The 72,089-nt window shown below is 36.4% G+C and overlaps 2 protein-coding genes and 1 long non-coding RNA gene across 3 annotated transcripts; 1 reads left to right on the top strand and 2 right to left on the bottom strand.

Annotated features, from left to right (window-relative positions):
- Window positions 1–8,114: 8,114 nt before the first annotated feature.
- Window positions 8,115–14,959, top strand: LOC107766318 (uncharacterized). The gene is made up of 3 exons (XR_012695119.1): window positions 8,115–8,221; window positions 8,796–9,011; window positions 14,827–14,959. It is a non-coding gene; the product is annotated as an uncharacterized LOC107766318 (long non-coding RNA).
- Window positions 14,960–23,175: 8,216 nt separating this feature from the next.
- Window positions 23,176–25,477, bottom strand: LOC142163773 (uncharacterized). The gene is made up of 4 exons (XM_075220909.1): window positions 25,046–25,477; window positions 24,857–24,937; window positions 23,976–24,758; window positions 23,176–23,577 (listed from the first exon to the last, which is right to left on the bottom strand). Exons 1-4 carry the CDS (start codon window positions 25,475–25,477, stop codon window positions 23,176–23,178), a joined length of 1,698 nt encoding a protein of 565 aa, XP_075077010.1.
- Window positions 25,478–32,244: 6,767 nt separating this feature from the next.
- Window positions 32,245–42,421, bottom strand: LOC107784418 (DNA-directed RNA polymerase 3, chloroplastic). Its single transcript, XM_075221378.1, has 21 exons — window positions 41,846–42,421; window positions 40,835–41,251; window positions 39,999–40,202; window positions 39,765–39,898; window positions 39,375–39,444; window positions 38,771–38,829; window positions 38,497–38,614; window positions 38,107–38,220; window positions 37,572–37,700; window positions 37,067–37,483; window positions 36,480–36,530; window positions 36,296–36,366; window positions 35,873–35,957; window positions 35,585–35,737; window positions 35,063–35,137; window positions 34,770–34,859; window positions 34,310–34,357; window positions 34,102–34,216; window positions 33,181–33,284; window positions 32,954–33,099; window positions 32,245–32,800 (listed from the first exon to the last, which is right to left on the bottom strand). The coding sequence occupies exons 1-20, from the start codon at window positions 42,038–42,040 to the stop codon at window positions 32,989–32,991; spliced, it is 2,760 nt and encodes a 919-aa protein (XP_075077479.1). The 5' UTR covers window positions 42,041–42,421; the 3' UTR covers window positions 32,245–32,800; window positions 32,954–32,988.
- Window positions 42,422–72,089: the final 29,668 nt, after the last annotated feature.

Raw genomic sequence — 72,089 nt, 5'->3', positions numbered from 1 at the left:
ACAGCTACAGATAGCTCAGGTCGAGGCAAGATGTCATCGGACGTTCAACATGTAGTCTCACGATCTGGTACTTATGCACGGACATTGTCATTGTATACTACAGCAGGTCGCCGCCAAGGAAAGGAGGAGGACATTGGGTGAGATCTATATATATAAATACATGTCACGTTTTTATTGAATTAATGTGAATACCGAATGCGAGTAGATTTTTACACTAACATAAACCTAGCACTTGTACGTAATGCAAGTTTAGAGATCAAATTCACCTTCGCCAAAAGTCAATATCATGATGCCATTGGACGTTCAACATGTAGTTTCCCGATCGGGTACTCATGCCCCGACATTGGCATTGTATAATTCCGTGGGTCGCTGCTTGGGGAAGGAAGGAAATACTGGATGATCTATATACAAACATATGTCATGCATTTATTGGATTGATATAAATATAAACTATCTTGCACGTAGTGAAAATTTAGAGTTCAAATTCGCTTCACCAAAAGTCAATATCATGATATTACGGTACCACATAATTAAAAAAGAAAAATTAACTCAAGTTTAGACCCATCATATTTGTTCCTAATTATTTCTTAAGTTTTAATTTTAAGCTACATATAGAGTTTTTTTCTTTATACCTGCTACTAGGAGTGTACATATGTCGGGTTGGTTCGGATTTTACAATTACCAAACCAAACCAATTGTGTCGGGTTATTAAATCTAAAGATCAAACCAAACCAATAAAACTCGGATTTTTCACTCTCGATTTTTCTCTGGTTTTCAGATTTTTCCACGGTAAAATCTTTGTAGAACAAAACATATAAATTGTGCTTAAAACATTTCTTTAGTCCTAGTAAGATATAACTATATAAACTATTTTCCAAGAAGATAATACAAAATATGAGATGTGTCATGGCATTATCCTAAAATATTCAATAATAAAGAAAATAAAATTATGTAATATAAATATTGCTAATTAAAAATTCATAATAAACTAAACATAATCTAAAAGTACTAAGTCATGCTAAAATAAGTAGACTACTAAGAGAGTATCAATTACACGACTAAACGCTAAAGAAAAAATAACAATAGGTTATGCATTTTTATCTAATTTATTGCAAAATAAAAAATAAATATTCAATACATTCCCGTTCATAGTATTGAATAGGGGTGTGCATTCGATTTATTGATTCGATTTTGACCCTTATTGATAATTACTTATCGATTATCGATTTGTAAATATGCTTATCATTATCGTTTCAATAAGGTTTCGATTTTTGCGGTTTCGATTTATCGATTTTGGGGGCTTATCGATTCGGTTATCGATTACACCAATAAGAAAATTTGCGGGATTCCACGGAAAGTATATCGCTATAAACACGCCTAACTAATATGGACAAAAAGAAGCTAAAATAAGACGAACACCGTTTATAACATAAAAATTGTGTCAACAAGCACATGCAACAAAACTAAAGTAAGGGATCAAATGTATGCCACCAACACTCTAACGGTATAAAAAAAATACATTATCACGGCTAATTTTGTTTTCCATTAATTTGAATTTCATTTTCTTGATCTTTAAATATGATCATTCCTTAAATGTGGTAGAGGAAATAATAAGTTAGGGACTTAGGGTAAAGGAAAGGGTATTATAGAATTAGGGTAAAAACAATTGTCTTTTTAGTATATCTTATCGGTTTATCGATAAATCGATAACCGAAGAGGACAAAATCGAAATCGAAATCGATAACTCGATAAGGAAAATTTCGAAATTGAAATCGACATCGATAAACCGATAACAAATAATCGATTCGATTTATCGATAAACCGATTCGAATGCACACCCCTAGTATTGAATTGAATATCTTTTATTAGCATTAGTATTGATTTGATTTTGGTTTGGGCTTTTGTTAGCATTATTTAATGGGAATTTTTCATAAAGCACCATCTTTTTGGTCTAATTAGCCATTTATAGATACCCTTTGCTATATTACGTGTTATAGATACCTTTTATGTTTTTATACAATATATTTCATGTATTTAAGCTGTTGTATTCATTAATACAACAAAAAAAATAGGCGTAAAATCTGGAATTCCAGCTAAGTTTGACATGTATTTAGCTGTATTCAAGCGACATTAACATTAAATACAGTAACGTATCTGCGCTAAAAATGGAAGAAAATAAAATCACATGATATTCTCCTAATTTAACTCAACGAACTAAAATGATCCCTCATTAATCTGTATTTGAAAGATACCTAATAAGATTATAGCTGAATAAAGAGAAATACATATGAATAATACAGTTGAATACAACAAAATACACCTTAATTCATCTTAATAAAACACTTAAATACAACAAAAATACAACTGAATACAACTGAATAAACTCTTGAATGCAACAAAATACAACTAACTTTTGCTGAATAAAATAGTTGAATATAATTAACTACAACTGAATACAACCGAATACAGTTGTATAAAATACTTGAATACAACTAACTACTGCTGAATAAAATAGTTAAATACAACTAATTAAACCTGAATACAAGTGAATACAGCTGAAGAATACATTCGAATACAACTGAATACAAATAGGCGATTTGAGCGATCTAGAGAGAGAAACAGCCCTAGGGCTTCGCCGGCCGGCGGCTAGCCATTAATTCCGGCTGGTCAGCCTCCTAACACATCTACAAAAACCCCAGCCTTGGAAGTTCTGGTGCAAGAAATCGCAGCCGCTGCTACCCACAACGGCAAGGTGTTCGTGTACGGCATGGGCCGTTTATCCTGTCCTCTTTCCTTCCCCCCTATTAAGCTAATTGTAATTGACTCCATTGCTGCTTTATTTCGCTTTGAATTTGAGAACAACGCGCGTGATCTTAAGCAGAGATCGGGTTTATTCTTCAAGATTTCAAGCAAATTGAAAGAGCAAGCTAGGCGTTTTGGGTTGGCAGTAGTGGTAATCAACCAGGTTGTTGATGTAATTGATGATTCTAATAGTGTAAGGATTGAAAATTGAGAATTTGGGTGGGAGAAGAGTTAAGAAACTAGGGTTTGTGGGAGAAGAGAGTCTGGTTGTATGCAAACAGAGAGATTGTATTGAGGTTTGCAAATACGCGGTAATTATGTGAGAGAAAATACAAAAAGGGAGAGAGAAAAAAAAAATATTTAGCATATATGGTGCCTTAATTGTAGGATGTAATTATATTTAAATTTTTTGCTATAAAGGATAAAAGGTATTTATAGGATGTAATATTTTAAAATGATATTTATTTAAAATAAATAGGGTACTAAGGTTTTCTATAGGGTGTAAAAATTCCTTATTTAATTTACTAATGTTAATGGCTATAAAACTTATTGTAACATTCAAAAGTTCTAAGTCCAACCTTGAAATAATACCTTAAAAGATAAAATTATGAAATTTTTTAAGAAATATTTATAAATTACATCACAATAAGTATATTTATATATTAAATATATTTAAAATTTCTATATATGTAATGTCGGGTTGGTTTGGTTTGGTTTGACTTTCTTTAGTTAAAACCAAACCAAATCAATTATGGTCGTTTTTTTTTTTCAACACCAAACCAAATCAAATCAAACCATAATCGGGTTTTTTTCTCGGTTTGACTCGAATTATCGACCACAACAACAACAACAACAACAATCTAGTATAATCCCACTTAGTGGTGTCTGAGGAGGGTAGTGTGTACGCAGACCTTACCCCCTACCCTAGGGTAGAGAGACTGTTTCCAAATAGACCCCCGACATCCTTCCCTCCAAAAACTTCCCACCTTGCTCTTGGGGAGACTCGAACTCACAACCTCTCGGTTGGAAGTGGGAGTTGACTCGAATTATCGAGTTGGTGCAATTTGTCGGTTTCTTTTGTACACCCCTACCTGCTACTTTTACACGATTGCCATAAAAACTTTTGAAACTTTGTTTTTTAGATACAATTAATACTGGTTATATGCAATTGCAATTTGCTCTCCTTAACAGCTTTTGGAAATTGCACGTGTTAAGTGTTCGACTACTTTATGCATATTATTACCTTTAGAACTTTTAAACTCTTGGCCTCTGTAACAAGACTAAACTTTTAGCTTCTAAAAACTGCGACAAAATTCATTTTCTTTAGTAAGGGTAAAGACAAGTTAAAAGAAACAATATCGTATAAATTATTAGTGTCACTTGGGATAAATTTATAGTTTTCTTACTAGCTATTTTAGACAAAAACCCTACCAGACCAGTCCCACAAAGGTACGAAGTAAGGCAAGACTCAACTACCTCCTAACCTACAACCCTAATACTCGACCTCCACATCTTCCTATCAAGTATCATGTCCTCGAAAATCTGAGACCTCGCCATATCCTGCCTGATCACCGCTCCCCAATACTTCTTAGGCCGCCCTTTACCTCTTCTCGTGCCCTCCACAACCAACCGCTCACACCTCCTTACTGGAGCATCGGGGCTTCTCCTCTGAACATGCCCAAACCATCTGAGCCTCGCTTCCCGTCTCTTGTCATCAATGGGAGCCACGTGCACCTTATCCCGAATATCATCATTCCTAATCTTATCCATCCTAGTGTGCCCGCACATCCACCTCAACATCTTCATTTCTGTTACCTTCATCTTCTAAATGTGTGAGTTCTTAAAAGGCCAACACTCAGTCCCATACATCATGGCCGGTCTAACCACTGCTTTATAGAACTTACCTTTGAGTATTGGTGACACTCTCTTGTCACACAGGACTCCAGATGCTAACCTCCACTTCATCCATCCTACCCCAATACGGTGTGTGACATCCTCGTCGATCTTCCACCCCCCTGGATAACCGACCCAAGGTACTTGAAGCTGCCACTACTTGGGATGACCTGTGATTCAAGCTTCACATTCACGCCCACTTCCCCCGGCTCAGCGCGGAACTTACATTTCAGGTATTCCGTCTTCGTCCTGCTCAACTTGAAACCCTTAGACTCAAGAGCATGCCTCCAAACTTCCAGCCTCTCGTTAAGAGCAGCTCGCGACTCATCAACTAGAACTATCTCGTCGGTGAATAGTATGCATCATGGCACCTCCCCTTGAATATAGTGTGGTAACACATCCATCACCAGGGTAAATAGAAACGGACTGAGCGCAAAACCTTGGTGTAACCCCACTACAACCGGAAAATGCTTAGAGTCGCCTCCTACTGTCCTAACCCTAGTCTTAGCCCTATCATACATGTCGTTAATTGCCATATTGTAAGGAACAAAATTAATTGAAAACTTGAACTCAGTTTAATTGAATTGAAATTTTTATTTTTTAATCGATCGATTAATCTCACGTAACAACAAGCAACCTAGTTAATGTTGTTTAATTAGGCTGTCACATGAGATAACAATGTCACAAATGTTCTCATATTCATGTCACGATCATTGGTATCAAAACTGAAATTTCCATCTTATAACAGGGCTAAAAACGTTAATATAACTTCAAATCCAATAATGGAACAAAAGGTACATAAACATGCTCTCAACTGCAATCATGTCCTTTAATTTTGGGTGTGCATGAGTAGGCACCTCAACTTGTCTCCACTTTGTCAGTTGGACATTCCAACTTATAAAATGATCATCTAGACACCTTCAAATTTTATGCATCACATCAGTGACACACTAGCATTTATGTTTTGCGTTCAACTTTATACAAATTGAGGCACAATCAAAGTTGGAGGGCATACTTGCCATGATATCAAATTTAAGGGTCCGTTTATGTATTGTGTCTAAAATAATGGACCATTTTTGTCAATGTTCTTTTCCTTTCCTCTTTTGTCAACCTTCTTGATCCTGTCTAATCTTGTGGTTTTTGTCTAAGCTTTGACCTTACATCTTTAGTCGTTCCTTCAAACTTATGTGACGATCTCCATGATTGAATCAGAAATTTTCTGCTTGAACTTTTTTGATTTGTGCGCTGTCAATCTGGAATGCCGTGCGTTATCACTTTTAGGTTCTTTTGTTGGGAGAGAAGTTAATGTATTTTATTTATAAAAGCACCAACGTCGTGCTTTCTATAGAGAGATAACAACAACAACAACAAATCCAGTGAAGTTTCACAAGTGGATTCCGGAGGGGTAGTGTGTACGCAGACCTTACCTCTCATGGAAAGATAAAAAAATTATTTCCGATAGACGGTCGGCTCAGGAAGGAAGAAAGGAAGGAAAGAAATAGTAGAAATTTAGAGAAGTCCTTTAACGATGCATGGAACTCAATTAGTCTAACTTTTCTTATACATTGCTTACAGCATCACATTTACTCCAAAAGAACAGAAGATGAAGACACAAGCCTTTCAGTTGCTGAATTGTCTATCTTAATCCTAACTACTCCCTCCGTTTTAATTTAAGTGTCTTAGTTTGACTAGGTACAAAATTTAAGAAAATAAGGGAGACTTTTGAATTTTGTAGCCTAAAATTAGAGATTTGTGTAATGTACCAATATCCCCTTTGATTCTTGTGGTCTTAAACAAGCCAGGTAGGGTATTGGAATTGGAGACTTACTAAATATAGAAAGATGCATTCTTTTTGAAATAGAAGGGGAGCCTTGACGTAACTAGTAAGTTGATGCACGAGTTCGAGCCGTGGAAACAATCTCTTGCAGAAATATAGGGTAAGACAACGTACAATAGACCCTTGTAATCAGGCCCTTTCCCAAACCCCGCACATTGCAGGAGTTTAGTGCACCGAGCTGTCCTTGCCTTGCATTGTTTTTGGAATAGACTGAAATGGAAATTAAGCCACTTAAATTGAAACGGAGGAAATAGTTGGTATCTTGTTGATGGATCTTTTCTTCCATTGTATTCTATTTTTTAACTATGTTTGTAGATGAGATAACCGTTCTATTATTATATCTTTTACCACATAAGGGAATAGGGAGACATCTTCTGCTCGAATTGATCCTCAAGTATTTGGTTGATTTACTTCGGCAGTGCTACTTAAAGTACTGCCTAAAGGCTGTAATGAAGCTGGTGCAAGCCAGTTTCAAGTCTAATGAGGTAGATTTGGTCATTACTTTGGTAATGTGGACTTTATGGACTCAATAGAGAGCGATGGGTTTAAACTATCAAAATAAAATCAGTCAATCAGTCCTCAAAGTTAAAGGATTAGTAATCATTATCAGAAATCAGATTCGGTCTTATACATACGCGAAAAAGGAGATCAAAACATCAAGTAATGGGTTCTTTCTTTTATCACTTAGAAGTCGTGTGAGATGAATGAGAGCAAGAAGTGAGGAATCCTCTTTTCCACTTTGAATCTACCACTGCAATCATTGCTTTTTCTTTCTTTATTTTTTTTAAAAAAAAATTAATAACAGGTATCATTAATTTTCTTTCTGTTACTTTGAAAGTAGATGCTTCAGCTTCAGTCACTCGAATCTTCAATTTCAGCCCTAGGTGGAACCAATTGAAGTCAGTTACATCATAGTGAATTTGAGTCATGTTTTGTTTCATGTACTGTTAACTGCCTTTTGATAGGCTAGAAGTGTACTTAGATCAAATGTCCAAATTACAAGTAATTCCCTTCTCACAATTGACTTGAAAAAAGATAGATTGATGACATTAATTTATTGACAGTAAAGTTTAATTTGGTGTTATCTTTTCAGCTTCATTTTTCATATGTGTAGCAATATTCATTTTTCTTCGTAGTAAAACATTAATATATCCTGTTTCCAGTTGGCATCTTGTAAATGTGTGGAACCTATTGTTGCGGAAGTCAAATGTATATAGTGTGAATAAGTCACAACTACTATACTAAAAATTATGGCAGCCACCAAATAATAAATAAGACAATAAAGCAACAATAAAAGGAACACCAGAATTTACGAGGTTCGGCCAATTTTGCCTACTTCCTCAGACACAACCAATATTTTATTCCACTCCAAAAATACAATTGAAATAATACTAAAGAGAGAAGATACAAATGCCTTAAGAAGATAAGAAGGCAAATGAGATGTGTGTTTTTAAATCCTAAACATTAGGCCCCTTTTATGAGGGAAGAATCCCAACAATTTTTCTCCCCAACCGACGTGGGAGTTTGACAACTTCAACACCTATAACCTGTCAGGTTTTGAGGTATTTCTTTGGAATCTACACAGGGTAGAGGGAAAAACAATTCAGATCTGTCGGAGGCTAAAGGATTTCTGATTTGAAGAGCATAGTCACAATGCCAATGGAGAATGCTGAGCTTACTACAGAGCAGGTAATAATTTCATGCATAAGCACAATAAAGAAGCTACATTATACACAAGCACATAAAAAATAATGAACAGTTTTGGACCGATAACTAGCTTGGATTATGAGTTTCGCTGCCATCATAGTCAACATGCATCACTCATCAATTAAAAAGAAATTCATACTGAACAATCATCACAGGATTTAGGTCTCTTAGTCTTATCAGTTGGTTGCTTCATCTTGTTTCCATTTACTTATCAAGAAAGTTTAGAATAGTTGTCAACATCAATAAAAGCTAATTGGAAAGAATTCCATGCATTAAATTATAGACGAATATACATTTGGTTGCCAATTTTTCCTTTTATGTTGTTGGATTGGCTAAGGTGTGTATTTTGATTTTTGGAAGTTGAAGGCATGTGTTTAAAGGAGAAAGAACTCATTACCGTCAGGAGTTTCTTTTGTGGACTGTGGCTTTATTTCTTTTGGTTGTGGGGAAAGGGGGTGGGGGGAAGAAAAAAACCTGAAAAGATAAGTGATCAACCGGGTCTTTTTTGGCACTGCTGATTGTTTCATAACATTTTTATGTCTTTCTATTTCCTAAGGTTTTGAGCAGGGATATCCCATGGGAGACATACATGGCCACAAAGCTGATCACAGGAACAGATTTTCAGCTATTGAGACGCTATGACAAGAAGGCAGAAAGTTACAAAGCCCAGTTGTTGGATGATGTAATATTTCTTGGCAGCTAACCCGAACAGAGCAAGGCTATTCCATGATAACAGTCTTGAAGATGAAGATACCTATGAGCCTTTCCTCAGGTAATACTCTTCATAACCTTTTTTATTAAATTTTTGGTTTGCAATCCTTTGAATGCAATCTGCTGTCCTTTATTTACAGTGGTGATGTAGAAATTGTTTTCTTTCTCATGATATGCAATTTGCATGCACCCCCGGTTGAAGTTGTCAAACTCCCACATCGGTTGGGGAGAAAAATTGTTGGGATTTTTCCTTTATAAAAGGAGGCCTAATGTTTAGGATTTAAACACACCTCTCATATGCCTTCTTATCTTCTTAAGGCATTTGTATCTTCTCTCTTTAATATTATTTCACTTGTATTTTTGGAGTGGAATAAAATATTGGTTGTCTCCAAGGAAGTTGGGAAAATTGGCCGAACCTAGTAAATTCTGGTGTTCCTTTTATTGTTGCTTTATTATTTTATTTATTATTTGGTGGTTGTCATAATTTTTGGTATAGTAGTTGTGACTCATTCACACTATATACATTTGACTTCCGCAACAATTGGTATCAGAGCCAAGGTACTGTCTAAGTATGCTCTGTGGTTGCAGCATAGTCTGATCTTCCACACCAGAAAAGATTTATCTTGGTAACTGAGTCAAGGTTCTGTCTGAGTATGCTCTGTGATTGCAGCTTAGTCTGATCTTCCACACCAGAAAGGAAATAATCTTGATTTGTGTCGTCAGCTATTAAATAATATTTATGTCAAAGATGGGAGACAATAAACAAGAAGAATCTACATCAAGTGTCAACAATACGTCATCATTGGCATCTTCGCTTATGACAAGAATTGTGTCAAATGCGAAATTTGGGGTAGAAATTTTTGACGGGTCCGAACATTTTGGGATGTGGCAAGGCGAGGTTCTAGGTGTTCTTTTTCAACAAGGGCTAGATCTTGTCATTGAAGAAAAGAGACCAGATGTTATTGGAGAAGAAGATTGGAAAATTATCAACCGTGTTGTTTACGGTACCATTCGATCCTACCTTGCTAGAGAGCAGAAATATCCATACACAAAGGAAACTTCTGCAAGTAAATTATGGAAAGCACTGGAGGATAAATTTTTGAAGAAAAACAGTCAAAATAAATTGTACATGAAGAAGAGACTGTTTCACTTCACCTATGTTCCTGGTACCATGATGAATGAACATATCACCAGTTTCAATAAGTTGATCACATATTTGCAAAATATGGATACAACTTTTGATGATGGTGACTTGGCCTTGATGTTGTTGGCGTCACTTCCTGATGAGTACGGGCACCTTGAAACTACTCTACTCCATGAAAATGATGAAGTTTCTCTCAGAGAAGTTTGTTCGGCTTTGTACAGCTATGAACAAAGAAAGGGAGAAAAACAGCGGAGAAGGAGAGGCACTGGTTGTGAGGGGTCATCCTCAAAATCAAATGAGGACAAAGAAGGGAAGATCCAAGTCAAGATCTAAACCCAGCAAAGATGAATGTGCCTTTTGTCGAGAAAAGGGGAACTGGAAGAAAGACTGTCCAAAGTTGAAGAATAAGGTCAAACATAACAATGGAAAGGCCATTATGGATTCAAATGTAGCTGATTGTGATGATTCAGACTTCTCATTAGTTACAACAGAGTCATCAATATCATCAGATATATGGTTGATGGACTCGGCTTGTAGCTACCATATATGTCCCAATATGGACTGGTTCGTGGAATTTCAAGAAGGAGAATATGGAGTCGTCCACACAGCGGATAACAGCCCTCTTACCTCATATGGCATTGGTTCAATATGATTAAGGAACCATGATGGAATGATCAGAACATTAACAGATGTTCGATATGTACCGGATTTGAAGAAGAATCTCATCTCTGTGGGAGCCCTAGAATCAAAAGGGTTCAAAATCATTGCAGAAAATGGAGTGATGAGAGTATGCTCTGGTGCACTAGTGGTAATGAAGGCTAATCGGAAGAACAATAACATGTACCATTATCGTGGTAGTACAGTTATTGGGATAACGACAGTGACGTCCAGTGACGACAAAGAGGCAGAAGCAACCAGGCTATGACACATGCGCTTGGGACATGCTGGAGGAAAATCCTTGAAGACTCTATCAGATCAAGGATTGTTAAAAGGGGTAAAGACTTGCAACTTGGAGTTTTGCGAGCATTGTGTCAAAGGGAAACAAACAAGGGTTAAATTTGGTACAGCAATCCATAATACTAAAGGCATTTTGGATTATATACACTCTGATGTTTGGGGTCCTTCCAAAACACCTTCATTGGGTGGGAAGAACTATTGTGTAACCTTTGTTGATGATTTTTCCCGAAGAGTGTAGGTGTATACAATGAAAAGCAAAGATGAAGTGCTGGGAATTTTTCTCAAATGGAAGACGATGGTGGAGAATCAAACAGGTAGGAGGATCAAGTGTATTCGTATAGACAATGAAGGTGAATACAAAAATGATCATTTCAATAAGGTCTGTGAAAATGATGGGATCGTCTGACACTTCACTGTTAGACATACACCACAACAGAATGGACTGGCAGAACGTATGAACCGGACCTTGCTGGAGAAGGTACGATGTATGTTGTCCAATGCTGGCTTGGGCAAAGAATTTTGGGCTGAGGCAATTACATATGCATGCCACCTCATTAATCTTCTACCATCTGCTGCTACCATCTGCTGCTATTGATGGCAAGACACCATTTGAAAAATGGTATGGAAAGCCTGCTGTAGATTATGACTCTTTGCACGTGTTTGGCTCAACTGCATATTATCATGTGACAGAAAATTGGATCCAAGGGCAAAGAAGGCTATTTTTATGGGAATTACTTCTGGAGTCAAAGGATATCGCTTATGGTGTCCTATGACAAAGAAAGTAATATTCAGCAGGGATGTTACCTTTGATGAATCTGCTATGGTAAATAAGGTAACAGAAGATACCAAACAAAATGAAGGTGCTTCTAAGCAGGTGGAGTTTGAGGGAAAATTTATTTTTCCTACACAAGAAGCAGAGGAGGAAACAAATGAAGATTATCCTCTGGAAGGAGAGCCAGTAGAGGAGATTCCAACTCAGGAACCTCAACAACAACTTGAATCAATAGTAACCAGCAGGCCAAAAAGGACAATAACGAAACCTGTTCGTCTCATAGAGACGGTTGCTTGTGCAACCTCAATTGTAGCTGATGATGTTCCTACCACTTATAAAGATGCAGTCCAAAGTTCAGAAGAAGATAAGTGGAGGATTGCCATGAATGATGAAATACAGTCCCTTCATCAGAATCATACATGGAGATTGGCCAATCTCCCGAAGGGAAAGAAAGCAATTGGGTGCAAATGGGTATTTTCAAAGAAGGAAGGATTTCCTAACCAAGTAGGTGTTCGCTACAAAGCAAGATTGGTGGCCAAAGGATATGCTCAAAAGGAGGGAATTGATTACAATGAAGTGTTTTCTCCAGTTGTAAAATATTCCACCATTAGAATTATGTTGGCTTTAGTAACACAATTGAATTTGGAACTAGTTCAGATGGATGTAAAAACTGCGTTTTTACATGGAAACTTGGAGGAGGAAATCTACATGACTCAGCCAGAAGGATTCAAAGTTGCTGGAAAAGAAAATATGGTGTGAAAACTTGAAAAATCGTTGTACGGATTGAAACAATCTTCTATACAATGGTACAAGCGATTTGACAAGTTTATGTTGCAGTAAGGGTACAAGAGAAGCAAATACGATCATTGTGTGTATTTGCGCAAGCTTAAAGATGGTTCCTTTATATATCTTCTCCTATATGTTGATGATATGTTGATAGCTTCCAAGAATTCGGAAGAAATTGATAAGTTGAAGATTTAACTGAAGAAGGAGTTCGAGATGAAGGATCTGGGTGAGGCAAAGAAAATTCTTAGCATGGAGATAGTAAGAGATAGACGTTCAAAGAAACTCTGTTTATCTCTGAAAGAATATTTGATAAGAGTACTACAACATTTTGGCATAGATAAGAAGACTAAGCCAGTTAGTACTCCACTTGCTCCCCATTTTAAGCTAAGTACTACTATGTCGCCAAAGGATGAAGCTGAACGAGAGTATATGTCAAAGGTACCATACGCAAATGTTGTTGGTAGCTTGATGTATGCAATGGTCTGTACGAGGCCTGACATTTCACAAGCTGTTGGAGTTATTAGCAAATATATGCATAATCCCGGAAAGGAGCATTGGCAAATTGTGAAGTGGATTCTACGATTTTGCGGGTGACCTGGACAAACGAAGATCAACTACTGGTTATGTGTTTACTTTTGCAAAGGCACCAATTAGTTGGAAGTCTACTTTGCAGTCAACAGTTGCTTTGTCTACAACAAAGGCAGAGTATATGGCTATTACAAAGGCTGTGAAGGAAGCAATTTGGCTTCAAGGATTGCTAAAGGAGCTTGGTGTTGAACAAAAAGGTATCACAATTTTTTGTGATAGTCAAAGTGCTATTCAATTAGCGAAGAACCAAGTTTATCATGCAAGGACGAAACACATTGATGTTCGGTATCATTTCGTACGAGAAATCATAGAAAAAAGTGGAGTCACGGTGAAGAAAATTCATACTACAGAGAATCCTGCTGATATGCTGACAAAAGTGGTGACTGCGGTCAAGTTTCAACGTTGTTTGGATTTGACCAACATTGTTGAACACTGAAGATTGAAGATGAAGACACAACCAAAATTTGTTATTAAGAGAAAATTGAAGATGTAGAATTTTGCCAAGGTGGAGATTTGTTGAAGTTGTCAAACTCCTACATCGGTTGGGGAGAAAAATTGTTGGGATTTTTCCCTTATAAAAGGAGGCATAATGTTTAAGATTTAAACACACCTCTCATTTGCCTTTTTATCTTCTTAAGACATTTGTATCTTCTCTCTTTAGTATTATTTCACTTGTATTTTTGGAGTGGAATAAAATATTGGTTGTGTCCGAGGAAGTAGGAAAAATTGGCCGAACCTCGTAAATTCTGGTGTTCCTTTTATTGTTGCTTTATTGTCTTATTTATTATTTGATGGCTGTCATAATTTTGGATATAATAATTGTGACTCATTCACACTATATACATTTGGCTTCTGCAACACCCCTTACCTGTCTTCATCCTATGTCTACAAATATCGGCAGATGTTAACAAATCTACCTCCCTCTTTCTTTACATGTATATTACGTTATATATGTATCAAGTCATACTACAATTATAGAAGATCACGCCTGTTGTCAGGTAGCAGTATTTTAATTTTATGGTTCTGTAGTATATATGCAAGTGTGCAAAATTGCAATATTTAGAGTCCCAAGGAAAAATTCTTAAACTTGTGTTCTTTCATATCTTAATTCACTCGACCCACTTTCTCTTTTATATGTCCCGTTCTACTCAATCTTTAATTCTTTTAAGTTCCCTACTTTCCCTTTAAATTTGGTAAACTATTAGAAGATAACTTAAATACGATAGCACACAAGCTTTTCCTCTTTGAATGAAACTGTTATTAAGATTTGTTTTCCTAATGGAAATGTTGGTGTATAAAACAAAGTCAAGAACCTTTACCTCGACTCTATTGATACTACAGGCACGCAGCTATTACTTTCCCTTCCACTGCTGAAGAAAGCATTGAGTTTATTAGTCATACTAAGCAGAGATTGTAACTCAGGTGGTGTTGAAATGATAAATAGAAACACAAAATATATAGGTTGTTGAAAAAAGGTGATACTTTATTGTATGTCAGAATTCTCTGTTCTCTCCTTTTTCTGTCTTTTACCAACTATTAATCTTTATCTTTATAAATCACCGAAGATTATGTACTCATTCTTTCCATAATATTCCTCTTCTCTTTCTAATGATGAGTTTCATTTTCCAGATTGCTTTGGAAAGGTAATTGGTTCATACAAGAGAAGAGCTGTAAGATTCTGTCTTTATATAGGTTTATCTTTCGCAATTAAGGAGAAAAAGTAAGTACAAAGAACGAAAGTTAATTATATCTTTTAATTAACATATTTAATATCCTTTGATGTGATCAAGATTATGTAACTTTATGATTATCAATCTACCCCTTTCGGATAGGGGTAAGGTTTGCGTACATTCTAGCCTACTCAAACCCTACTAGTGAGATTCTACTGGGTTATTATTATTGAAAGTGTTGGTTTATGTTTAGTCAATAATGGCATGCCAATTGGAAGAGTTGATGGAAAAAGTTGGTGTGGATGCTAGGAGGAAGCTTCCTCCTTTGATGTCGCCCATGACATCAAGAGGAGTTAGTTTGATGTCACCAATGACATTAAGAGGAGGTCTTTACTTCTATAAATAGATGCACTCCTTCATTTGTAGAAACCATCCTAAATATTAATACAATACATTGTAGTGAGTAGAGAGTTAAAAGAGAAATTCTCTTAAGTATAATTGGGAACTCTCTCCTTCCTTTGTTAATAATAAAAATGCAACTGTTCTCTGGTGGACATAGAATTATTTTGATCTGAACCACGTTAAATCATGTGTTCTTTCTTTTATGTTTCAGCTAACAATTGGTATCAGAACGACATGATTCTTTAACGATCCAAGGAGGAAGAACAAGCAAAGATGAGTTCCATGAAGTTTGAAATTGATAGATTCAGTGGACGCAACAACTTCAATATCTGGAAGATCCAGATGATGGCGTTACTGTGGAGGGAAGGTTCAATCCATGCTATTGACGGAAAGTATCCTAAGGATATATCAACTCCCGACAAGGAGAAGATTGAAGGGGATGCATTGATTGCAATCCAACTATCCCTTGCACCTAACGTACTTTGTGAAGTGAGTATGGGTACCGAAGAGACGACCAAACAGTTATGCGAAAAGCTAGAAGGGCTACACCAAGACCGATCAGTGACAACAAGGATGTTATTACAACGGCATCTTCACACATTTAAGATGGGGTCAGGTACTTCGTTACAAGATCATTTAGATGCGTTTAATAAACTTGTTATGGACTTACAGATTGCAGGAATTAAAAAGGAGGAGGAGACGCTTGCATGTGCTTTGCTATTTTCATTGACTTATGATATCGTGATATTGAGAATTCAATGATGTATAGCAAGGAACCTATTTAGCTTGAGCAAGTGCGGCATGCACTTAACTCTAGTGATGTGCAAAGGCATATGGAAGGAGGTAGAGATGACCATGCAAGTGGGCTCTTTGTGAGAGGCTGGACTAGCCAACAGGGAAAGATCAAATCAAAGCACAGATCAAAGTCTCGTGTGAACAAGAAGAATACAGAGTGTTGGGGTTGTGGAAAGAAGGGGCATTTTGAACGAGATTACCCAATGTCAAAGTCCAAGGAAAAGGCGAGTGCATCTACCGTTGAACAGGTACATGATTTTGATAATGATTATGTACTAACAACATCGTGTAATAATAATAGTAGTTATGGAAACAAATGGGTGTTAGACTCTGCTTGCACTCTGCATATGACGTTCCGAAAAGACTGGTTTAGCAGCTATGAGAAAAGTGGAGGAACCGTAGTAATGGGCAATAATGCAACTTGTGCAATAGTTGGCATTGGCTCAGTTCGGGTTCACTGCCATGATGGAGTCGTGAGGACTATTACACAAGTCCGTCATGTTCCTGATCTGAAGAAGAATTTGATCTCCCTGAGTACTCTGGATGAACAAGGCTACAGGTACATGAGCAAAGCAGGAACTATAAAGGTGACTAAAGGTTCTTTAGTCATGCTGAAAGGCAAGCTGGAGAACAGCCTTTACACATTGGCCGGAAGCACCATTGTTGGCTCTGCAAATGCATCTACAATGCAGTTATCTAATGATGACAAGGCAAGACTATGACACATGATACTGGGTCATATGAGCGCACGTGGACTGGAGATGTTGAGCAATCATAACCTTTTGGAAGGTGAGAAGATCAGCGCACTTGACTTCTGTGAGCACTGTGTTTTAGGGAAGCAGAAGAAGGTCAGCTTCAGCACTGGCAAACACAAGACAAGAAGAGTGCTAGACTACATCCATTCAGATTTATGGGGTCCCTCTAAACTTCCATCGAAGGGCAGAAAGAGGTATCTTCTTACTTTTATTGATGATTTCTCACGAAAGATTTGGGTGCATTTTTTGAAGGCAAAAAGTGATGCTTTTGAAGCATTTAAAGAGTGAAAGATTTTGGTTGAAAATCAAATGGAGCGGAAAATCAAGTATCTTCGCCCAGACAATGGCTTGGAGTTTTGTAATGAAGAGTTTAATGAATTATGCAAGGTTCATGAGATCTCAAGACATAGGACTGTCAGGCATACCCCATAGCATAATAGAGTTGCCGGGAGAATGAACAGAACTCTTCTTGAAAAGGCTCGTTGTATGCTCCTACAAGCCAAAATGTCCAAAGTATTTTTGGGCTGAAGCAGTTCACACTGCTGCTCATATTTTCAATCGATTTCCAGCATCGGCAATTGACTTTAAGACTCTGAATGAGGTATGGTCAGGTGAACCCTCTAACTATTTATACTTACGAGTATTTGGGTGTCCAGCTTATTATCACGTTAATGAAGGAAAGCTTGAACCATGGGCTAAGAAGGCCATATTCGTAGGGTATGTGGATGGAGTAAAAGGGTACAAACTTTGGTGTTTGTCTTTACTCAAATTTATAGTTAGTAGAGATGTCACCTTCGATGAATCCTCTATACTTGATCCCCATAAAGTTTCCGTAGAGTTTTCAGGAAACAAGAACGACGAACAGGTGGAGCTTTCGGTGGAGCTTGCCAAGAAAAAGGATCAAGAGACTCAGGTTAAAGATGAGTCAGAAGATGTAGACCTTGAAGAACTTGCTGTCAATGAACCATACACAATTGCGAAGGGGAGGAAGAAGAGGCAGACACGAGAACCGAAATGCCTTATAGATCAAGCAAACTTGACTGCATATGCGTTCGTAGCTGCACAAGAAGAGATTAAGGATCTGGAGCCCTCCTCGTATACTGAAGAAACTTTTTGCAAGGATGTTGTACAATGGAAGTTAGCCATGACTAAAGAGATGGAGTCTCTTCACAAAAATCAGACATGAGTCTTAATGAAAAGACAAAAGGGGAAGAGGACAGTTGGATGCAAATGGGTCTACCAAAAGAAAGAGGGAATTCCTGAAGTGGAAGATGCTAGGTTCAAGGCGAGATTGGTTGCAAAAGGTTTCAGTCAGAAGGAAGGAATTGACTACAATGAGATTTTCTCTCCAGTCGTGAAGTATAGCTCAATTCGCGTGCTACTAGCATTGGTTGACAATTTGACTTGAAGCTTCAACAGCTTGATGTCAAAACTGCTTTCTTACACGGTGATATAGAAGAGACAATCTATATGGATCAGCCTGAAGGTTTCCTAGCTGAGGGAAAAGAAGATCACGTATTCCAACTAAAGAAGTCTTTGTATGGTTTGAAGCAATCCCCTAGACAGTGGTACATGAGGTTTGATGCATTCATGACTACACATGAATTCTCAAGGAGTGTATTTGATAGTTTTGTGTATCACAAGAAGATGTCTGGTAACTCAATGATTTATTTACTGTTGTATGTTGATGATATGTTTATTGCTGCTAACAACATTACAAAGATAAATGCTTTGAAGAAACTATTGAGTAAGGAATTTGACATGAAGGATTTAGGAGCTACAAAGAAAATCCTTGGTATGGAGATTTCAAGAGAAGACGGTGTTGTACATCTTTCTCAGAAGAGGTATATTGAAAGGGTTCTTGAGAGATTCAATATGCATACGTGCAAGCCTGTAAGTACACCATTAGCTCCTCATTTTAAACTTTCAGAGTTACAAATGCCTCAGTCCGAGGATGAGGTGGAGCATATGTCAAAGATTCCTTATGCTAGTGCAGTTGGTAGCATTATGTATGCTATGGTATGCACACGTCCAGATATTGCTCAATCTGTAAGTGTGGTAAGTAGATACATGTTCATCCCAGGAAAGAGGCATTGGGAAACTGTCAAGTGGATATTGAGATATCTCAAAAGAGCTTCTGGTATTGGTATAACCTTTCAAAAAAGTGGTGGAGGTATTTCAATTCTCGGTTATGTAGATTCTAACTATGTAGGAGATATTTACAGAAGAAGGTCCACAACTAGATACATCTTTACCCTCGTTGGAAGTGCCGTTAGTTGGAAGTCGACTCTGCAATCGATTGTCGCTTTGTCTACAACAGAAGCAAAATACATGGCAGCAGCGGAGGCGGTGAAGGAAGCTATCTGTTTGAAAGGTTTAGTAGCGGAATTGAGTTTGGTTCAGCTGGAATCAACTCTTAGATGTGATAGTCTGAGTGCTATTCATCTAATGAAAAATCAGAGATTTCATGAGCGCACTAAACACATTGATGTCAGATTTCATTTTATTCAAGATGTTGTTGAAGAGGGAACTATCAAGGTCGTGAAGGTTATCACAGACGATAATGCTGCAGACATGTTGACCAAGATAGTCCCGCTCGCTAAGTTTGCACACTGCAAGGACTTGGCGAGGCTATGCATCAACTGATGCAACTCCAAAGAGAACAGTTGTTAAGTGGAGGTGGTATGTTCAACAATGGTTTGATTCTTCTTGTTTCTTATAACGGGGTTGCCCAGTAAGCTTAGAAGTTTTGACCAGAGTTATTCACACGCACGCTCGAAATGCAAACCAAGGTGGAGATTGAAAGTGTTGGTTTATGTTTAGTCAACAATGGCATGCCAATTGAAAGAGTTGGTGGAAAAAGTTGGTGTGGATGCTAGGAGGAAGCTTCCTCCTTTAATGTCGCCCATGACATCAAGAGGAGTTAGTTTGATGTCACCAATGACATCAAGAGGAGGTCTTTACCTCTATAAATAGATGCACTCCTTCATTTGTAGAAACCATCCAAAAAATAATATAATACATTGTAGTGAGTAGAGAGTTAAGAGAGAAATTCTCTTAAGTGTAATTGGAAATTCTCCCCTTTCTTTGTTAATAATAAAAAGGCAATTGTTCTCTGGTGGACGTAGGATTATTTTGGTCCGAACCACGTTAAATTTTGTGTTCTTTCTTTTACGTTTCCGCTAACAATTATTATTGTTGTTGTTGTTGTTGTTGTTGTTGTTGTATGATTATCAATCAATCATTTGTGCCTCAGTCTTGAACAAGATAAATAATATTTTATTTTAATACTAATAATGCCTTTAATAGCAAATTAAGGGTTATCGGATTGACAAACAATAGAAAAGAAATATTATTATAAAATTGTATATAGCAGTATATCTCCTTTAGTTATAGAAAATTAGCAGAGGAAACATATTACAGAATACATATATCGCTCTTAGCTCTATAATTCAATTTGAAAAGCACAAAAGTATCTTTTTTCATGTATTAGATACAATAACAGTTCCCTAGTTTCTATAGGTCAAACATGTAAGAAAAATGAGTAGATAATATTGACTAAGAATAAGAAGGAAAGAAGAACAACTTATTAAAAATATTGTGTCGTGGCAAGTCACTGCCTTGAAAATGATTTCGGCCCGACTGGATGAAAATTGTTAAGACCGGTCACTCTCCAAGGTTCCACAGCACCTCCAAACACGTGTACTCGTGGCTGGAAGTTTAGAATTTGCATAAAACAGTTGCCCAAAAAAAAAAAAAAGATGAAGGTATTTTCTGCAGTTGTTACAGAAATTAAAATGTTGTAGGAAGAAAATAATGATTAGTAAGATGAATTCTTGGTTAAGAATTAAGTGAATATGATGGCTAATGGCCATCCTATTTATAGGCAATTAGGGAGGTTACATGTATGACAAGTGTGGGGAGTCTTTTAACACTTGTCCAAATATATTAGTCCATTTGGTTTCAATATTAACAAGTGTACCTAGTCTTCCATGCATGAAAATACATGGTAGATTTGCATAACCACTTGTCAAAGCCATTCAACACTTGGCTTTAAATCAATGCCACATATCTAAGAGTATTTAGCCACAAGGCTTTATGCAATAAGCCACTTGAAAATAGATCGGACACTTAAAAAATAAAAAGACTCATGGCTATTGGTTGTAAATGAATTTTCAAAAAGAAATGTTTGACTTTGCATTATAAATAATACTCCCTCCGTTCCAATTTATGTGAATCTGTTTGACTGGGCACAAAGTTTAAGAAAAAATGAAGACTTTTGGAATTTATGGTCCTAAACAAGTCAAAAAAGGGCCTAGAGTATTTGTGTGGTTATAAAAGCTTCTCATTAAGGGTATAATTGTAAGTTTAAGCAAAAAAAATTCCAAAGTTAGAAAGTGGTCATTCTTTTTGGAACAGACCAAAAAGGAAATAGGTCACATAAACTGGAACGGAGGGAGTACCAACAATCCCCCACTAATGCAAAGTCAAAATAGAAGAATTTTGGGCAAAAGAAGAAACATGTACTTAAGTGTCAATATCTTTCGATTTGAATTGACACATAGTGAAATTAGGCAATAACTAACATCCACAAAGTGAAGTACTCTTGAACTGAATGGATATTAGTTGAGATCCCCGCAACACATACCATATCCTTAATGTTATGCAAACTCCGGGGTACTAACAAAGTGCTTTTATGGTCATGCACATACATTGGGTCTCATGAGTGCTATAGAAAGACATCCCAAGTCTTTCATAAAAGGCGACCACACCTTTACACTCACGTAGGTGATTCCGTCAAGTCTATCTACACATATACTATCTTAAGGCTATGGAATCATTAAGAGCAAAATAAGCTCAATCTTATAAAACACTACCACACGCTATATGAATAGGAAATGTAGTGCATATTGAGGTCTCATATGGCTTCGTTTGACCACAAATGGGTATCCACCATACTTCTTTAATCCATGGGCTTTAGCCCCATCCCCCTCGACGTTTCAAGGATAACTCTCCTTGCCAAACCCTTGGTTAAAGGATCCGCCAAATTTCTTTCGAATCTTACATATTCCAAGGAAATAACACCATGTTTCAACAACTGTTTTACCGCACTATGCCTAATACGGATATGTCTTCTTTCTCCATTGTACACATTATTTTGGGTAATTTCAATTTCCGCCTGTGAGTCACAATGTAGAGAACTAGTGAAGCTTGTCTTCCTCACAAAGGCATGTCTGCCAATAAGTTTCTTAACCACTCGGCTTCTTTCCTTGCCAACTCAAGAGCAATGAATTCAAACTCCATAGTAGATCGTAATATACAAGTCTGTTTTGAAGACTTCCATGAAATAACACCTGCACCCAAAGTAAAAACATAGCCACTAGTGTAGCTAACTTTATCGTTGTTAGTAACCTAATTTGCATCACAAAATCCTTCTAAAACAGTAGGAAATTTATTAAAATGCAAACACAAATCCATAGTACCTCTCAAATACTTTAGCAAATGATGAAGAGCATTCCAGTGTTCACTACTAGGGTTGTGAGTATATCAACTCAATCTACTAACAACATAAGCAATATCAGGTCATGTATATTTCATGAGAAATATTACACTACCAATTATCTTAGTATACTCAGTTTGAGAAATACTAGATTCCTTGTTCTTTTTCAAGTGTATGCTAGGATCATAAGGAGTTCTCACAGGTGCTACATCAAAATAATTAAACCTTTTCAATATTTTCACAATATAATGAGACTGAGACAATGAAAAACCATTAGTAGTTCTTTTGATTTTAACCTCTAAAATCATATCTGCTTATCCAAGATCTTTCATTTCAAATTTAGAAGAGAAAAAAAATTCTTAGTCTCATTGACGACATTCACATTAGTGCCAAAGATTAACATGCCATCAACATACAAACATATAATAACACAATATGATCCTATCATCTTGGAATAAACACAAGTATCAGATACATTAACAACAAAACCATTAACCACTAATGTGCTATTAAACTTTTCGTACCATTGCTTAGGTGCCTGCTTTAGACCATACAAAGATTTTCTCAATTTGCATACTTTATTCTCCTGTCCTTGGATCACAAATCCCTTAGGTTAAGACATATAGATCTCTTCCTTTAAATTACCATTTAGGAAAGTCGTTTTAACATCCATTTGATGTACCACTAAATTATGAATAGCGGCTAAAGTAACAAGAGTTCTAATAGTCGCTATCTTAGTCGCGGGAGAATAAGTGTCAAAGTAATCAATGTCTTTCTTTTGGTTAAAACTCCTAACAACAAGTCTAGCCTTATATTTCTCAATTGTATCATCAGGTCTCAATTTCTTCTTAAATATTCACTTGCTACTTATGAGTTTACAACCTTTAGGTAAATCAGACAAGTTCCAAGTGTGATTAGAAACTATAGATTCTAATTCACTTTTGATGATCTCTTTCCAAAAATTAGCATCTATTGACCTCATTGCTTTATTGTATGTCTTAGGGTCTTCTTCTATTAAATAGATTAACTCTAATTCATTACACAAAACATCAAGATGTATATTTTTAGTCAAGAAAGTAGTAATAATGTCAGCACCAAAGCTAGCTTCAATTCTATGCCTCTTACTTCTTCTAAATTTATTTTTATGCTCATTAGAAATAACACTAGAAGAAGGCACAATATGAGAATTAACAGACATAGATGTAGAAGCATTATTAGGTACATCACTAGGCACATTATTTTTTAATGGAAAAACATGCTAAAAAAAATTTGCATCTCTAGATTCACAAATAGGACTATCATTCAAAGACATAAATCATTATGCAACACTACTTTGAGCATAACCAATAAAAATAGCATCAAAAGTCTTGGATCCAACAATTACTTGTTTAAAATAAAGTAGACCAACCTTAGTCAAACACGCTCACACTTTCAGAATTTTCAAGTTAGGGGCAAACCCTTTCCATAACTCATACGGGATTTTATCTAACTTCTTATGAGAGACTTTATTAAGAACATAACATGCAGATAAGACAGCTTCCCCCATATATTATCAGATAAATCCGAACTCAAAAGCATAGAATTCATCATTTCCTTAAGGGTTCTATTTTTTCCTTCGGATACACCATTTTGTTGGGGAGTATAGGGAGCACTAACCTCGTTTATAATACCATTTTCACAAAAGGTTTCTAGAGTATTAGTACTATATTTACCACCTCTGTCACACCTAAGCCTCTTGATTTTTCTGTCTAATTGATTCTCTACTTCTACCTTGTATTTCAAAAATATGCTTTCAACCTCATCTTTTGACTTAAGAAGATATACCTTAGCGTATCCAGAAAAGTCACCTACAAAGGTGATGTAATATTTCTTTCTACCCTTACTAACAATGTTCTTGAAATTTGCTAAGTCTGAATGTACTAGTTCAAGCAAATCTGTTTTTCTACTAATTACATTCTTAAAAGGTTTTTTGGTATGTTTTGCTTCTACACAAACAGGACACTTAAAAAAATTATCAACATTAACTGCAGAAATTAATTCTATTTTTCTAAATCTTTTAATAGAAGCAATATTAATATGACCTAGTCTACCATACCACAAATCAGTAGACTCAGCAATATAAGCAGAATTAAAAGTACTAGCATTCTTAGTACTATCTTGAGCGATGTTCAGTATAAATAAACCCTCACTAAGGTAACCCTTCCCAACAAAGTCTCCCCCACGAGAAATAACAACTTTATCAGATTCAAAAATAAGTTTAATACCTGCTTTGTTGAGAAGCGGACTAAAAACTAAATTTCTACGAAGGGAAGGTACATACAGAACATTGTTCAAGGCTAAGGTTTTTCCAGAAGTTAATTTAAGGAGAATTTTTCCTTTACCCATAACTCCACCTGTAGTGGAGTTACCCATGTAGACACACTCGCCATTAGCAGATTCCTGAAAGTCGTGAAATAACTCCTTGTTGGCACAAATGAAGCGCTTGTGTCCAATATCCAGTCAGTCTTGTTAGCCACCATGTTCGCCTCACCAACTACAGCAGCAATGACATCACCACCCTCAGTAATGTTAGCTTGGACTGGAGCTTTTCCTCCATTCTTTGAGCTTTGTCCTTCTCTCTGGTTGCACGGAAAAGCCTTGTGACCAATTTTGCCTCAGACATAGCAAGGTCCTTTAGACTTTTGAATATGGCCCTCCGGTTTATTGAAGTAATTTTGTGTCTTCACTTGTCCTTTATCCTGGCCTTTCTTCTGTTTTCCTTTAAACCTATCTTTCACAAAAGTACTAAAATATTCCACAAGGTTAGCCTTAAAAGAATTAAGAGAGAGAGAGATTTCATCTTTATTTTTAAGACGTTCAAACTCCTCATCTTTGAGACGGTTTGCTTTCTCAGTCCTCATGTGATTGATCAGTTCTTGAAGAGTTAAGTTTTTCTTCTTGTGTTTCAGTTGATTCATGTTACTCCAGGAAGGTGGAAACCTTTCAAGCAGAACATTAGCCTGAAGAATCTCACACATCTCCATGCCCTCGTTCAAAACATCAGTAGTCAAGTTCTCATACTCGTGAACATGTTCCATGATTGGATTATCATCAATCATTTGAAACATGATCCACTTTCCAATGACATACTTCCTTTTTTCCGGCGTCATCAGCACCATATTTCTTCTCCAAACTATCCCATATGACTTTAGCAGATTTATAATTTATAAACAAATCAAAGAGAGGGTTAGTCATATGGTTAAGCAGATGCCATCTCACTGTTTTATTATCCTTTTCAAATTTCTTCTTAGTAGCATCATCAACAACAACAATATTAGCAGCATTAGAACTATCAGCAACAATATCAGCAGGAGGATCATTAAACAAAACATAATCAACTTCTAATTGTTCAAAAAAATTAAAAGTTTCTGGGACCAACTCTTATAATTGTTTTCATCTAAAGGCTCAAGTTTTGAGAGATCGGAAAGTGTTTTGTTCAAAGTGGTGGACATTAGTCAATATTTATATGTGAAATCGCTTTCAAATTGTAAGAAAAATGACTAGATATTGACTAAGAACAAGAAGGAAAGAAGAACAACTTATTAAAAATATTGTGTCATGGCAAGCTATTGACTTGAAAGAAATTTCGGCCCGACTAGGTACAAATCGTTAAGGCCGGTCGCTTCCCAAAATACCACAGCACCTCCAAACACGTGCACTCGTGGCTGGAAGTTTAGAATTTGCACAAAATAGTTGTCCAGAAAGAAGAGAAGATGAAGGTATTTTCTGTAGCTGTTACAGAAATTAAAATATTGGAGGAAGAAAATAATGATTAGCAAGATGAATTCTTGGTTAAGAATTAAGTGAATATGACGGCTAATGACCATCCTATTTATAGGCAATTAGGGAGGTTGCATGTATGACAAGTGTGGAGAGTCTTTTAACACTTGTCAAAATATATTAGTCCACTTGGCTTCAATATTAACAAGTGTACATAGTCTTCCATGCATGAAGACACATGGTAGATTTGCATAGCCACTTGTCAAAGCCATTCAACACTTGGCTTTAAATCAATGTCACATGTAAAAACTCTTGTCATGTACCAATTATCTAAGAGTATTTGGCCACAAGGCTTTATGCAAAAAGCCACTTGAAAATAGATAGGATACTTGAAAAATAAAGACTCATGGCTATTGCTTGTAAATGAATTTTCAAAAAGAAATGTTTGACTTTGCATTAAAAATAATACCAACAAATAAAACTAGAAAAGTTACAATTCCCTCCAAAATCTGTATAACAACAACTATGCCTCAATTTAGACAAGTTGAGATAGACTATATAAATCCTCAGCGATCATGTTCCCCAAGATATAATGTGATTTAATTTCAGCTCCAAAAGCCGAGATGCATGCCACACGTTTCAGTACTTGCCCCTTTTACTTTCTGAGTACTGCACATAGCGTAGTCACGATTTTCATTATTTGAAGTTGAACTTGTGACTTGTCCAATAGGGGTGTACAGAGGAAACCGACAAATCGCATCAAACCGATAATCCGAGTTAAATCGAGAAACAAATCCGACTATAGTTTGGTTTGATTTGGTTTGTCGTTACAAAAAAAATCTGACCATAATTGGTTTGATTTGGTTTTAACTAAAAAAAATCAAACCAAAACCAAACCAACCCAACATTATATGTATACAAGTTTTAAAAATATTGTATATATAAAAATAATTATTATAATATTATTTATAAACATTTTTTAAACTTTTTCATAGTTTCCTCTTTTAATATATTATTTCAAGCTTGGATTTAGAACTTTTGAATGGTCAAATATGTTTTGTAACCCATAAAAGTTAGTAATTCAAATAATCCCCAAAGCAAAATCAAATCAATACTAATACTAACAAAAAATGTTTAATTTAATACTAGGAATGACAATAGTATTGGATATTTATTTTTTAGTTTTGCATTGGTTTAGATGGTAAAAATGCGTAAGTTACTTTTAATATTATTTAGTCATGTAATTAATACTTAGTACTTATTAGTCATACTTATTTTAACATGACTTAGTACTTTTAGATTATGTTTATTTTTATTATGACGTACTAATTAGCAATATCTATTTTATGTGATATGTTGAGTATTTTAGTACAATCATGACACATCTTACATTATTTTTTATTATTTTATCGGGTAACTTCTTATATAGTTTTATCCTACTAGGACCTAAGAAATATTAGAGCATAAATTATAAATTTAATGCTAAGAAGATTTTGTCGAAAAACCCCCGAAAACCCCGAGAAAATCGAGATTGAAAAACTAGACTTTTGTTGGCTTGGCTTGGTTTGGTTTATAGTTTAAGAATCTAAGATAATTGATTTGATTTGGTAATTGGAAAACCCGAACTAACCCGGCCTATGTACACCCCAACTCTATCTAATGTAATATGCAACAATGTTACTGCAAATTTCCTAACTACCGGGAAAAGGAGTGATTCATTCTTGAAATTTTAAGGCTTTTGGTCTTGAATTTGTTTGAGATTTTATCACATGTAGGCTATAGACATGTTTGATTTATAGGAAATTTAGTGTAAATGATGATAGAATATGTGATAAGATAAGGGAATAAGGGGTTTTCAAGGGTTTTAGGTTCTTTGTCTTGGAGGCAAAACTGGAGTTAGAACTGGGATATCTGATAATACACAAGTCGTATTAATCAGATGCGATTTACAGGGTAAATGCGCTTATAGCGTTAATACGACATATAAGTCACATAGTTTTAATTTATAAAATACTTTTAGACTTCCTAACTTTACTTGAAAAATCAAATTTTCCCTCTAACTTTGAACGATAGCCAATTTCTCTTTTATATCTAAATTGACCTTAAATGTCCATTTTACCCTCTAAATTATTACTTTTTGATCTTTTTTTCCTCTCTTTAATAATATGATTTTTATTAATCTATGTTATCAGACTTAAAGAAAGTATTATTTTACTCTGTAAATAGTTGTAATGCCTATAAACGAAGCAAATTACCAATATATGGAAATAAAAGTTTCCTCTTGCATTTATATTCTAGATTCTTTGTTCGATTCCATAAAGTTTAGGGACGAAAGAAATGTTGATTGTTGCCCTAAATTCCTTTCTTTTCTTCCTTTTATTTTTTGTTTTGTTTTTGTTGCTGGCAAAATTTATTTTAGTGAGAGTGGAGGTGAATAGTTAGAGATTATTTTGAATTTCTTACATTTTTGTTTATCTTTTATAGAGGAATTTCTTACATCTTTATTAGTTCACTAATTGATAATAACAACTACTCAAGGTGGTCAAAATTAAGGAAATGGTCCCGAGAGATCTTTATTTTATTTATTTTTGAAATACTAACATTTTGTTATAAATAGAATTTTATTTATGGTGAATGTCTATAATTAGAGAGATTTTAGGGTTCATACTTGGTGGCTAAGTCAGCCTCTCCCTATAAATAGAGGGTTCTATTCCATTGTAATTCATCCCAAAATCAATAAGAATTCTCTCTCCCTCTTTCTTTCTCTGCAATATTGTTCTTGTCCTTTTATTGTTTCATAACACGTTATCAGCACGAGACTCTAATCAATTGGGTAGAAGCTTTGAGATTGAGCATAATGATTGTCAATTGTTCCATGAACTTCCTTCATGATTAAATTCAGGATTTAAGGTAAGTATTTTACTTTTCTCTTTCAAATTCTTGACATTCTATAATTTGATTTTAAATACAAGCAAAGACGATAAATTGTGATTGTAACTCTAATGGAGTTTGAAAGAAATTATAACCATCCAAAGTGGTAAAATTTCTATGTCTTGCCATGATCAAATTCATGTATGATTGTGGGCAAAGAATTAAAAATCCGTCCCATTGAATTTGCTCTATTCTCATTCCTTTAAGAGAATGTGATAACAGTATGTAATAAGTCTGAAAGAAGACAAAATTATTACTATGAATGTATCAATGAATGTGGACGTGGCAATAGACGAAATTATAATCGTCATTATTGTGACAATGAGAACAATAAGGATTCTCAAAATAATCCTTCACTATGTGAAAGTAATATTTGTCATCGATTTGACATGAAATTTTGTAAAGCACATATAGATGATTATGGTCCATTCATGATGTGAATGTGACAATATGTGATTTATGAATACATATTCATTCTTGGAAGAATATGAGTGTGCTAGTGGTATATACCACACTCACCTCTAGAGAATATCTCTTTCTCTTTAAAAGAGATATTCACCATATGGATGTTGATGAATATGTGGTAGCACCAAATTAATTGAGAGCTTTGGAATAGCCAATTATTATTATTTTGAAGGAATACAATTGATTGTCATGTCAATTTATTGTGTTGTAGTAAGTCTCAAAGAAACTTATTCAGTTTCCAAAGTATACGCGAAAGCGATCGATTATATTGAGACTATAAATAAAGGAAAGATTTAATATCTTCTATTACTACAACTTGTAGCGGGGTAATATATATGTGAAGAGCTACCCGCTTTATTCTCCAATTTGTACTACATAAATAAAAGAATGCAACAATAAAGTAGAAGTTTATTGATATAAAAACTCATATCATAATAAACTTGAAGTTTATTGATAATTGCACGCATCATGGTGTAAACCTGAAGTTTATCAATATTGATAATTTATTCAGTTGGCATAATTGGTTTAGCCATATCAATTTAAGTATGATGTGCAAAATAAAAGAGAGTTCATATGGGTAAATATTAAAGAATTAGAAAGTTCTTTACAAATTCTCTTATATTGCATGTTCTCATTAATTAAATTGACCAACTAAAATTGTGATTGAATCCCATGAATGCTGGAAATATCAAAGGTGAACATGGGCTCATTCACCTGCCATGTATACCACGCAAGATGCATCTATGAGATGGTTACATGTGCGATTATTATTAACCTGCAACCTGGTGTTTTCGAGGTAACTGCTCAATAATTTAATTTAGAGCATATTTCAGATTTTTTTATTCAAGATAGTTCATCTTGATAAGTTGGTTTACATCACAGTTGGTTTAGCAAAATAATTTGAGTGTCTTCACTTAATAGCTAAACAATTGCTTATGAGAACAAAGTTGTCTATATCAGTTTGATATAGGTTATATACGAAAGTATATTACATTCTCCCCTCACAAGTGGTTCAGGGCCAGGAACCAAATAATTCCATCTTATTATTATTGATGTGCGGTGTATATTTTGATTAACACCATGACACACAAAGATGGGCTTTCAAAGTTGAGGAAGCAAGTTAGTTTTTCTAACATGAGGAGGAGACATGATAAACAGTTGAGAAAAAGTTACTTGGAATTGATTATCATTTGTATAGCTAGATCCTCAAATACGATAATATGAACTTGAAGTTCATAAAAAGATAATTCATTTGCAATATATTGCAAAGTATGCTAGACGCATTTGCTGACCCAAAGAAAGTAACTATATTCTCATTGCAAATGCTCATATTGAGTCCTAGAAGGACAAAGTCTATGGTACGCTTAAACCATATAGACAAATCGGTTTCAAATAAACTTCTTGATAAAGAAGATGAGCAAATGATCAAAATGATCATAATAAAGGAGGCAAGTGATCTAGAAGATCACATGACATAACACTTCATAAAATCTTATGAGAGATTCAGGTACCTGAATATATGAATAAAGAGATCTCTATGTTATGTCTTTATGAAAAAATATTGGAACCGATATAAAATGTTTGTCGATGACATCTATCATAGCGCTAAGTATAGATGAAGATCTTAAGTCTATCGAATATAGACACAAAAGTATTGGCCAAATGGAAGAGACACAATTCAAGTAAAATTGATTCCATGTGAAAGACACATAGTTTTGGACATGTAGTTCAAACACTTGAAAGTATAAACTATAAAGTCAATGATGTATGCAATTACTTTTATCAATCTTATATGTATGACATGAAAACTTGATATGCATCTAAAGTCTATTTATATGGCTTATATGACAATCCTTGAAGGATTTTAATCGCTTACAGCATATACAATTCTTAGTTCTGAAGTACCATATCCTAAGTGCAATTTGTGCACAAAAGTATCTTGCTATAACTATAAGCATGATAATATAATAGCAAGTGTCTTTACCCCTATGTGAAGATATTGAAATGACGATTCCAACAAGATCAGATGAAGACAATATATCTATCAGGGATGATGATTTCAAGGTGAAACAAATTCGTTGAAGTTAATATGGCTGATTTGTTTATCAAATCTCTACCAACGATATTTTGAAGATGGTGCACAAGATTGGGATGCGAAGGCTCAGAGATGTGAATTGATGCTCTCATCAGGGGAAGTTAATGCGCGTTATACTTTTTTTCCTTACAAGGTTTTGTCCCACTGGGTTTTCCTTGCAAGGTTTTTAACGAGGCAACCAAAAGGCGTATTATTAGATATGTGTACTCTTTTTCCTTCTCTAGAATTTTTTTCCCGCTGTGTTTTATTTAGTTAAGGTTTTAATGAGGCACATTATCTGTTGAATAGACATTCAAGGAGGAGTGTTATAAATAGAATTCTATTTATGGTGAATGTCTATATTTAGAGAGATTCTAGGGTTCATACTTGATGGTTAAGTTAGTCTTTCCCTATAAATAGAGAGTTCTATTCCATTGTAATTCATCCCAAAATCAATAAGAATTCTCTCTCCCTCTCTCTTTCTCTGCAATATTGTTCTTGTCCTTTTATTGTTTCATAACACATTTGTATATATTAATAAAACAGTATATAGGTCGTTCTGAAAACCATATTTAGAAGTGAAGTCTTTATTTTTACATGCTGAAAATAAAACACAAGATATTTTTTTGCAAGGTCATTTTCTTCTATTCAAATTGTAAAGGATTATCTCGAACGATTTCCTCCAAATGATATTAAGTATTCTCAACCGTCAAGAAACAGAAAATATGAGAAAATTACATAGCAGTTTCAGTCCTTAAGTTCCAGAAAATCAGTAGAGGAAACATGTTAAAAAGGCAGCCGGTGCATTAAGCTCCCGCTATACGCGGGTCCGAAGAAGGACCGGACCACAAGGACAAAAGCACAAAAGTATCTGTTTCCTGTAATAGATACAACAACAGTTCCCTAATTTCTATGCCTATACATATCAAGAGCACCATTAAAAAGGTTCACCCTAAACTACAAAAGTTACAATTCCCTCCAAGATATATGTACAACAACTACGCCTCAATTCGAAACAAGTTGGAGTCGGCTATATCATATCTGTACAGCATCTAAAGGAAACTGAACCAATGTACATAGCTGTGTTTTTTCAGCTATAAAGCAGAGATGGAGGCCACACCTTCTTCTACTTTTTGAGTATTGCATGTAGCGCTAGTCAGGATTTTCATTGTTTGAAGTTGAACTTGCATACTCTCCGATGCACTATGCAACAATGTTATTGCAAATGTCCGAGGCTTCTAACTTTTTCGTCCTATAGAACATATGTAGTAAACCGTGACGAACATGGACTATTTGAGTAGTGCAGTGCAAGAACAAAATAAAGCTCTCATGTATCATCGGAATACAAGTCCTAGCAATCATCCTCACATAAAAGCTTCATGCTTGTTCAGATAACAAAACATACCATTTCGTCCAAAGGGTTTCAGCGTCATCAGTTCCTCAGTTAAAGAAGTAGGGCGACTCGAGAACTTCCACTAAATCAAAATCACCTCTTTTTGGTAGAGGGGGAAATGTTAATGCTGGATATGAATTCTGGAAGCTTTCGAGCAACTGCAAACAAGATATCATGTATAACATAAGAGCAGTTTGAGAAAGAGAAGCGAATAAGTAATATCAGTTTAAAATACTTACATCTTCAAGAATAGGCATACTGTACAGCTCCACAAACTTTTCGCGGAGTATCCTGTTCATCTGGTCGACATCACATGCATGAGTCCAGAAGGAATCATGTACCCCTACAAGAGATAAGGAATTTGATAAATATTCTCAATTTAAAAAAAAAAAAATGTATCAAACAAGAACAATGCTTGAATGAATAGCAAGTAAATGAACTTTAACACAAGTTTTAGAAGTCCTAATAGTTAGTGAGTTTATATACGACAAATGACCATTCCAACATAAGTTCTGTTAAACTTACCCATATGAGCTTGTTTTGCCTGGAGTGAGAATCCTAGATCAAAATAATCTTTTCACGGAAGAGAGATTTACTGTATCATTTTTTACATACTGGTAGCATGCTATAGCCGTGATAGAAAGTGGACTTTTACGACTACCATGACACGTTCCTTCAGGCTAGATTATCAAACTCAGAAACTTGAGCGAGAAAGCATCCTATGTTAAAATTTACACAGTTCTCTTTCTCTTGGTAAAGCCAACTCAACATCAAGATACTTCTGAAAGAAGTCCCACCATAGGTCACGGGTTCGAACTTTGGAATAAGCCACTGATGCTTGCATCAGGGTAGGCTGCCTACATCAAATTCGCCTTGGGACGCGGCCCTTCCCCGGATCCTATGTGAACACGGGATGCTTCGTGCACCAGGCTAGCAAAAAACAATCCCACCATACTGAAGTTTACTGACAACAAAACCTTTCTTCATTCGAAGGACTTAAATTTAGGAAACCGTTGCACTAAACTTTTTCACAATTAAGTTCTAGAAACACAATTTCAACTTCTGTACGTTGTATGTAGGCATGCATAATGTGCATATAAGTGGTCAAAAGCTCAACTATATACTAATAGTTATTATTGGAAAGAAAAGGGCACGCAAACCTGCAAACTGTAGTCCAGCGTCCCTACAAGCAACAGCGGTCATCATCATATGTGAACCATCCAGTGAGTGCACAAAATTTGGAGGAAAAGCAGTTCTCTGTTTCCGGACCTCAACCTAGGGTTCAACATAGCAATAAAATAGGCATTGCATTTAACTATGAAATCTTAACAGAGAACAACAAAAGCATTCATTATAAGAATTACTTACTGTGTCACCCTCACGCTGCAAAGCCAAAACTTGAAGAGAAGTTCTTATCTGCACATATACGGAGTAAAGTATTAGCATGAATAGATGTTGAATGAGTGACTTGAAATTCATGGCCTATTTTTCTGAAGAGGACAGAAAGAGAAACTTCCAAATACTTCGCCTGTCAAACAGAAAAAAAGTTTTTTTATCTTCATTCAAGGCATATCATGCAGTTGAAAAAAGATCATCATGTAAGTTAATTTCTTATAAATGTCATATGAACTATTCATAATCACGCCTCCTGTGACGTATGCAAAATCCTATGAAGCAAACTCCTACTATGTTGACAGTTAAAATAGGCAACTTTGTTATTGGTGATAACATGTAAAATCAACTTGCAAAACAATATAAGAAACCCCCTCGAATTTTTCAAAAAAAAAAACAAGGGAAAATCTTGGTACTTGATTAAAAAAGCACTTACAACATGCCGCTGAGTTTTAAAGTAAGGCTGCACAACAGGGAGCCCCAGTGGTGTCGTCCATCGCACTGGCTGATTTTCTGAAGCAATCACCTGTTAAATGTCACTAGTTAAACTTTTGAAGTTAAACCAGACAAGTTTTGAGATTACCCTATTAGTAGTATTAGTAGTATTATCCAATAATAACATTAAATAGCTAAATAAACTGGTGAAAACAAAGAAAGCTAGATAGTCAAAGAAAATTCCTATAGAAAAGAATTAAGGGAAGGGGGAGGGTCCATGGTAGTTGTATGGACCTTAGCACAGTCACCGAGCCAAGTCATTGTGCCACGTGCCGCTTGAAATAACTCCCCCAAAGCAGCTAATGTCACCTGAGGAGAAGCATGTGAACAAATATATGGTCAAAACATAAAGATGAATCAGTTAGTCTTTTTTACACTATCAATGGTTTGGTTAGTCCTGCAACAGCCTTGGCAAAAGCTTTTACGAAAATTTTCTTCCTTTTTTTGTTCTTTTGATAAAGTAAGCTCTTACGACAATTTTTTCTTGGTCAATGGTATGGGTGAAAAAGATTAGAACACCACAATATCCCATTAATGAAGGCAAGACACTTTGGAATAAATGTCTTATATCGTCGTACGGATTCAGTCATGTGAAAATTGGCTATGTCCATACAAGGTATGTATTGATTAAATCAGTAGCAACAATCATAAGCAGAACAAGTAGATTCAGTGACCTAAGTTAAGACTAAAGAATATATGACTAGGTAATAGAAACCTGCGAGTAGCTTCCTATAATATTAGACAATCAGTGCTTACTTTGGCAGCATAGCAAGATGCAGTAAACAGCAGCCTATCATCATCGATAAGACCCTTCTCCTCCAATCTTCTTTTGATTTGCTCACGTGCTCCGACATAGGTAACACCATACACTGAGGTCATTACTGTCTGCTTCACCAATTTCCTGTCAACCTGAAAGTCTCGACAGCACCAAATATTTTTAATTGGTAGAATTTAAAAAACTAGAGGCAACAAGCCTAGAAACCTGAAGTTAAAAAAGAGATGATAATGATAATAAGATAGAAAGACAGATAACCAAATGAAAACCTGGTCAATTAGGAGTTTGGCTAGTAAAGCATTAGGATCAGTTGCAGGGTCCTTGATACTATCTCCTCTGATAATATGATCAACCCTGTAATCAATAGTTGTTTCACAATCATTAAAGAAAAGAAAATACAAAAAAAATCACGAATATATTGGTGGTTTAATATGATCACGATTACTTTGTTTGTTATACTCTCTTTTCTTTCTGGGGTAGATAACTGTAGCACAGTTGATATAGGTTATGACAATAAAAATATAAATAATGAATGCTAAAAAGTTGTAGCCTTCCGAAAAATCATATGCTCCACATGCAGTCAATAGATCCATCGGTCAAAATATCAAAACAAAAACTCAACTTAAATTTCACAAGAGGGAACCTAGTTTTGACGTGTAACTTAAGAACAGATTTCAGACAGTCTAATATACCTCAGAGCGATTTCAGTATAAACATCAGCTGGTTTATCTCCAGCAACTAAGTTGACTGCTGCTGCCTCCATCTGTTAAAGTTGCACATCATTAGAAGATGGCATAAAAAGTAACTCTAGCATATAAGAAAAACCAGCACAGAAAATAAACATCATTGAACAAGCTAAAGTTCACGCAAACATACACTATCTCTTCCCAGAGCTGCATAGTGTTGAAGGCCATTGCATGAACCATCCTATATATAGAATGAAGAGAAAGTTGTTAACATGAACAGAATAGACAAGTTAAATCAGTTTAAAACAAACAAAAAGTCACACCAGAAACAAAAGAAGAACGTCAAATACAAATACTTTCAGCACAAAGACGATGGGAAAAATAAATCAACAATTATTGAATCCTTAAATCAGTGGAATGCAGAGGTAGAGCATGAACTTGAAAATAACTGATTGAGTGGGCATGCCACAGAATAAGGCACTGAAATTTGATGAAGCACATTATGAACAAGATGCATCTAGAAAATTGGAGGGGTTCAATGGCATTGACATCCAATTTCTCCTCCCAACTAAAACTACATAGCGGAAAGCGGCCAGTGACATGGGAAATGACTTAGGAATTATGAGTGCAAGGTATAGTATCTCACATTTTCAACATTAATTTACGTATCTTATTTTTATCTACAGATTAACTTTTTTTTACATCCTTTAACCATCAAACCAATCAGATAAAATGGATTTGAACAGAAGACAAAATGTAAGGATGTAAGTATTCTACCTGATGAATAGGCAGATGGGAAAAGACAGTATGTGGTGACGAGCTTTTTAAAGCTTCTGATAGGTTAATGCAAGCTGCTAAGCACTGAAAAGGATCCTCAGCATTTAACCACCATCGATTTCCATTTAGAGGATTGTTTGCTGAATCTAATATGTCATCAATGTGGTTTTCTACAAATGCAAGGCGTGCATCGTAGCAGAGCTTCTCTATTCCCCCTGCATAAAGACTTGCTAAATGTATTTTCAGCCAACGCAATCCTGACTTTCCTAGAGGTCGTCCTTCAGCAAATTCAAGGATTCCCCGACATAGATCCGAGCTCAAGTGATTCAAATGAGGATGCATAGGGTATGCACGTCCTCGAAAATCAAGATTGTGAGGATAATAAAATCCTTCCTCGTCTTTCAACTTCCGAGCAACCTAGACCAAAAAGAAAGCCAGCTCAAAATTTACTCCTAAAAAAGCAAGCATAAACAAAGGAAGAAGAGTTCCAAAAAAGAAGACTAACTGAAAGCTTGAGCTCTGTGTCACATCTTTGGGAATGCAACTCTTGGTTGATTTTTTTTGATTTTCGCACCCTCCATTTCCACTTTTTCACTTCCATTATATCATCAGAGTGCAACTCTGGTATCGGAACCTACAAATAAACAATTCCTTCAATGAAACACAACCTACAAAGGACACCAGGTATTCGAAATGGCATAACCACCAGAATTTCTTTACAGAAACCATCACCTCAACAGCTAAGAGAACTGAGCATATTAAGCAGAATAGATCACACACTAAGCATATGAAACTTATGAAGTATAGAACAACTTTTTGGATACTTATACGGGACAGAAATTTCCGGATAAGCTTTTAGAATCAGCCACATAAGATTAAATGGAATTTTAGCAGATTGGTATTGACAAATACTGTAATTCGGCTGTATCTCCTCATAAGACGGTAAAACAAAATTCAGATACTCATAACTAGAACCTAAAAAACAAACAAAAATAGTTTTTCTCATTTTTTGATAAAGTAGCATCGGAAGTGTTTCTTACATCTTTGCGATCCACTAGGCCAGCAATATTTCCGCCTCCAGCCCAAATACTCTCAACCACACTTAGTATCCTTTTATTCACTCTCCATTTAGTGCTTCCTAAGGTATCCAAGGCCTGCATATGAGTGTGGAACAAATTAATACACAGGTCAAAATCTTACAGTATCTGCAGCGCTGTCTATTAGAGCACAATCAAAAGCAGGTTAGTTATCAGCAGCCCCAAGATGGATTCAGTGAATCACTGTTGGAACTACGATGAACAAATTTTACAATTAAATAAGACAGAATGAAAAGAATCGATTCAGTTGAGCACAACTCGCAGCATTACTTTGCACAACTCGGTTGGCTTTATAATCTGGAAGCAATGAAGCACTAAGAATCAAACTGTCACCTCATAAACTTGCTGCATTTGTTTCGTGGGAACACTTCTTACAGCATCTTGTTGCCTCCTAGATCCATGTGTGCGCATCAAATAGGAGGGCAAGAATAAGTATCCGCCTTTGTCATACCTGAGATAAATATTGCCAGATAGTTAAGTCCCGATAAAATTCTCTTGAATGCAGACCTGATCATGTTCTAAGACAGATAAAACCTCTTAACTACAACTAAAACCTAAACAAAGGATCGCAGAGACATTATCGCTAAAAGCTGAAAAAGGATTATACCCTCTCCATTTTTTGGGTGGCACCAACATAGGCACATAAGGAATCATCATCTGTTTAACCTGCAATAAGTTAATATTAGAAACCTGAAGCACAATGTCACATCAATAACGGCATAATAGTTATTAAACTGTCAAGTAATCTCTGATTTTTCTTTATTCGGCAGACCTAAATAAGAAATTCTTTGTTCTTTCTCCCTGGCAGCTGCACAGTAAACTTGTATTTTTGGCTTTTGAAACATTTTTAAGGTCCTAGGAAATGGATGTGAAGGTGGCGGTATACAGCTAATAAAATAAATCCAACAAGCCTGATGTGACACCAGCATTCTATTTTCATGCAACAGGGGCAATATCGTAGTTTCGATTCAAATTCATCTTTCCACACAGTTCAAAACCCTTTGACTGGCAAAGAGAACATGCTATCACTTTAACAAGTAAAAGAAACAGAATCCAGAAGACCTTCTAGCTTATGTACAACCAAAAGAGTTGCAGTACGACTCCTCTTTTGTAGGGCGGCTAAAGTTATACTATAAAATAAACTAACTGATTACTTATAATCACAGTGAAATATGGATATGATAAAAACAAAAGAAGTGTGAAAAACTTACTGTTCTGTCAACTCCCGCAACAACCAATGGATCACATTCGATGACACCATACTTCTTGACAATGCTCTTCCTGCAAGCACAACAAACAATTTTGTGAAACGAAAAATAAGACACGCAAACAATTTTGTGAAACGAAAAATAAGACACCGAGTCTTCTATCTGGAAGCAACACCTAAGAGCATGCATTTTTATAATAAGAACTTCATCCTAGATAAATCAACTCGGGACAGCTGCTTTTGGCATGTTTGAGTATCAGAGTATACACACAGCTTATCACCAAAATAACTTCTTTAGTGAGATTTTGTTATGACATGATATAGCCATCACGAATAAGTAGTATGATATTATACTCCTTTACGATACAACCATTAAAAAGGAAGATGTTCTGACCCCGGATCTCTTGTAGCAATTCTGAATACGTGTCTGAACGCAGGCCTAATATCAGGAGGAGTATCAGCAGACTGATCCACTGGAGGTTGCACATAAGCTGTTTCTGTTAATAATTCTAAAAGCCGGCATCCTAACTGCATGAGATTAAGAGAAGCAGCCACTAAGATAAGATTCTTACCTAAAATGTCAGCCATTAGTAGCTCTCATAGAGAAGAAAGTTGCTAAATAACAAACCTTAGCCTGTGTGTCCCGACCCCAAGACTCGGGCTCTTCACTTTTCATCAGCTTTCTCACCTCAACTACTCGATTCCTTTTAATCAAGCTTTTGACCCGTTTCCTTAGAATCATTGTCTCCCTACTCATATCTTCTTGACTTTGAGCTCCAGTCATATGTTTCTGGAGTTTCTTTGTTTTCTCCAAGAAATTATGAATCCTAACCTGAGATAAAATAAATGCAACCAATTTGCAAATTACTGGCATACCATTGTTTTAAAGTGAAAATAAAATATTGTTTACCCCCCATAATAGCACTCACTACTCCAAATAACAGGACAATTCTTGGCTATGTAAATCCCCTAAACAGGCAAATACTATTTAAAGAGTTTTGCACAATGAGACACGGTTTAATTGTGCAAAACTAGCTAAATAAAGAAGCAAATCAAGGAGTTAGAGGGAAGCACATACGTTAAAATGAAATGGTTTTGGCAGGATTCCTAGCATTGAGCAGCACAACTTGAGCCACTCAACACCTTCATAATCAACTGAAAGGTGAACGGAGAGCCATTAAATTAACAGGCGATAAATTTTAGTCAGAAATTACAGATACTTCCAGCCCTTCTTATACATACAATTACTGGATGATGATGTATTCGAGTTCTTATTAAAGCATCTCTTTAGTTACTTTTGTAGCATACTTCCATTACAAAATATTTCGTAAAACACATCATTCAGATGCATAATATAACACAAAGTCAGATTCATAATATAACACAAAGTCAGATGCATAATATAACACGAAGTCACAAGAGGGCAACAAACAGGACCGACATTTTACAAAATGCAACACTCACTTCATTCTCAACTGCCATGCCAATTTGCACCGCAGCTTGGACGACCTGAACACACCTCTCTTCTTTACCACCCATCATCAGCAATCCCATCAACTTATGCATCACAATTACAGCCATTTTATCAGCAGGCAAAGAATCAATATGTGGCGCAAATGCTGCCCTATGTTTCACGGTCGTCTCAGCATTCTGCTCCTTCTCTATAGCTTGTCTGAGTGGCTCAAACCAACCCAATAACAGTTTTTTAACATAAGGCAAATTGGGTGCTAGTTTCTTCTCACACATTTCCCTCTCCAACTCCCTATATTCCTCCACCATTTGCTCCCAAGCCTCTGTTTCAGCCTTTATTTGCCTCCTCCTCAACATAGCATATCTTCTCCTTCTCTCAATTTCTCTAAATTCCCTTCTCACTCCTTGTACCTGATCGAAATCATTCACTATATAAGTAAAGGGACACACAAACAAATCAATGATCTATTTAATAAAAATCTTTATTAAATTGAATAAATAATTATTTTAGAATAAATGCTACTCTTTTGTCCCATGTTATTTACTAGGCATGAAGCTTAAGAAAGAAAGATTACTTTCAAAGTTTTGGTCTAAAACAACATATAAATATTTACTTGGCTAAATAAATCATCTCTCATTAAAGGTAAAATGAGAAGTTTATAGTTAAATTATTTCTAAATATATCAAGATATCATTCTTTTTTTGGACAAACTAAACGGTAAGTGCATCACATAAATTGGACAAAAGAAATACTCCATCTAAATGCATAGTTAGTACTTATTTGGCTCTAACAAACAAATTATTCATAAAAATAGCACGGCAGAGACATTTTTGTGGCCATAAATCATCTCATTAAGGATAAAATGAGAATTTTAAAGTTAAATTATTTCTAAATATAGAAAGGTGACATTTTTGGAACACACTAAAAAGGAAATTGTGACACTTAAATTGGTACAAAGGGAGCATATCTAAAAGCATGGTTAATAGTATATATCGGAACAGTACCTGTTTAGCTCTAACAAACAAACTATTCATAAAAAGTGAAGAAACCCAAGGTGGGTCTTGAATAAAAACTCTCTTATTTGATTCTTTAGTCAAAACACCATTTGCGATTTTCTGCAAATTCACCAATTCTTCAAGATTCTCATCAGTGGATACACACACTGTTGTTTGGGACTGAATATTATTATTAATTGGCATTTGAATTACAGGTAATTTAAGAGTTTTGGGAAATGAAGAAGTGGGAAGTGATGAACTTTGAGATAACTTTCCAAATTCTTGATTGTGAATGACATAAAAATTGAATCTTTTTGGGAGTTTTTGAGTTCTCCATTGAGATGTTGGACTTGGAGAGTAAGAAGCTGTGGAAGCCAGCTTTAATGGTGGTGGGTGGGTGGGTGGTTGGTGGTGGTTGGGGGGGGGGGGTTAAGGAGAAGAGAAAGAAGATAAGGTAAAATGGAAGGGAAATGGAAGAAGATGAAGTGAGTGAAATTTACAAAAACAAAAACCTCTGCTAAAACCCTGAGGTTCAATGGCTAGTTGGTGCTAGTAGGGATATGATATTTTTGCAACTTCTTGCAATTTGTATGCTCTCTGTCTTCGTCCTATATAGGTGGCCACAAAAAAAAATATCTCAAATAATTTAATGAAAAAAACAAGAAAAAATAGAAAAGAGTAAATGAAGGTATAACTTAAATCTAGTTGATGATGTAAAAAGAAATTTACCCCGGGAATAAATTGACTATTCATTGTTTTTGGGAGATTTAACAAACCAGCGAACAAGATAAGAATTGGAAAAAAAAAAAATCATAAGTTAGCGCTTTTAGGAATAAAAAAAAGTCTTAACTTTTAAATTTATTGTTTCAGTTCCTTTTTATCTGAGTAATTACAAGATGACTTTTAAAATTTTGGGTATAATATTAAGTACATATTCAGCAAATTTTATTTTAATTTGTAAAAGTTTTAGGGTGTAAGCCTCACCATAAAAACGCACCTCAACGATTAGGTGTACGCCTCGAATTATTAGCTGTATGCCTCTTGAGACTCTCGCCCCACACCCCACCATCGCCTCGGGGTATTTTTGGTGCGCCCCCCCCCCTCTCGGACTAGCCTAAGGGCTCGCCCCCAAAACGCCTTTTAAAATGTTGTTTAGTATGACATAAGTGGAATAATACTATCCATTAATGTCTATACAATTTTCTAGTGCCCCAAATTTTATCACAAGCTTGAAGGATTAACTTAAACAGTTGCTCATCCAATAGCTCAAACTAAAACTAGTTTGACGGAGGTATAATATATATATGATTTATGTATAATATATGTATAATTAATATATAATCTATGTATACTGATTAAAAATATAAACAACAAATTCTAGCGGTTATTTATGTAAAGATCTCATTCTGGTATTATAATGCTACAAATAAAGGGTGGAGCTCATTCAAAAATCATACCGTTGTTTGTATTATTCTTTTATGTTGGTGTAATCATCAAATCCATTTGATTCAAATTAATTTGGATTCACTTCGTGTATAACTCATTAAAAGGTTAATTCTTTCTATTTAGAGTTTAGCCTTTCCTTTATTTAAAGTGGCCAAGAATTAAATACACCTTATATCTAATTGAAAGATAAGGGTGTTTGGAGTATTTTAACACTGTTGTAGACATATTGGATCTCAAGAATTTAGAGCAATCATTAGAGTAGCATTACCTTATCTCTAATTCTTGCTCCCATAACTGTTATTTTATGCATTGGATTTCTATAATTACACAAATAGCCGGCACATTTACTACTTATTTTTTGTAGTCGGTCATATTCACTGTTTAAGGGACCATTTTTCTCATTTTCTCCATGCTTCTTAAATGCAAAATAAATAAATAAAATTTTCATGTGACAATCAGTTACAACAATTTAAATTTGTATTAACAACTTACATCAATCGAACAATTAGTTTTATTCCTGAAACAAAAATTAAACTATTAGTTTTATTGTGATAGTCATAGAACTATTTCGTAACCACATCTCAAAGCTCTTCATTCTCTTTTCTAACTCAAGACAAAGCTAACAGTTTTGATTTAATTTAATTATATATGGAGTATGATTCAACAACAACAATAACAATATACTCAGTGAATTTTTACAAGTAGGGTCTAGGAAAGGTAGAGTGTACGCAGACCTTACCCCTGCCTTTAAAAGATAGAGAGGCTGTTTCCGGAAGACTCTCGGCTCAGGAAGGGGAGAGGGGAGGGGCAATAATAAGCAAACCGATTTGACAACCAAATCAAGAAATATAAACCTAGCAAAAGGTAATGCAATTAGAAAACCAAAACACAAGACATCAACAAGCAGTAACCGGAGACTATGGGTACAAATACAAATACAAAAAAAGAAAAGAACACAGAAGGGCACCAAGTGGTGTATCAAAGCTATTGCTACAAACAAGGATAACACTCGACCATCTAACCCTTTACCTTAATTCTCAACCTCCACACCTTCCTATTTATGGTCATGTCCTCAATTAGTGAGCTGAACAACAATCGAATCATACTTCGTATGATTCGAGTTCTTTAAATCTTACCATGGTTAGTAATTTGTATTATCTTTTCAACTATTGATATTAGAGCTTTTGCACTTTTAATAGCTCTAGTTTTAATCCACCATCAATTTGCCCCCCCCCCCTTATGGCAGGGGAATAATAAGCCCTGACTAATTCGGATTCACGCCGAGTAAGGCCTATTGATGATACGGAATAAAAAAACAAGAATGGAACCACCATCGCTTGTCTTATTCGAAACTTCTTTCGCCAGAGACAACTATTCGGGGCGAAGAGGTAGAGAAAATAGCTATACCTATCGGTAGGGGTGTACAAACCGAACCGGAAAATCGCACCAAACAGAAAAGTCTAACCCACCGATTAAAAAACCCGACTAGGTGTAACGATCCGACTTGTCATTTTAAGAATTAGTGTCCCATTCAACGGCTTAAGACCTGGAGCAACTTTGTAATGCGTAATATGACTTGCGTGCGCGGTCGAGTTTGATTTTTGGATGATTCGAGGTTTAATTGAAAGAATAATATATTCTTGTTTTGGAAGCTTAAATGAAAAAAGTTGATTGGAGTTTGACTTTTGTGTAAACGACCCCGGAATGGAACTTTGATGGTTCCAACAACTTCATATGGTGATTTTGAACTTAGGAATATGTCCGAAATTGGAGTTGGAAGTCCGTAGAACAATTCGGAGCATTTTGGCAAAATTAGGAAGTTGATGTATGCTAATTATATTATTCCGTGTGCAGACGAGGAATATTAATATGATGAATATCAATTGGATATGATAATAATTATACAAGGCATATTATAAGTGATGTGGGGTCTAAGGAGAGGCCTAAGTCAAGTTGGAAATTTCATGATAGACTAAAATTCTAAATGAGTACGCACAAGACCAAACTTTGGACGAGTATATCTACATATATATAAGATGTTATGTGATGCAAAACCTATCAAATGAAAGATCTTAGAGTCTAGTTTCTAACCCTTCAAATCGTGGTCATTTGGACACTCCTTCAAGAAGTTATGACTAAATTACTAAAAGCTGGCAGAATGTGATCCTGCGGCCAATTGTGCGACCGCATAATGATTCTGTGAACCCCAAAAGTAGTCTGCGAACCGCAAAATGGTCACAAACCTGACCAGTGCAGCCCAATTCTAGGCATTAGTTTTGCGGTCCATTGTGCAACCCGCATACCCGTTCTGCGGTCCATTCTACGACCTCAGACCTGAGTCTAGAGGGTTCATTTTTCTATTTTCATAACCTGACCACCCCATTTTGATAAATAGCTTTGTGGCTTATTTTGGGGCGATTGTTTGAGGATTTTAGAGAGAGGTAATATCATTTTAGAGAGAGAAGAAGGAAACCTAACATTCTAATCAACCAATCTTGCACTAATCTTCAAAAATCAAGGAAGCCAGTCACAAGATCTTCATCTAAGTGGTAAGATTCCATACCCTAGTCTTTAATTTTGAGTTTGGGGTAAATATCGGTGATGTGGAGTATGATTCTTGAGTGTAAAAGTATTATGTATACATGCTTGTACCAATAAGGTTGTGGGAAGATTGTTGAGCTCAAAAAGTAAAGATTGAGTTGTGGAATGAAAGAATCTACCATAGGAGAACTTTGAAATCAAGATGCACACCTAGTGTTTGATGAAATGCTTAAATGAGGTGAACTCACGAATATCTTCCTAATTATGGTTCACTTTTGTTATGTTTCTAAATAGATTAAAGTTGCTAGGATTTTCGGAACATTGTAGTAATGTAAGGAATGCTCAAGAAAGATTGGAGCCTTCCGGAGGTCAATTCATAAGAGAATGCTATTTTTGAATATCGGCCTAACTCTGTCAAGGTAAGTATCTTGTCTAACTTTGTGTGGAGGAAACCACCCCTTAAGACTTGAGATGATTGTGTCATTCATGTTATACGAAGGTCGTGTACGCGAAGTGACGAGTGGGTACACCACATATATGTGGTATTTGACCGGTTATAACCGTTAGGCTCCTTTTATACAATTGTTTGTAAATATCGTGTCATGATTATATTTTTTGTTGTTAGAATAGTTTGTACGTGCTTTACTTGAAATTGTTGGCACATGTTCCATCCTTGTTGTCAAGTTCACTCTTATATGCTAATTGTTGATTGTAGTCACTTGTTGAATTACTGTTTGTCTGCTACATTCCTTGATTGTTAATTGATGCTCATAAACTGTGCCTTGATTGTGGATTGTTATTACCTTGCTATTTGATTTAGTGAGCTATCGTGTATCCTTTTCATTAATTGTGACTTCTTTGTGTAGACTTGTTATTCCTTTTGATTTTGTGGTGCACCGTAGTTGGTTGTAAATTGGTTGTTAAATTATACTAATTGAGGAACGAGTTGCACGCTGCAACAAAAATGAAAATGAATATATTGGAGGAGCGGGTTGCACGCCGCAACAGAATTTAATATGAATATATTGGAGGATCAGGCTGCACGCCGTAACGGAAATTATTGTGATATTAAGGTTAATTCCGATTGTAATTCTCATGATGCATTCCATGTTGGGACGGTTATTGTGGCTTCTTAAATCACTTCATTATATTTTGAACATAATTAACTAATCGTCAATATATTAAAAATGGGACAATATGGACTTCTTGTGTGAGTCATACATCCTATGTGATATGATAAGTTGTTGAAACTTGGCAGACTTAAATGAAAGAATTTTTAAGCGGTTCTACTTGTGGGTCTTTCAAAAATAAAACTCATATTTTATTCGAAGATATACTAATTTAAATGGTAATTATATTTCTACCCTAATTGGTATCTCAAATTTGATCATTATCTTATTGTCGTGGTTAACTTTGACTTGAGGGATTAGGACTTGTTTGTCTATTTGCTACATGTTTAGATGTTGGGTACAACATATATGTCACGACCCAAACCAATTGGCCGCAACGGGCACCAGGTTCCTTACTCAACCGAGCACCAAAGTAACGTATCTTTTGTATCATACTATTATAGGTAAATGAACCAGAAAGATTGTCATGAGATAACTAGAATAAAGCTGAGGGAATACTCGACATAGGATGACACAACATGATGTACCGACTTATACATATGATGTAGGGGCCTATAAGGCCAGCATGATCCTTTATATACTTAAAACATAGGTCGACAAGGCCATACAAGTATCCATTTACATGACATCTCAGAGTATATAAATACCATAAAGTTTGGGACAGGGCCCCGCTGTACCAATCAATACATGTCCAAATCATACTGACCAAATAAGCAACTCCAGAGCAAATGGAGCGCACCAACACCTTGCGCTGAGCTGATAGCCTACTTGGAAGACTCTCAACCTGTCTATCAAGACCTGAGGTCATGAAACGCAGCATCCCTAGGCAAAAGGGACATCAGTACAAATAAAGTACCGAGTATGTATGGCAGGAAAAGTTGTATACAATAGACATGAAAGAAACATGGAGTAAATGACTCAACCTTTAAGTCTGAATAGCTCTATGAATCATAAAACATTTATAATATCATGTATATGTTTATAAATGTCATACCATTCATAGGTATATGCGTACATAGCATCATCAAGCCTTTGAGGGCATCCAATCATATCATCTCGGTCACTGTGAGCAAAATTATCAACGTTGTTACACCCTATATTTTCGTACGTGAAAGTATGTCGTAAGTCAATTGATGTAAGCTTGGAAATAAGATATTCTTTGAAAGTATATGAAGTTATTTAATGTTTTTACACCCCGTACTTCAGACGTCACTGTCATTATAGGATTATCTAATGTAAACTCAAAAAGGACGAAATCCTTCTACAAGGATAAGAAAGATTTACTAAAGTCTTAAGTAAGTTAAGATGAATATGATACTTGTTAATCATTATTTAAATGAGTTTAAAGTCATGATATGGCTATATATGATGTTTGGGTATGAAATATAAAGTTTGAAAAAGATCGGATTTAAGTTGCGGAAAACCGACTAAGGATTTACCTTGTAATGAAGTGTTTTGAGCAATACATTTTATGTGTTATATGAGGTCTTTTAGGACATATTATATACCAAAATGAAGGTCTTGGAACCTAGTTTGTAATGGTACAAACCATTTATTCATACGACATGGGGGTAGAGAAATATGAATTTATAAAATAGGGTCACCAAGTCACATCGCCGCACTTTAGAGAAACTGATAGTTTTATAGGCTAGGCTGCGACACAGTTTTCTACCAATATATTAAAAGTTACATGGATATATTTATATGGACTTAAAGCCCTATGTGTCTAGTTTCCAATTATACAAACCGTTTATCGATACGATATTGGAGTAGAGAGATACAAGTATCCGAAGTGGCACCGCTTAAGCTGCCAGACAGCTTGCCCACCTGCTTGGAGAATTGAGGTGGTGTTCTTATCCCCTTATATCTCGTTAACAATACAGATTTTACACACACCAAAACACTCTCAACATCTCCAAAACCCTCCCTAACATATCTTAAGATCCCAACAACCAAACTCAAGGAAAATCAACTCAAATCATCATCAAAGGTGTTAAAGACTATAAGAGAATGCTTCTACGGTGTTGTGTGTGATTGAGGGCAATTGTGGGCTAAGTTGAGATAGGGTTTCGAGTTTTAGCTACTGTCCAAGGTATGTATAACATCTTCTTGATTTTGCCAAAGGTTAATCTTGTATTGGTTATGTTGTTAGAGTAAAAACCCATAAGATGCACCTGAAGGAACACGGGATATAATTGTCTTTTTGAACTGTTTTGTGGCTAAATATATGGTTTGTGGTGGCTGGAAATTCTGAGAAATAATTTGATAATGTTATGGCTTCTGTTGTTAACATTTCATAGGTGCTAGTTAAGTTGATTGAAGAAGAAAAAATGAAAAACAAGTGACTGGCGATAAAAATTAACGTGCTAGACGTATGAGGCTGTTTTGGAAGGCATTTTGTGGATGTTTTAAACTAGAAATAATATGGTACATATAAGTATGATGTTCTGAAGGTTGTAAACTAATTTATGGAATAAGAGTTGGATTTAATTCATATCTTGTTATGAGTAAAAACGAGCTTGCCGCTCAATATGATTATTAAGATAATCGGAGAAACTCATATTGGATTATATTGTTGTTGTTGCTATTGTTTGTTATAGTTGTTGTTGTTGGGCCATTGATGACCCTTAGTGGTATTTGGGATGTATTAAAAATAGGGGAGTTGCTGCCCGATTTTCCTTAAGCCGTACGGCTAGCCAAATACGATGGTACTACATTATATGTTAACGACAATATCATTTTACTTGTTGTAGATGCAAGATGTTGTGTCGAGCTTCGTTGAGTAATAAGGAAGATATCATACAAGTATGTTAAGGCTATCCCTTCTTTCCTTTTGGCATGATCCATATGATACAATGAAACGAGCAAGCACATAAGCTTCACAAATGATTCTATTCTTAGAAGTACTAGGGTTGCCTATGTTCTTGATTTCTCATATGTCCTGCTACCATATCGCATGTTCATTGGCGTCATGAAATTTTGAGAGATTTTATTGATTTACTTCATTATGCATTGCATTCATTTATATATTATATTGACCCATGACCATATAGTATTATATACGCGTACAGTATATGTATATGGGGTATGTGAAAAGGTTATGGCGTTATATACGCACCGCCACCTGATCAGTTGATATACATTGATGATTTTACCCACAGAGGACGAGATGATATGATGGGATGCCCTCAGATGCTTGATGATGTTATGTACGCATATATTTATGCATGATATGGCATTTACATGCACATGCATGACATTATAAATGTTTTATGATTCACAGAGCTACTCAGACTTACAGGTTGAGTACTTACTCTATATTTCTTTCATGTCTTTTATATACTACTTTTCATTCCTTACACACTCAGTACATTATTTGTACTGACGTCCCTTTTGCTGGGGGCACTGCGTTTCATGCCCGCAGGTCCTGAAAGACAGGTTGACAGTCCTCCTAGTAGGCTCAGCTCAGCGAAAGGTGTTGGTGCACTCCACTTGCTCCGGAGTTGCCTATTTGATCAGTATGATTTGGACATGTATTGACTGGTATGGCGGGGCCCTGTCTTAACCTTTATGATGTTTATGTACTCTTAGAGGTTGTAGACAGATGTCAAATATATAAATACTTGTATGGCCTTGTCGGCCTATGTTTTGAGTTTATAAATGATTATGTCAACCTTATAGGTTCGTATGTCACATGTATAAATTTCTATATCATGTTGGGTCATCCTATGTCTAGTATTCCCTTATATTTTATTCTGGTTATCTCATGACGACCCTTTTGGCCCATTTACTAATGATGGTACGATAAGAAAGATATGTTACGTTGGTACTCGGTTGAGTAAGGTACCGGATGCCCGTCATGGCCCTTCGGTTTGGGTCGTGACAAACGTATACTAGCTGATTAGGTGGTGGTGCATATATAACGCCATAGCCTTTTACCATATCCCATATACATATAATATACGCGTATATAATGCCATCTGGTCATGGGTCAATGTACATGTATAAATGAGTGAAATGCATAATGAAGTAAGTCGGTAAGATCTTTCGGTATGTCATAAGATCAATATGCCTTCGATTAATATCATGAAATAAACTTTATCAACTTACTTATTTTCTGAGACCTATGAACAGAAAATCTAATATTAAGACACATGGGGAATCATGAACATAGGCACCTCTAGTACTTCTTTGAATAGAATCATTTATGAAAATTGTGTATTTGTTCATTTTGTTTGTATCGTATGGATCATGCCAAAAGGAAAGAAGGAATAGACTTAACATACTTAAGCCAATTCTCTTGAAAATCCCTCTGACACACGTCAATTGCGACAAAATACGTAATGGCAAGATCAAAGTAGGGGAAAATCCGTATGATATTCTTGAGAAAGGTTATACCGTGCTCCCTTAGAATTTTCAATTCATGCTGCTATAGCATTATAAGGGTCTTCGTTACTAGCAAGCATTTATATTTCCTTTTAATGATGTAGGGACGTGATTTTATCACAGTGAGTGAGCCCCATTTTAGGTGATGACTTAGCCAACAAATTCTCTAAATATTCCATCTAGCCCCTAGCCAAAGAGTCATTGTTACCTAAATCCCTTGATGTCACGTTGGGTCCATTAAGCTTATCCGTCATTTCCTAATTAGCTTGCTAATCTTCCCTTAAATCAATAATTAATTAATTTCTCACATAATTAATTAATATCCTAATTTACTTAAAATACTAATCACTTTTAACACATTTTATATACCTACTATCATGGTCATGTGGTACCTTATATGACACTAGTCTATAAATACGGGATATTATAGCTTGGACCGTATTTTATCCCAAATTGACAATCTTTAATGAAATTCATTTTCTTTGATTTGTTTACCCTCCAACCTTCATGGTACTTACTTATCACCTGTTATAAATAGCATAATTACTTGTAATCTTCAAATAATCTTGTCCTTGAACTGATGTCAATTATCTTACGGCAAATCCAACGTACAATACTATAGGGTATAACATCGTCATAATATTACGGAGTGTAACATCGACAAAATACTATGACGGGTCACATCATTCCCTCCTTTAGAACATTCGTCCTCGAATGTTGACTGATGCACTTATCTGTCTCATAATCGGATAGCTCTTACGACTGGTTTTAATACCGTCCTTGCCATTTAGGCAACTGTTTTGTAAATAAATCCAAAGTCTAGGGCATTCCTACCTTTACGCCTCTTTCTCACACAACGGTCTGTGGTCGGAATTCTTCCAATCTCGTAACTCTTGCTACCTTTTGTCATGCAACCTGTACGACGTTTTCCTTATATGTGCGCCTATGTGACTCTTCCCTATATATTTTAGCCAATCTCTAGGCCTCACTTTGGGAACATATACAGACCTTGACAAGATTTTTCTTCTGGGCATCTATAGGTATACTGATGTTCTTCACTCGGTACTTTGTCAAACTTACAACTATTGCTACATCTTATTTCATAGCCTTGGTTATCTATCCTTATAGATTTACTATATCTAGGTAGTTCATACTATATCCTAACTCTTAATTCAATTTATTATTACCGAGGTCTGCTACCCAACTCCAGGTTACACTTTTGCTGCTTATCATATATGTATAAATCTATGTCCTTTAATGCTTCCTCATTACTGTTCATCTTAAGAATGACAGCCTGATCTCATCTTATACTGTTGAACTTTTATCGATCTATTGTTGATTCACCTTAATGTTGATCTACAATATACCACTCATAAGTTGACCTCTTATGTAACACTGCCGCTAGGGCTCACGTCTCATCGGGGAACATCTGAAGTGATTAGACTGATCCACCTAGGGACGATACTATACTTTTATAACCATATTTCCTAGCATCTTAGTGTGATTCATCTTACGTGGGTATTTTAATCCTGTACAATTCATGAAATAGTTCTCTTTTTTTTCTTCAAATCATTACTCAATCAAAGGCCCAAAAACGTCATTCTTTATCTATCACAATTACATCCTAATTCTACTACCAGGGCAACATTTCGTCTCTTCTAAATACTACTAGGCTTAGACTCCTTTGAGTTTTTTCAGGCTATACTGAGCTATCTATAACTTAGAGAAACCATCAGCCCTCTAGTTTTCATGGGCTTAATCCCGAGGATTTATCCATTCTTCTCACCTTCTCACTCGCCTTTTCTTATCCTTATTCTTATCTTCCTAAAACCTTGTTGCTCTACCATACTTTAGCTTGTGACCTACACATATTTATTTATACTACTCACAACCTTCCTTCAACTTGCCTGAGCCATAGATTTTCATATGTTATTCTGGAACATCAAGCGAGACATTATATCGTCTTTAATTCTTCTTTACTCTCTTAATTAGACCTCTCGGTACCTAGAAACCATAGGCTGGAAGATATGCTACTAATAACACCACTATCATTCCTGGATACTGAATCCTAGTGTTTCTAGCCCTCTATCTTAAGTATGGATTATTCATAACCTTTTGCACTCGAGTATCTCGTACGTTGTTCACCTTTACCTTACTTACCTTAAAATTGCACATTGTATCTTCTATCTCTTTCATAACCCCCCTTCCAGATAGGTATAATTCCCATCCACAACTTGAATCTCTCTTATAATACTTATCCTCTAGTGCATACATAATCCGGTGGGAGCTCCATACTGACTTTTTATGAGGTTGGTACTCTTCTAACTGGCCTTATATTAGTTCCCTCGCATGCTGGAATTTTTGTGCAACTCATATGATCTCTAATATTACTTTTGGTTTCACCTCCCGCTTATTAGCCACGATAGGTGCTTCTTTCTTTTGGATTGTGTACAATGTTGTAGTGAGATTGCTATTACTAGACCATTTCTTCTTCAAGTTACTATGCTTAAGTTGAAGCCTTCTTCCTTATTTCCTCAGCTAGACCTTTGTTGTAGTACCTAGGGATACCTTCCGTAATAGGTTACAAGTACCTTATTTTATATTTTGATTATCTAACAAATTTACTGTCAAGAACCAGATAAGGAACCAGTTACATATCCTCAAGACCTTAAGATCAAAAGGTTCCATCTTGGAGGTTCAACTCTTCAGAGTCAGAGGAACAACAGAGGGAACCGATAGCTATCGTTTCCCGAGAAATCTGCACAAGTCAACTGCCCTAGCTGTAAAGTTGCTACGTACACACGCTACAGTGCAGAAATACTGCAGTAATTAACTTTATGAGGAGTGTCTTTTACCTACCTTGATTAAATCATCCCAAGTGATGTCACAAATGTATTATTAATATCAAGGAAGGTAAAAATAAATCACTTGTTCACTTAGAGAATTCATTGAAGCACTCTCACGGTCATTGATCATTAGCAATCAATTCCCAAGTCCATCAAGAACAAAGAACAACACTACTACGGACCAATTCCCTACAACAAGTCATTATATGTCCTTAGTTGAGTTGTAACTTTTGTAATAGTTCTTCAATTGTAATTCCTACTTAGCTTGTTTAGAAGTATTCTTTTGGAAACTCTTTGTAAACCTTAAACCTTTGTGTTTGAGTCTTGGCTAGAGTTAGTTGAGTTGTAAAGTCTTTGCAATAGAATTATTACAAAGTGGCTTGTAATAGAGTATTACAAGTTAGTGAGGGATTAATAGGTTAATTCCTAGGTTGCATAGGTTGCAATCTAAAAGTTTCTCAGTAGTGAAGTTGAATTCCTACAAGGATAGGTCGTGGTTTTTAATCCCGTTGAGCTGAGAATTTTCCATGTAAAATTCCTTTTGTCATTTACTTACTATTGTGTGTGTGTGTTCTAGTGGAACCGGTAGAGAACCTGGTTCTCTATAGAGTTTGGTGGACCCTTACATTCTTTCAATTGTTATCAGAGCGGGTTCTTTCTATCAGGTTAACACCTAGGAAGGATCCTCATGGCTGCTCCTCCAAACTTCGAAGAAGGCCAGTCTAGTTATAGACCACCTAGGTTCAATGGACAGTATTTTGGATGGTGGAAAACTAGGATACATGACTTCATCATGGTTAAAGATTCTGAGCTATGGGATGTCATATGTGACGGACCCTTTGTCCTTACCAAGAACTTTGGCGACCCAGCTGTAGCCATTCTTAAGACAAGGAAGGAATTCAATGATGCTGATCGAAAGGCGGTAGAGAAGAATTTTCGTGCAAAGAAAATTCTTGTTTGTGGCATTGGTCCTGACGAATAGAACAACATATCAACATGTCAGTCATCCAAGGAAATTTGGGAAGCCCTTCAGACAGCTTATGAAGGAACAACAAAGGTCCAAGATCGACATGCTCACAACTGAATACGAGCTCTTCAGGAGGAAATATGATAAATCCATCTAAGATATGCATACTCGGTTCACCTATATCATCAATGAGTTTTACTCTCTTGGTGAAATCATTCCAAGAAACAAGCTTGTCAGAAAAATCCTTAGTGTTCTGCCCAGTTCTTGGAAAAGCAAAAGTGAATGCTATTACAGAGGTGAAGGACTTGTAGGAGCTAACCATTGATGAGCTTGTTGGCATTCTGAAAACATATGAAATGAAGAAGAAAAAGGACAATGAAAGAAGAATGTCCAAAAGAGAGACGAACCTGGTACTCAAGAAAGACAGCAATGATTCAAGTGGTGAGGATAGTGATATGGCTTACTTGACGAGAAGATTCCAGAAGATGGTTCGCAGGATCGAAGGCATTCCAAAAAGGGGAAGTTCTAGCAAGCCAAAAAATTATGACCTCAGTCATAAATGTGGCAAGCCAGGACACTTTATTAAGGATTTCCCTCTTCTAAAGCAATATCAGTACAAAAACAACTTTGACAAAGCAGCCAACAGGAACCTGGTTCGTAATAAATGCTTAACTAAAAAGAATGTCGCTGACAATGTTGTAAAACAAGCTCTTGCTGCGTAGGGAGACTCTTCCAGCGAATCTAAAAAAGAAAATGATCATGGTGTTAGTTCAATGATGGTAGTGGAAAGTGAAGCAACTGAGTATGATTCAATTTTTGCGTTGATGGCTTAGTTTGATGATGATAAAGATGACGACGATGATGAGGTAAATTTTTTGGATGCTCAAAGAAATCTGAAATCTTATTCTCCTAAAAAACTCATGTCATTGGAAAATGTATTAATTGACGCTTATCATAGTCTTATAAATGATAAAGATGCTTTAACTGTGGAGTTAGGAGAAGCAAAACAGACCAGAGATGACCTTGTAGTTGTTGTAGTTGATTTAAAGGAAACAATTGAGAAGAAGAAAGAGAAGGATGCCTTAGATAAAAAAATTGCAAATATAAAACATGAAAGAGATGATCTAATGGTGGTTGTGGTAAACCTAAAAGAGACCATTGAGTGTGTAAAACGGGAAAAAGAAGTCTTAGTTGAGAAAGTTACTAACCTTGAGTACAAAAGAGATGACCTATCAGTGGTGGTAGTGGATTTGAAGGAAACAATTGGGGAACTTAAAATGGAGAGTAGGCCTGAAAATTCTCAATAGGGAAAGGAAGTTGCAAGCGAGGCACATTTAAGCTTGAAAGTGAGTTAAATTCAGTGAAGTCTAGTTTGTGTGCTGAGCTTGAGAAAAACAAACAACTTTAGGTAGAACTAGGAAAAGTGAAGAGTGATCTTGAAAAGTCACTCAAATGGACCTGGTCCTCTGATGCTATCATTGCCATGTACACCAACAATGGGGGAAATAGGTAGGGGATTGGGTTTCAAAGGGAAACGATTCCCTACAACCCTCATAGCAAGTATGTTATTGTATATGACAATTGGCTTTGCACACACTGCGGTAACAATGGGAACTTTAAAGAAAACTGTAAGGACAGATTTCAGTCACAGTAGAAAAACGAATCTTTTGCTGAAAAAGTAACTACTGGTAGAGAACCTGGTCCCTCATATAAAAAATGCATGATACCTGTATGGACCTAAAAATCCCTCATTCACCCTTTTCCTTATTATAAAGGACCCAAACTAGTTTGAGTTCCTAAGTCTAACTCCTAATTTTTTTATGCAGGGAACGGTGGAAGAAAGCGGCCTACAATGGTACATGGATAGTGGCTGCTCAAAACATATGACTGGAAGTACAAACAATTTCCTTTCACTTAAGGCCCTGCAAGGAGGGAGTGTATCCTTTGGAAATGGAAAGAAAGGATACATTTTGGGAGTTGGAAGGATTGGGAAGTCTCTCTCACACTCAATCGAAAATGTGTAGTATGTGAACGGGTTGAAGTACAACTTGCTAAGTGTTTCCCAAATCTGTGACAAGGGAAACAAGGTGGAATTTGTGTAAAAAATCTGTACAGTCACAAATCTAGTGACTGGTGAGGTGGTCCAAGTTTCAAAAAGATACAAAATATCTATGTTGTTGATTTTGAGTCTCTGCAAAATGGTGATCTCAGCTGTTTAAGTGTTGTAGATGATGATACTGAACTATGGCATAGGAGGCTGGGTCATGCAAGCTTTACATTACTGAACAAATTGGTTAGAAAGGACCTAGTTCGTGGTCTTCCCAAGTCAAGCTTCAAGGATCACAAAGTGTGTGACGCATGTGTAAAAGGAAAGCAAGTCGGATCCTCATTCAAGCCCAAAAAGGAAGTCAGCACCTCAAGGCCACTTGATCTCCTTCACATGGATCTATGTGGACATATGAGGGTTCCAAGCAGAGAAGAAAATGAGTACTTCTTTATGATAGTTGATGACTTCTCCTTTACCTGGACTTTGTTTCTCAGGACCAAGGATGAAACCTTTGAAATGTTCGTTGCTTTTGTCAAGAAGATCTAAGTGAAGATGGGTAATAAGGTAGCTAACATCAGGTTTGATCATGGAACAGAGTTTGACAATGCCAAATTTGATGAGTTCTGTACCGAAAATGGCACCACTCACAATTTCTCAACAACAAGAACACCTTAACAAAATGGTGTTATGGAGAGGAAGAATAGAACTCTTGAAGACATGGCAAGAACAATGTTGGTTGACAGTGGGATTGCAAAGAATTTCTGGGAAGAAACTGTCAATACTGCCTACTATTTGGTGAACAGGTGCATGATCAGGTCCCTTCTAAACAGAACTCCATATGAACTACTGAATGTAAGGAAGCCCAAGCTGACACATCTAAGGACTTTTGGGTGTAAATTCTTTGTTCACAACCATGGAAAAGAAGCTCTTGGAAAATTCGATGCCAAAATTGATGAAGAAATTTTTCTGGGATACTTATCTCAAAGCAAAGCTTACAAAGTGTACAACAAAAGGACTTGATATGTTGAAGAAAGTATACATGTAATCTTTGATGAATCTCACCTCTCCTACAAGAAAGACAGACATGTTGATCAAGATGGAGAACTTTTATCCGTTCTAAGAGAAGTTATTGACATAGAAAATGGAAAAGCAAACATGATGAGTTGTTGAAGAGGAATCTGGTCCCATGATCACACCAACTGAAGCTGAAAATAGAGTTGTTGATGCAGTCCAAGGTACTCCACTTGCTGAAGTAAGAAGCGCCCAAGAACCTCAGTCAGACATACATGGGTATTCTCCTAATGAGATTCTGATACCAAATTAGAAGCACAAAATCTCGTATCCTCTTAACAGCATAATCACCCCTCTTGACTCAGAAGTTAAAACCAGATCAAAAGCAAGAAACTCACTTGCCTTTTCAGCGTTTATTTCTCAAATAGAGCCCAAAAACATCAAAGAAGCAGTGAAAGATGCAGACTGGATCACAGCCATGCAAGAGGAGCTGCATCAATTTGAAAGAAACAAATTATGGCACCTGGTTCCTCGACCTGTAGATTGAACTATCATAGGAACCAGGTGTGTATTCAGGAATAAACTTCATGAGTTTGGAAATACAAGAAGAAACAAGGTAACTTGTAGTTCAAGGCTACAATCAGGAAGAAGCGATCGATTATGATGAAACATTTGCTCCAGTAGCTCGAATGAAAGATATTAGAATTCTTATTGCATTTTCATCTCATATGGAGTTCAAGCTGTTCCAAATGGATGTCAAAAGTGCATTTCTAAATGGCTATCTAAAAGAAGAAGTCTATGTCAAGCAACCTCCTGGTTTTGAGTGTCACGAGCATCCCGAGCATGTGTTCAAACTAGACAAGGCACTGTACTGGCTAAAGTAGGCTCCCCGAGCTTGGTATGAGAGGTTGTCAAAATTTCTTCTAGAAAATGGATTTACAAGAGCGAAAATTAACAACACTCTTTTTTCTGAAGAAACGAGGGAGAAACCTGCTCATTGTTCAGGTATATGTTGATGATATCATCTTTGGAGCCACAACTGAATCTCTGTGTGAAGAATTTGCAAACCTCATAGGGAGTGAATTCGAGATGAGTATGATGGGAGAATTAAATTTCTTCCTAGGACTTCAAGTGAAGCAATCTTAGAAGGGAACACTGATGAGTCAGAAGAAGTACATCAAGGAGTTACTAAAAAGGTTTGAATTAGAAGCATGAAAAGTCATCGACACTCCTATTTCCATAGCTACCCGTCTAGACATGGATTAACCTAGTTCCCTTGTAAATCAGACCATGTATAGAGGTATCATAGGGTCACTCCTGTATCTCACTGCAAGCAGACCAAACATTATTTTAGCCGTGGGTCTTTGTGCAAGATTTCAATCAAATCCAAAGGAATCTTATCTGAAGGTTGCTAAGAGAATATTGAGATATCTCAAGGGAATGCAGGACCTGGTTCTCTACTATTCCTTAGGTGACAGATTTGATCTTATTAGGTATACTGATGCTGATTATGCAGGATATCTATTGGACATGAAAAGCACGTATAGAATGGCACATTTCCTGGGTTCTTTCTTAATCTCATAGGGTACAAGGAAGCAGATCTCAGTGGCACTCTCAACTGCTGAAGCAGAATATGTTGCAGTTGCCTTTTGTTCTGCTCAACTACCATGGGTCAAGCAGCAGTTGCAAGACTTTGGAGTGTTCTCAGATTATGTGCCTCTCTTATGTGATAACACAAGTGTACTCAATATGACAAAAAATCTAGTTCAACATAAGAGGACCAAACACATTAATGTACGTCATCATTTTCTCAGAGACAATGTTGAAAAAGGGCTTATTTGCATGAAATTCTGCAGCACTAAAGATCAAATTACAGATACATTCACCAAAGCCCTGAGTAGAGAACACTTTGAGAAAAATTGCCTGGCACTGGGGTTGATGAAACCCAACTAAGATCCTAATCCCTCAATGATTGGATATGAAAGAAATGTTCAGGTAAATTTAGTTAAAAGTGTTTTCTGGAAAAGTATAACTTACCTCTATACCGTTACAGGTAGACACACATGATGATTACAGAGAAAGTAGGCAGTTGATGCAGTACATACTGGTAAAAAAGGCAAAGCTTACAAATGCAAGATTAGTCCGGGAACCTGGTTCTCCTGACACAAGTTAGTAGTTTCTCTATTCTCTCATGCACAATTTTGAACTGTTAAAACAAGTGCCACATCATCAGTATGTCAGTTACTTTTTTCTTTGCATCCTTCGAACCCAAACGTCTCACCCATTGAGAACCAACCCAACTCCCAAAACTGCCACCCTTTCTTAGTCGGTACCTCATCCATCATACATACATCTATCATTATCACTACTCCTCCCATCAATTCAAAACCCCATTCTTCTACCTCTCTTCAAACTGCCAAATCCCTTATCTTCTTCTCACCATGGCTGAAAATCAAACAACCTCGAGTGTTCAAAGTGACATCCCTATTGAGTTCTTATATGTTGAAACACCTATATTAGACTTCTCACCCCAAACTACTGCTAGCCAAAACCCTAGGACAGAGTCACCCCCACATTTCATCTCATCTCCTACCCACTCGAGTTTTGGTTCTCATATGAGTCGCAAAATCTCGACTCCCAAAAGATTTGTAGCCCAGAGCCCTTCTCCTACTTCATCGAAAAAAGGGGATAAATAGAGTACTGATGACAAAGAAAAAAATCAGGAAACTTAAAGTTCGCCTATGAAAAAAAGGGCCAAAGGTAGATCAAATTGATGGTTCTAAGAAGATTGACTCAACAAAGACTGCTCCTGATCTTGTGTCCACAGGTAACACTCCTTTCTCTACTGAGTTTTCCATGGATGTACAAGAGAAAGAGGCAATAGAGAACATGTTGTCCATAGCTAATAAATGGGTTGTTATAGAAGGAGGTAATGATGGTTTTGGGACTCAGAGGGAAGAGTCTAAGACTATGAAAGAGGGTAGAGAGCTTGTTCCTGTTGAACAATCGACACAGGACAATACTACTGAGGTACCAAATGAGGGACCTAATCCCTCCTAGGAGGATCCAACTCAGGGGTCCTCTCAAGAGCCTCAGGTTAGGGACCCTACTCCCTCTCCTCATTTTGATGTTGAGCCTTTATGTGTGGTGATGCCTGAGGAAGGATCTATGTCCAGAGAAGAAAAAGGTGATAGTGAAGAGGATTTTGATGATTTTCCAATAGAAAGCCTGACTAAGCACATACCAATGGCTGCTCAAGAGTCTACTCCTAAGCGACCCACTACTAGGTTTTAGAGGAAGGAGGCTCCTGAGTCTGCTCTTAAAAACAACCAAGCTAAGTCAAGGAGAAGAAAGTTGGTAAAAGATGGGAAAGCAATGAATGGGAAATCAATGCTAGTAGTGAATGTGGATGAGGAAGAAGACTAGGAGCCCGGTTCTTTGACTAGAAAGCCCCATTAAAGTATGATCTCCCAAAGCAAAAAGGGGGATCTTCTTTGTCTGCTAAAAATCTAAACAAGTTTGATGACTTTGTGTCTAGTGATAAGTCAGTGGAAGATTCTGGTGATGCTGTGATGGAAGAGCTGGGTGAAAAGTCTGTGAAGTCTGCTAAGAGAAAAGCTGGCATGGATGAGGAACTTGGTTCCTCAAAGAAGGCCAGAGTGGGTGATCCAAGGAGTGCTGGGAAGGAGAGGTTAAGAAGTTAAAAGGTGCTATAGGGCTACACATTTGCCCCTGATATCTTGGAGGAGGCTGGTATGAGACAGATGGTTGAGATATGTGAGTTCCAAAAGTGGACACATTTGTTCACAAATGATGCTCCAATGGTGTATGAAGAGGAAGTTCAAAGTTTCTATACTGACCTTTTTAAAGTTGAGGATAATCACATATGTGTGTTGGTAAATAGAGTTGATATGGTAATGGACTCTGCTTTGTTGGGGTCCATTCTTGGTATTCCTATTGAAGGGCCATCTAGTGTTCATGGATCATATTCTCAAAACTTCAGAAATTCCATATTAAAAGACAGAGCACTTCAGCAAGGGAAATGGGTTCAAAAGAAGGCCCTCCTTCCTGTATACCAACTGTTGTTTGAGATGGTGAACAAGGTACTGCTGCCTCAAGCTGAGAGAAGATATATCACCTCTAGTGCTGACTTGTTCCTCATGGAAGCACTGGATAACTTCACTACCATTAATCTGCCTGGGATTGTGATAGAGCATATGAACAAAGTGGCAGACTTTAAAGATGGTAATCATGGGCTGCCGTATGGGTTCCTTCTCACCAAGGTCTTTAAGCACTTCAAGGTTCCTTTGGGACAAGCTAAAGTAGGCACAAAGAAGCAAACTTTCTCCAAAGGTACTCATGAAAAATATGAGTGTATCGAGAAAGTTGGAGGGGTTGGAAGTACTTCTACCATATCTCAGCTGATCAATGCTCAGAACAGTGCTACCTCGGAGATAAGGCAATTGAAAGCGAGGAATTCTATCCTTGAGACTCAGTTAAGTCAGCTGCAGGAGGCACCTAGTTCTAGTAGTTCTCAAGGAGAAGAGGTTGCTCGTCTGACAAAAGAGAATGCTAAGCTCAGGAAACAAGTGGAGGACCTGAAAGAGAGACTGCTCAACAAGCAAATTTCAGCAAATGCTCGAATGGATTTAGTCCTCCAAACCCTTGCCTATGCATCTAAGCCCTCTCCTTCCAGTGCTCCCTAAAAAGTGTCCCCTCAGTGTCCAGTCTTTAGTGATTAGTCAATTCCATTAGTATCAATTTTTATGATAATGTTTGTGGTATTTGTTTTTATTGTTCAAAATTGTGGATGGTGGTAGTAACATTGATTCTGCTTCTGTTGAAAAATCCAAATTATGCTAATGCAAGTGTTTCCCTTTTTGATATCTATGCCTTGTCTTTATGCTCTGTTTTAGTCATGTTGTGTGCACACAAGTGGCATGAGTTAACTCTAGCTAGACTTCTTTTTGCTATATACTTGTTGCTAAAATGGGAAAGAATAATGTGCACTGATTAAGGGGGAATATATATTCAGGGAAAACTTAAGTTTTTTCTAGTTCATTGTCTGGTTCTGTGTGGCTTTTTCTGGGATTTTCAATTATAAGTTTGTCATCATCAAAAAGGGAAAAATTAATAGGTTACAAGTACCTTGTTTTATGTTTTGATGATCTAACAAACTTACTGTCAAGAACCAGATAAGGAACCAGTTACATATCCTCAAGACCTTAAGATTGAAAGGCTCCAGCTTGGGATATGCTTTAACTCTTCAGAGTCAGAGGAACAACAGAGGAAACAAACAGCTATCGTTTCCCGAGGAAACTGCACAATCAACTACCCCAGCTGTAAAGTTGCTGCCTGCACACGCTACAGTGCAGAAATACTGCAGTAATCAACTTTATGGGGAGTGTCTTTTACCTACCTTGATTAAATCATCCCAAGTGATATCACAAATGTATTATTAACATCAAGGAAGGTAAAATCAAATCACTTGTTCACTTAGAGAATACATTTAAGCACTCTCACGTTCATTGATTATAAGCAATCAATTCTCAAATGCATCAAGAACAAAGAACAACACTACTACGGACCAGTTCCCTACAACAAGTCATTATATGTCCTAAGTTGAGTTGTAACTTTGTAATAGTTCTTCAATTGTAATTCCTACTTAGCTTGTTTAGAATTATTCTGTAGGAAACTCTTTGTAAACCTTAAACCTTTGTGTTTGAGTCTTGGCTAGAGTTAGTCGAGTTGTAAAGTCTTTGTAATAGAGTTATTATAAAGTGTCTTATAATAAAGTATTACAAGTTAGTGAGGGATTAAGAGGTTAATTCATAGGTTGCATAGGTTGTAATCTACAAGTTGCTCAGTAGTAAAGTTGAAATCCTACACGGGTAGGTCGTGATTTTTAATCCCGTTGGGCTGGGAATTTTTCACGTAAAATTCCTCTTTTCATTTACTTATTACTGTGTGCTGTGTTCTAGTGGAACCGATAGAGAACCTGGTTCTCTATAGAGTTTAGTGGACCATTATATTCTATCATTTTGGCTCTTGTAAAGTTGCAAGTTAATTACATTGTATACTTGACCGATTTTTTTTTATTTGATGTCCTTCCTCGCCTATAGTTATTCTTTGTTACTTACCTCCACGCCATGTGCTCGTAGGGTTACTCCTGAACTGAAATTTTGAATGTCTTCCCAGTGTGATTATTTTTTATTTCCATAACAATCATATGATACCTTTAACTACCCCAACTCCTATCTGAATATTTCTCAAGGTTCACGATGTCATATCGGTGAGACTGAATTCCCTATGTTAGGGTTCACTAAGTTTATCTTGCATGATCTGTTGATTTATCTGTAACCTCTTATCTAGCCATAACTACACTCTTCCTGAATCAACTGCTAACTGCTCGTTGGTCCATTTTCATATCTATATTCCGTGAAATCTCTCTTGGGTTATTTGTTTTTGTCAACTTACCTCTCGCATTAGATCCTTATGTATCAAGTGTTCATTCACACTTATTTATCAATAACATCCTAGGGGAAACACTTACTGCCTCTCCCTGGCATTGTACTTGCATAATGTTCTGGAGTCGTAACATATCTGTAGGATTTGAATAAGTGCAGTCTCATCCTTTTATCATTTTTATTGCATTATTCCTTTACCATTCCATAGTTACTAGAATCACTTAATTCCGACTTAATGCCCCATCACTCCATATTCCCCCTTTAGGGAAGTACTAAGATTTAGTGCTACGATGATCTACCTATAGATATTTTACCTCTTCATTTTTGGCGTCTTTTCACATCATCGATGACCATTACTCACCTTACGGTAATCCTTCCGTACCAAGGATAACAAAATTCCTTACTCACGAGGGTAACACCTAGTGTAACCGGCACACATAGTCCCTTAAGCTTAACTTTGCTCACATTGCTTGCTTTAGGGAAGCGTCTTCCTAAATGACCTTTATAGGTTATTCTTCTATCGTCCATTCTATTATCGTCGAAACACAATCTCTAAAATTCTCATGATGCAGACTATTATCCAATCACTCGGTCCCTAATTCATGTTTAGGTTATCTTTTTCACCAGCCCATACTGATTTCTATTACTCTAGGGTCTAACTTTCCCTTCTGCGCGTTGGAGTCAGGAACTTATTTCTTGAAATGAGGATATGACTTTATGGCCTATACTCTTTTGTTGTCTCAAGGACTGTCACCTCTCGCCTTTTCATTCACTTGACTATAGACTCTGTATACTGTCATTTCATTTTTTTGATCTACCGTTGTCATCCATGTATCACATCTTACTCATAATGCTTCATTATCTCTCTTCTTATTTCCCTGCTAATATTTCTGTCTATCACTTTATTCTCAAAACTTCAACAAGACATCCTTTTGCTTTTAGCTCCCCTTTCTCCATCCCCTAGCTCTTTGGGTTGCCTAACATTCTCGCTCCTCTAGGGACGGGAGCCATACTAAGGTAATATTTATCAATTCCAGGCTTCCAGTGCCTATTTTTGTAATTTTTTCTTGAACATTCTAGTATTCATATCTAGCTATACTATTTAAGAGTGCACCATATGGATGTCTCACGAGGAGATCTATTAGCATATTTGCAATATCCTTCAGAAATGTTAACTAACGCAAACAATCAATCCACCATTTTGGGTTACTCTAATCCAGCTGGATCCTATCCTTCTCTTAAACCATATATGTTAGCTCTCATAGGGCATAACTGAGATGGGTGTGGCCGAATGTACATACATATGTTATTGTTGAGGTAACTCAAAATGCTTATATTTATCTGCCTCAATTATAAATACTGATAATCTTCATTAATTGGGCACCTCGTACCTTTCTTCATGTTGCTTCTTTTACTTGTCGAAACTTGTAACTACCTTCTGAATCTCTCATTGCTTTTCACCATATGGGTGGATAGATATTTTTTCCTTAAGGCTCCTTATGAAGAAGCTTACACATTTTAGTACACACATGTTCTGCTGAAGACCTCACATTTATCCATCATAAGAATGATGAAAAATCTAGTTCCTCTAACTCAACTCTTCCACAACCGCATGCAATATCTTACCAACTATCTTTTGAATGTATGTATCGTCTTATTACGAATAAAATAGAATTTAGGAGTTTGAATTCTTACAAGTGAACTCTACCATGCGATCTAGAGTAAGAAGAGAGAGTGACAATCCTGAATACCCTGTAGCCTCCTGCTCATAAGTGTGGTGCACAACACACCCATAAACAAGACTCTACTAGACACGACTTGTAGACTCCCAGGATAGAACTGCTCTGATACCACTTTTGTCACGACCCAAACCAGTTGGCCGCCACGGGCACCCGGTTCCTTACTCAACTGAGTACTAAAGTAATGTATCTTTTGTATCATACTATCATAGGTAAATGAACCAGAAAGGCTGGCATGAGATAACTAGAATAAATCATGAGGGAATAGTCGACATAGGATGACCCAACATGATATATTGACTTATACATATGATGTACGGGCCTATAAGGCCGGCATGATCCTTTATATACTCAAAACATAGTCCAACAAGGCCATACAAATATCCATATACATGACATCTGTCTAAATCATCTAAGAGTAGATATATATCATAAAGGTCGAGACAGGGTCGCGCCATACCAATCAATATATGTCCAAATCATACTGACCAAATAAGCAACTCCGGAGCAAATAGAGCGCACCAACACCTTGCGCTAAGCTGATAGCCTACATGGAGGACACTTAAACTGTCAATCGGGACCTACAAGCATGAAATGCAGTGTCCCCAGGAAAAAAGGACGTCCGTACAAATAAAGTACCGAGTATGTAATGCAGAAAAAGTCGTATACAATAGACATGAAAGAAACATGGAGTAGAGGACTCAACCTATAAGTCTGAATAGCTCTGCGAATCATAAAACATTAATAATGCCATGCATATGTGTATAAATGTCATACCATGCATATGCGTACAAAACATCATCAAGCCTTTGAGGGCATCCCATCATACCATTTCGGCCACTATGGGCAAAATCATCAACGTATACCAGCTTATCAGGCGGTGATGAGTATATAACGCCATTGCCTTTTGCCATATCCCATATACATATAATATACTTATATATAATGCCATCTAGTTATGGGTCAATGTACATGTATAAATGAATGCAATGCATTATAGGGGTTCATATGAATTCCTTTTGAGAATTCCCATCCGTTACTAGCAAGCATTTATATTTCTCTTTAATGATGGAGGGAGGTGATTTTATCATAGTGAGTGGGTCCCACTTTAGGCGATTACTTAGCCAAAAAATTCCCTAAATATGCCACGTAGCCCTATCCAAAGAGTCATTGTTACCTAAATCCCTTGATGCCACGTTGGGTCTCCATTAAGCTTATCCATCATTTCCTAATTAGCTTGTTAATCTCCCATTAAACCAATAAATAATCCATTTCCCACATAATTAAATAATATCCTAATTTACTTAAAATACTAATCACTTTTACACTTTATATACCTTACTATCATGGTCATGTGGTATCCTGTATGACACTAGTCCATAAATATGGGGTATTATATATTGGATTGTATTTTATCCCAAATTAACAATCTTCAACGAAACTCATTTTCTATGATTTGTTTACTCTCTAACCTTCATGGTACTATCTTATCACCTATTATAAATAGCATAAATACTTATAAACTCAAAATAATTTTGTCCTTGAACTGATATCAATTATCTTACAGCAAATCCAACATATAATACTACGTGGTGTAACATCAACATAATACTACAGAGTGTGACATCGACGTAATACTGTGAGGTGTAGCATCACTCCCCCCTTTGGAACATTCGTCCTCGAATATTGACTGATGCACATATCTGTCTCATAACCGGATAGCTCTTACAAATGGTTTTACTACCGTCATTTCCATTTAGGTAACTTTCTGTGAATAAATCCAAAGTAAAGGAAATTTCCATATTTAGGCCTCTTTCTCACACCACATCCCCTGGTCGGAATTCTTCCATTCTCATAACTCTTGCTTCATTCTGTCCAGCCTGTACGACTTTTTCCTTGTATGTGCACCTATGCGACTATTCCTTCCAGCTTTTGGCCAATTTCTAGGCTTTACTTTGGGAACATATACAAAACTTGACAAGATGTCCCTCTGGGCATCTATAGGTATACTGAAGTTCTTCACTCAGTACTTTGTTGAACTTACGACTATTGCTATATCTTCTTTCATAGCCTTTGTTATCTATCCTTATAGCTTTACTACATCTAGGTAGTTCATACTATATCCTAACTCTTACTTCAATTTATTATTACCGAGGTCTGCTACCCAACTCCAGGTTACTCTCTTGATGCTTATCATATATGTATAAATCTAAGTCCTTTAATGTTTCCTCATTACTATTCATCTTAAGAATGACATCGTGATCTCATCTCACGTTGTTGAACATTTATCCATCTATTGTTGATTCACCTTAATGTTGATCTATAATCTACCACTGATAACATGACCCCTTATGTAACACTGTTGCTAGGGATCACGTCTCATCGAGGAACATCTAAAGTGATTAGACTGATCCACCTAGGGGGGATACTATACTTCCATAACCATATTTCCTAGCTTCCCGATGTGATTCATATTACGCGGGTATTTTAATCCTGTACAATTCATGAAATCCTTCTCCCTTTTTTTCTACAAATGATTACTCAATCGAAGGCTCAAACGTCATCCTTTATCTATCACAATTACATCCTCATTCTACCACCAGGGCAGCATTCCGTCTCTTCTAAATACTACTAGTCTTAGACTTCTTTGAGTTCATTCCGGATATACTGAGCTATCTATAACTTAGAGAAACCGTCAGCTCTCTGGTTTTTATGGGCTTAATCCCGAGGACTTATCCATTCTCATCATCTTCTCACTCGCCTTTTCTTATCCTTACTTTTGTCTTCCTAAAACCTTGTCGCTCTACCATACTTGAGCTTGAGACCTATACATATCTATTTATACTACTCGCAACCTTCCTTCAACTTGCCTGCACCATAGATTTTCTTATGTTATTCTGGAACATCAAGTATGACATTACATCATCTCTAACTCTTCTTTACTCTCTTAACTAGACCTCTCGGTACCTAGAAACTATAGGCTGGAAGATATGACACTAATGACACCGCTATTATTCCTAGATACTGAATCCTAGTGGTTTTAGCCCTCTATCTGAAATATGGACTATTCACAACCTTCTGCACCTGAGTATCTCGTACGTTGTTCACCTTTACCTTACTTACCTTAAAATCTCACATCGTATCTTCTATCTCTTTCATAACCCCCTTCCACATAGGTATAATTCTCATCCACAACTTGAAGCTCTCTTATAATACTTGCACCTCTGGTGCACACACAATCTGGTGGGAGCTCCATACTGACTTTTTATGAGGCTGGTACTCTTCTAACTGGTTTTATCGTAGTTTCCACGCATGCCGAAATTTTTGTGCAACTCATATGATCTCGAATATTACTTTTGGTTTCACTTCCCACTTATTAGCCACGATAGGTGCCACTTTCTTATGGAGTGCGTACAATGTTGTAGTGAGATTGCAATTACGAGACCATTTCTTCTTCAAGTTATTATGCTTAAGTTGAAGCCTTCTTCCTTATTTCCTCAGCTAGTCTTGTGTTGTATTACCTAGGGATTCCTTCTGGCTCTTGTAAAGTTGCAAGCTAATTTTTTTTTGGACAACTATACTACTACGCTTGCCTAGTAGCTATTTTAATAATAATAAAAGAAAAGGAAACCACGACGGAAAAGTACAAATAAGGGGGCTAGCTACGGTAGTGTTGCCTCTATGCCTTGACCATAATCACTCCTCTGCGCCTCCATTGCCTTAAGATGGCAGCCTCATGTAGAGGAGCATGGTGTAGCTATCAGCAAAAGTCTCACGGGGGCATATAATCTCATAGCCATTTGTATCTTCCCAAAGGCATAGGAATATAGCACACACTTACTGTGCTACGCCATACTTACAAATCCTATTGAGGCATGAACAACCTCATCTACTAGCAAGCATATAAAAAATAAGAACTAGCACGAACTAGATAATCTATGATCATCACAAAGTTTATAACATACTCTGTGATGATATTACAAATGATGATACTTAAAAATTGATAAAATAAGAAAAGGTAAAAAAATTGAGTCTTGCCCCTCATTCTTCAACCTTGTGTACTCTTCATTTTGTAGATACTTGGCTTCTTCTTCAAACCTCTTCAATATGTATTCAAAATTCATGATTAATTTTTGGAACGGTTGGACCTCGTAGACGTTGTTGCCTTTTGCTTTGCAACTCGCATTGGGAGTTGCCTCATGACAACTCCTTTCATATTATGTTTAGCAATTGAGGCTTGAGATTTACCATCATCATCCTCTTCATCGTCACCTTGATCAGCCCACAATTTTCTTTGTAACTTCCCTGTAGACAGTATTAGATGCCCAGATTCGATACCATGCTCACCAAATGACTCCAAGGATTGAGAAGGAATGTCAACTGCCGACGTATTCAAAGTGACTAAAGGTTGCTTGGTCATAGGATTGGCATTCAACATCATGGCAAACTGAGTATCCTTGAGGATTTTTTCCACTTGTAGACTGAATTTTTTTATGTAGCATTAGTATTCCGCATAGGAGCAGACACTGCATACTTCAACTCCATAACATCTATACTATCAGCATCTCTTCCATACGCAAACAAAGGCGTATTTCCTGGCTGCACAGCAGAAAAATGAAATGGCATGGCTGATGGAGTCTGTGCAGTTGCATAAAATTGTGCAGTCGGCTTTTCCCCCTCAGAAACCAGAGAATTCTGTTTCATTGATGTTGATTTAGGACTTGCATTTTTAGTGGACTGCTGTTGCTGTCCAATGCCCGTGTTACTTGGTTGCTGCTGTTGTTTTCCACTACTTGGAGATTGGCTATTTGTTGTGATTGCCTCACGATCCACCTGCTGCCCTTTCTTCCCAATATCGTCAAGATCTTGTTCTTTCATCAAAGTATCGAACGAGTTAGATACAGTAACTGTTGCACTGATCTTGGCTTTGTGAACTGGACCTTTCTTGCTATCCACATCTGGAACAATTTTCTGGTTTTTTGTACTGTCTGGAGACATCTTCTGCCTATTTTTTGGACTTGCACTTATCTCCTTATGCTGCATAATCCCCACAGCATCCTTTTGGTCATTATTTGTATGAGTTGCATTGCGATCTTGAACGTTATATGGATCATTCACAGGACCAATATCCTGTGAACCAACTAAGCGAGCACTAGCATATTTTGGAAGTTGCTGCACTTTTACACTGTCAGAACAACTTGTATGAGCAGTTTTTGAGACTGCTTCGCCAGTATTCTTTCCAGTTGTTGATCTTGTCTCCTCCACATCTGTTGCACATTCTTGTCACTAACGTGCTCCTCAACCATTACATGAAAAGAGTTAGAAATATTGGTGTGATTTGAAGCTATAATCTGGTTTTTAACATCTGGAGAATTCCTTTTGTTAGGTGAGTGATTTACAACTATCCAAACTCTATCTTTTGCCTGATCAGTTGTAAGTTTTTGTTGGTGTTTAGCAAGTTCAACCACTGCCCTATCTTATGTAGCAGCTGCTTTCTCCAATTGCACAACATTAGCAATTAAATATGCTGGTTTTTCAGCCAGAACACCCTGTGCACCTTTAGCTTTGACAGTCACAGCAGAAGGTTGATTACCAGATTCATTCCAGTTACATGACTGCCCAGTTTCACCGTCTCCTTTTTTAAGTTTATTTGGTCGATCAACACACTCCTCC

This window comes from Nicotiana tabacum, chromosome 9 (assembly GCF_000715075.1).
Source record: "Nicotiana tabacum cultivar K326 chromosome 9, ASM71507v2, whole genome shotgun sequence".
NCBI lineage: Eukaryota > Viridiplantae > Streptophyta > Magnoliopsida > Solanales > Solanaceae > Nicotiana > Nicotiana tabacum.
The sequence above is the reverse complement of the archived record's forward strand: the minus strand, read 5'-3'. Positions and strand labels throughout refer to the sequence as shown.

Coding starts and splice junctions, on each gene's coding strand:
- LOC142163773 (XM_075220909.1), bottom strand. CDS start 25,477: ATGGTGCTGATGACGCCGGAAAAAAGGAAGTATGTCATTGGAAAGTGG. Junction 24,938..25,045: donor AAGGCCAGGATAAAGGACAA/GTGAAGACACAA, acceptor CCGTGCAACCAG/AGAGAAGGACAAAGCTCAAA. Junction 23,578..23,975: donor AAAATGGTATTATAAACGAG/GTTAGTGCTCCC, acceptor AATTTTTTTTAG/CATGTTTTTCCATTAAAAAA.
- LOC107784418 (XM_075221378.1), bottom strand. CDS start 42,040: ATGCCAATTAATAATAATATTCAGTCCCAAACAACAGTGTGTGTATCC. Junction 38,830..39,374: donor TTGCGGGAGTTGACAGAACA/GTAAGTTTTTCA, acceptor AACTTATTGCAG/GTTAAACAGATGATGATTCC. Junction 33,100..33,180: donor GTATGCCTATTCTTGAAGAT/GTAAGTATTTTA, acceptor TCTTGTTTGCAG/TTGCTCGAAAGCTTCCAGAA.